This window comes from Triticum aestivum, chromosome 2A (assembly GCF_018294505.1).
Source record: "Triticum aestivum cultivar Chinese Spring chromosome 2A, IWGSC CS RefSeq v2.1, whole genome shotgun sequence".
In the NCBI taxonomy this organism is placed as follows: Eukaryota; Viridiplantae; Streptophyta; class Magnoliopsida; order Poales; family Poaceae; genus Triticum; species Triticum aestivum.
Genome location: NC_057797.1, coordinates 83,710,014 through 83,782,102, shown reverse-complemented (window position 1 = coordinate 83,782,102; position 72,089 = coordinate 83,710,014).

Genomic DNA, 72,089 nt, shown 5'->3' with positions numbered 1-72,089 from the left:
AATGGCAAGAGTTGGAATACAAATATGGCATGTTACATACGGGGTGTTACAACACTCCACCACTACGAAAGGATCTCATACCGAGATCTAGGACTGGAAACACTCCGGGTACTCAGAACGGAGGTTGTCCTCGCGTTCCTAGGTGGCTTCACGGTCGGAATGATGTGACCACTTGACTTTCAGGAATTTGATAGACTTGTTGCGAGTCTTGCGCTCAGCTTCTTCAAGAATAGCAACGGGGTGCTCATGATAAGACATGTCTTCTTGGAGGTCAATCTCTTCAAAGTTGATGGTGCAGTCAGGAGTCTTGAAACACTTGCGGAGCTGAGAGACATGAAACACGTCATGCACGTTTGCAAAGTTGGAGGGAAGCTCAAGTTGATAGGCGACATCGCCTCTTTTGCTGATGATCTTGATAGGGACCACATATCTAGGGGCAAGCTTCCCTTTGATACCGAAGTGACGAGTACCTTTCATTGGAGAGACGCGGAGGTAGACATGGTCTCCGATCTCGAAAGCCAAGTCACGATGCTTGCTATCATAGTAACTCTTTTGGCGCGATATCACGTCTTTGAGATTTTCACGAATGACTTTGCACATTTCTTCAGCCTCTGTGATCAAGTCATTGCCAAGAAGTTGACGTTCACCAGTCTCTGACCAGTTAAGAGGAGTACGTCACTTCCTGCCATAGAGAATTTCGAATGGGGCCTTGCTCGAACTCGCTTGGAAGCTGTTGTTGTAGGAGAACTCGGATATGGAAGACAATCTTCCCACTTCATATCGAAAGAAATGACACATGCCCTTAGCATATCTTCAAGAATCTGATTGACTCGCTCGACTTGGCCACTAGTTTGGGGATGAAAAGCTGTTCTGAAGCGAATGTTGGTGCCCATGGCCTTCTGAAAAGGATCCCAGAACTTAGAGGTGAAGATGCTGCCACGATCTGAAGATATCAGCTGCGGAATGTCGTGCAGAGAGACAATCCTGGAGGTATATAGCTCTGCCAACTGAGCTGCTGTGATAGATTCTTTGATAGGAAGAAAATGAGCCACTTTAGTGAGTTTGTCGATGACAACGAAGATAGCATCATTGCCACGCTTGGACTTTGGAAATCCAGTCACGAAGTCCATCTCAATATGGTCAAAATTCCATTCTGGAATGGCAAGAGGTTGGAGGAGACCAACTGGTCGTTGGTGTTCTGCTTTCACTCTTCTACAGACATCACATTCATTCACGAACTGAGCAATCTCGCGCTTCATTCGAGTCCACCAATACGACTGCTTGAGGTCCTGGTACATCTTTGTACTTCCAGGGTGAATAGAGAGGAGTGAATTGTGAGCCTCGTTCATAATGACTTTACGAAGGTCACCTTTAGGCACAACAATGCGATCCTCGAAGAATAGAGTATCCTTGTCTTCAAGATGATAGCACTTGTATTTGGGTTGACTCTTAGCAATCTCAATCTTCACCTTCTTCACCATAGCATCAAGAAGTTGAGCCTCACAAATCCGATCTTCCAAAGTAGGAGAGACTTGAAGGTTGGCAAGAAAACCATGAGGAACAACTTGAGTATTGAGTTTGCGGAAAGCTTCACAATGCTCTGGTTGGTAAGGCTTGAGAATCAAACTATTGCAGTAAGCCTTCCTGCTCAATGCGCCAGCAATTACATTGGCCTTGCCTGGAGTATATTCGATACTTGGATTATACTCTTGAATCATTTTGACCCAACGAGTCTGCCTGAGGTTGAGGTTTGGCTGAGTGAAGATGTACTTGAGACTCTTATGATCAGTGAAGATGTCCACTTTTCTTCCCAACAAGAGATGTCTCCAAGTTAAAAGAGCATGGACAACTACCGCCAAATCGAGGTCATGAGTGGGGTAGTTCTTTTCATTGGGCTTCAACCGGCGAGAGGTATAGGCCACAACTTTCTTCTCTTGCATCAACACTGCACCCAGACCTTGAAAGGAAGCATCACAGAAGACCTCAAACGGTTTGGATTCATCAGGAGGAGTCAGAACTGGAGCAGTGACTAACTTCTCTTTCAGGGTGTTGAAAGCGATGTCACATTCAGGCGACCAGACGTACTTCACATGCTTCTGGAGGAGGTTGGAAAGAGGCTTCGCGATCTTTGAGAAGTTCTCAACGAACCTTCGACAATAGCTTGCTAGCCCAAGGAAGCTGCAGAGTTGCTTCACATTCTGAGGTGGTTCCCAATTCACAATTGCAGACACCTTCTCAGGATTAACAGCTATGCCCTTGGCGGAGATGATATGCCCAAGGTAGAGAACCTCATCGAGCCAAAACTCGCACTTTGAAAACTTCGCATAGAACTGATGTTCTCTGAGTTTATCCAGCACCAATCTCAAGTGTTTGGCATGATCCTCCTTGTTCTTGGAAAAGACCAAAATGTCATCGAGGTAGACCAAGACGAAGTCATTTGTGTAGGCGTTGAAGATGAAGTTCATCATGCGAGAGAATGTTGGAGGAGCGTTGACAAGGCCGAAAGACATGACAGTGTATTCATATGAACCATAGCTTGTTCTGAAAGCTGTCTTGGGGGTATCTTCTTCACGAATGCGAATCTGATGATAGCCCATACGGAGATCAAGTTTTGAGAAAACTTGAGCACCTTTGAGTTGTTCGAAAAGCTCATTGATGTTGGGAAGTGGGTACTTGTTCTTTATGGTCTTCCTGTTCAATGGACGGTAGTCGACACAAAGTCTGTCTGTTCCATCCTTCTTCTTGACGAAAAGAACACCACAACCCCATGGAGAAGAACTTGGACGGATGAGACCCATACGCTCTTGAATATCGAGTTGCTTCTTCAGCTCCTTCAACTCTTCAGGTCCAAGCTTGTAAGGACGTTTGCAAATAGGTTCCGTGCCAGGCTCAAGATCGATGACGAATTCAACTAGCTGGTGCGGAGGCATTCCTGGAAGCTCTTCTGGAAAGACGTCTTGATATTCGCAAACGACTGGAATCTGAGAAATGGCATCCAACTCACCCTTCTCGTTGAGAGAAAACAGACGGATGGTATCATCACGAGCAGCAAAGACGATTACATCCTCAAACAAGTGTGTCAATTGAATCTGCCTGGCAGCACAATCAAGCTGAGCCTTGTGCTTAGAAAGCCAATCCATTCTGAGAATAAGATCAATATCCAAGTTACCAAGGACCATTGGAGAAGCCAGAAACTTGAAATCACCCATCATGATAGAAACATCCGGGACTATCGAGGTAGCCCTCATAGACTTGGCCGGAGAAACCACTCCCATAGGTTTACCCAACATTTCCGAAACGAAGTCATGCTTTGAAACAAATGATCTTGACATGAAACAATGCGATGCACCAGTATCAAAAAGTACTTTTGCAGGAGTAGAGTTAACTGGAAAGTTACCCATAATCACATCTGACGAGTCCTCTGCCTGAGCTGCGTTCAACAAGTTGACCATGGCATGCTTGGGATTATGCTTGACCACTGCGGTGCTAGCAGATCTCATAGGAAGAGGAGGAAGATGCCTCTGATTGAAGCATTTGTTGGCATAGTGACCTTCTGCTGACGCTTGTTGCACGTGACCTCCGAGAGCGGACGGTGATATGGAGCACTTGATCTTGGAGCATGAGATGAAGTCTTGTTCTGAAAGCCTGGGTTAGGTGGGTGGGAAGATCCATTGCCACCTTTGCTCTTCTGCTGATAAGGCTGACGGAACGGAGGAGGAGGAGGCAACCAATACTTTTGCTGCTTAGTTACCACTTGAGTTGAGGAAGAAGGAGTCGCATCTCTGACCCGCTTCTTGGAAGCATCGCGCTTCAGCTGAGCCATCTCTTGTTTCAGTGCCATGTTGTAAAACTCATCGTACTTCTGAGGCTCAAAAAGCATGAGAGCAAGTTGAAGATCTTCACTGAGACCACCTATGAACTGATAAATCATGCTCTTCTCGTCGGGGACGTCCTGCTTGGTGAAACGAGCGAGCTTCTGGAACATGATGTTATACTGGTAAACAGACAAGCTGCCTTGCTTCAGGTTGCGGAATTCCTCATGCTTGCTCTCAACAGCACTCTGAGGAATGTGGTGAGCTTTGAAGTCTTGACGGAATTCATTCCAGGTAATCACACGACCTCCTCTGGAATCTTTGTATTGTTGATACCATTTTGCAGCTTGGTCTTTGTGTTGGAACGAGGCAAACTTGACAAAGTCCTCATGCCTGACGTTGCTGCACTCGAAATGCTTACAGATATCCATGAGCCAATCATCAGTGTCTGTTCCTTCGACATAGTTGCTGAAGGTCTTTGGCTGGTTTACGAGGAACTGGTTGAGTGTAGAAAACTGATTCTGATTGTTGCCATGGCCTTGATTCCCTTGGTTGCGCTCTTGCAAAATTTTCATGATCAGCTGCGTGTTTGCATTGGTAGCGGCCATCACAGCTTGCCATGCCTCTGGAGGTGGAGGTGGTGGTGGCGGATCAGGATTCGAATGCGTAGGAGGAGCCATCCTGAAGAGGGTGACATCCGTTAACATCTTGACAGACATATATTCAAGCTGAATCAAATGGATTGAAATTGCAACATATAGTCTTAACATCCGAACAAAATGAACGAATGCATTCCAATTGAAATGGTCACACTTCCATAAATTGAGAAGCCACTTAGATAGAGGTAGAAGAATAAAAAAACAAGGTTTGGACAAGAACAAATACTTGGTAAGGATTACCCAATCACAGACAAAATATATGCGGAAGAAATACTAGAGCTACATGAATTCCCACCTATGAAACTCCCGAAACTTTCCCGGTTATGCAATCAGGTGTTGGGGATACAGGAGAAGCATAATATCTCACCCAAACTTAGCAAATCCTACATCCAACTATATCCATCCTTCAACACATAACCAAGAAACCTTCGGAAATCATTTACCTCAACCTTCGAAAAGCATCCGTTATACGAGTTATGGCAATACTCCCGAACTCCCGCCCCAGTACTGGGTGGCGTCGAGGTTATCTCACCAACAACTGCATAAAAGAGATTTTCGATGTCGGCGAAACTCAGGTATTCCAGAATTGCAACGATAAAATTGTGACGACAACACCTCGGAGCTCAACTCCCCGGGACACTGCCACAACCCCTAAATGTCAGGAGGCACCAAGAACAATGTTCTCGTCACAAAACCATCGGAACGATTCCAAGATACCCGCGTGATCCTAAATTTTTTAGTGAAATTTGAGAAGAGAAGAGTCAAAACTCTACGTCAGGATGCCTCACCAGAGCGACGAAGGGACTGAGGAGTAAAAAGAATCCTACTCTCCGATATATATAATCCTAAATGACTCAAAACATTTTTCTAGACTCAACAACGCCAGCGATTCGATCAAGAAGGGGGCTCCTAAGGTCGGGGAAGGCTCTGATTACCAACTTGTAACACCCACGATGCGGCTATATCTCCCACGTGTCGAAGCACGACTTAGAGGCATAACCGCATTGTAAGCAATGTCGCAAGTGAGGTAATCTTCACAACAACCCATGTAAGAATAAGGGAAAAGGTACATAGTTGGCTTACACTCGCCACGTCACACAAATAGCATAAATATCATTACATTCATCCAGTTACACTCAAGGTCCGACTACGGAACCAAAATAAAGAACAACCCCAAATGCGACAAAGTCCCCGATCTCCCCAACCGGGCACCACTACTGATCGCCTGGAAAGGAAACATAGTATTGTTCTGAGTCCTCATCGAACTCCCACTTGAGCTCAGTCGAATCTCCTGGAGCGGTGTCATCGGTCCCTACATCTGGTTTTGGAAGTAATCTGTGAGTCACGGGGACTCAGCAATCTCACACCCTCATGATCAAGACTATTTAAGCTTATAGGAAGGGTAAAAGGTATGTTGTGGAGCTACAACAAGCGACTAGCATATATGGTGGCTAACATACGCAAAAGAGAGCGAGAAGAGAAGGCAAAGCACGGTCGATGAACTATGATCAAGAAGTGATCCTAGAACAACCTACGATCAAGCATAACATGAGATCGTGTTCTCTTCCCGGACTCCGCCGAAAAGAGACCATCACGGCCACACACTCTGTTGATTCATTTTAATTAAGTTAAGCTTTAGGTTTTCTACAACCGGACATTAACAAATTCCCATCTGCCCATAACCGCGGGCACGACTTTTGAAAGTTCAAATCCCTGCAGGGGTGTCCCAACTTAGCCCATCACAAGCTTTCACGGCCAACGAAGGATATTACTTCTCCCAAGACAATCCGATCAGACTCAGAATCCCGGTTACAAGACATCTCGTCAATGGTAAAACAAGTCTAGCAAGACCACCCGCTGTACCGACAAATCCCGATAGGAGATGCACATATCTCGTTCTCAGGGCATACCAGATAAGCTAAGCGTACGGAAGCCAACGTAACCCGAGTTGCCAAGGGACGGCCCCGCATGGTGTTCTGGGTTGGACCAACACTTAGAGAAGCACTGGTCCGGCGGTTTAAAATAAAGATGACCCTTGAGTGCACGAAACCCAAGGGAAAAAGGCTAGGTGGCAAATGGTAAAACCAAGGTTGGGCCATGCTGGAGGAGTTTTATTCAAGGCGAACTGTCGAGGGGTTCCCATTATAACCCAACCATGTAAGGAACGCAAAATCAAGGAACATAACACCGGTATGACGGAAACTAGGGCGGCAAGAGTGGAACAAAACACCAGGCATAAGGCCAAGCCTTCCACCCTTTACCAAGTATATAGGTGCATTAAAATATACAAGATATAATAATGATATCCCAACAATAAACATGTTCCAACAAGGAACAAACTCCAATCTTCACCTGCAACTAGCAACGCTATAAGAGGGGCTGAGCAAAGAGGTAACATAGCCAAACAACGGTTTGCTAGGACAAGGTGGGTTAGAGGTTTGACATGGCAATATGGGAGGCATGATAAGCAAGTGGTAGGTATCGTAGCATAGACATAGCAAAAGAGCGAGCATCTAGCAAGCAAAGATAGAAGTGATTTCGAGGGTATGGTCATCTTGCCTGCAAAGTTCTCCGAGTTGACTTGATTCTTGTAAGCATACTCAACGGGCTCCTCGATCATGTACTCGTCTCCTGGCTCTACCCGAAGCAAGAACAACAAGCAAAGGGAGACACAATCAACCACGTGCAATGCACAAACAACATGATGCAAAACATGGCATGATATGCGGGATGCGATATGCGATGCATATGCATGTTCCGAAAGGAAAGATTGAACCTGGCCTCAACTTGGAAAACCAAGAGTGCCATTGGCAAGAGGAGTTGATTTTGGTCGAAATCGATATAAAGATCCCCGGAATCGGATGCACGGTTTGGAAATGACAAGCAAAACAAATATGGCGCCGATCTGCGATTAACACCACGAGGCCATCTAAATGCATCAAGAACAACATTATACACCACTCTAACATAACAACAAAATACATGGCAGGGATCCACTCAAGATGCTTGACAAAATATGAACACTGAGCTACGGCTAATTCACTCAATAGCAGGTTCAGACAAGCATGGCAAAAGTGCAAAAGACATCAGGATACAGACTTAGTGAAAATAACAATATGCCAGGAATTTAACATCAGGAAGAAATGTTTAGAGCAAGATAACTACATGCTACAGGAACATATCATGGCAAAGCAAGGCATGTTATGAAGCTACTCAAAGCATACAATAAAAGTCCCTTACTGACCATAAGCCAAAAGGGATCAGAAAATACAATGGCAACCATGTGAACATAGCAATTATCGTTAACAGATTTAGACTTAGTGAAAAACTGGAACATGGCAAAACAGACATTAAGTAGGCATGTTTACGAGCTCGATGCACTCACCACAAAGCATTACATGATAAACTAAGCATACACCTAGCAAGTAGACATGGCATAGAAGCTAGACATGGCAAGAACAATAACATAGCATGCATGGATCAACTATAACAAGCTCGGCAAAACTGCTTAACATGTAAACATTCTGCCAGGAACATTTTATAGCAAACGTAGAGCTCGATTGACTCAAGCTAGGGTGCTCCATAATTGCAAACAAAGACATGGATGGATAGAGCATCACAATATCTACAAAACATCCTTACTGATCATGCTCAAAAGAGGCATGGATCACTCGGTAGCAACATGAACACATGGCATAAAAATATAAACAGGACAATGACTTAGAATATTTCTAAGTCCCTGAAATCAGGAACATTAAGTAAGCTACTTTGCATGCTTGTGCTAGTCACCATAGAGATCACAAAAATACATGGCATACACTCCTGTAAAGATGGCATGGCATACTTCAAAACTCATGTAGAGCTCAAGTTCATAGGAGGCACACATCAATCATGGCAAAAATGACAAATGTCCAAATACTGATATGAAACTGAAACTAACAAAAACTAGCACTCTTCCAATAGCATTTAGGGCATCAAGATGAGCTCAAATGAACATGATGCAATGAGATGAAATGAAGTACTCGTCGAGACGAACATTTTGATATGCTACACGCCCGAAACGGAGCCACGGTTGCAGAGTTATGATGCGTTGAAATATGCAAAAAATACTGGAACAGAGGAGAAAAAGTCAACCCCGAGCTAGGGTTTCCATATCCAGATCGGATCGAGCGCGGATGTCGAGGTTCGTCGCTGGAGAAGGCCGTCGGCGTTGAGGAAGGAGACCGGAGCTTGGGGACGAGGTGGCCGGAGCTTCGAGCGGCCGGAGGAGCTCGCCGGGGTTGGAGACCGGACGGCGAGGCAATGGCGGTGCGGCGGCACCGGACAGTGACGGAGGCGCGGCGGAGGCGAGCGCCGGCGGTCGGCGGTGAACAGGCGCGGGCGGCGGAGCGATGGCGTGGGCGGCGCTGCGCAGATGGGCTCGGGGGGCCCGGATCGGGCTCCGCGAGCCTCGGGTGGCGGCGGGTCGGCAGGATGACGTGGCAGGCGCTGGTTGGCACGGAGGTGGTGGCGGACGCGTCCGGTCTGCTCCAGACGTGTCCAGCGGTGCGGGGAGTGGAATTTTAGGGTTTAGGGGGGGTGGGACGCGGGATTTCGGAGGAGGGGCTATATATAGAGGTAGAGGGAGCTAGAAGGCTCAAAATTGAGCACGGTTTGCGGCCACGCGATCGTGATCGAACGTTCTAGATGATGGAGGGGGTTTTGGTGGGTTTTGGGGCCACTTTGGAGTGGTGTTGGGCTGCAACACACATGAGGCCTTTTCGGTCCCTCGATTAACCGTTGGTGTATCAAACGAAGTCCAAATGGCACGAAACTTGACAGGCGGTCTACCGGTAGTAAACCAAGGCCGCTTGGCAAGTCTCGGTCCAATCCGAGAACATTTAATACCCGCACACGAAAAGAGGTAGTAAGGGATGCCGGAGGACATAGGAGCGCCGGAATGCAAAACAGACAATGGGGAAAATACTCGGATGCATGAGACGAACACGTATGCAAATGCAATGCACATGATGACATGATATGAGATTCATGACAAGACAAAAGCACACGAAGGCAAAAACCCGACAACGAGGAAATAACATAACTTAGTGCCGGAAATGGCAAGAGTTGGAATACAAATATGGCATGTTACATATGGGGTGTTACAACCTGTGGTACTATCGCGCCCATGGCTGGTACTATCGCAGGGGCCTACGGTACTACCGCTCTGAGGAGCAGTACTATCGCATGCCCCAGTTCAGCAACACTAGGAGTCCTTCATTTTGCAGAGATACAGAGAAATAGAGGATGCTCCAAAGCGCCAGAGGAAGGATGGTGCAGAAAGGAACAGACGTGTACGTGATGATTCCGCCCAAACCTTTCCAACGCAGACCCCCTCTTAATAGTACGGCTTTCCTATGACTCAAATCCACCGAAAAGAAACATAGAGAAATGCCGTCTTCAATAAGCTTCGAGGGGCACCAAATCGTCTTGTGCTTAGACATGATATATCTAAAATGCTCAATACACACGGTTAGTCCGCAAAAGCATTGTCATCCATCACCAAAACTACTAAGGGATAAATATGCCCTTACAATCTCCCCCTTTTTGGTGGATTGATGACAATACGGGATTTGCACATAGGGATATAAAATAAAACATAGGCAAACCCAACATCTATAAAATATAGACGGGCTCCCCCTAGATGTGTGCACACTTGAGAAATGCTTTGGACTGCACCGCACACATACTAGGATCAACACTCCCCCTCTATTTTATAGACGAGGCATATCTTGCAATGAAATAACTAATACTTAAGCAAGGAGGCAAGATAATAACAAGAGCATAAAGTAACTGGCACAAGATAGCATAAGCTCATGGGTTACTAAGCAAGAAAGACAATAAGATACGCTAGAGTGCATATGTATTACACCATATGATGGGAAAGTACGACTCACGAGGACAAGCCAAACCAAAGCAAATGAGGTTCAACAGAACGAAAGCAAAGTGACAAAAGCGACAAAGCGAAACGACACGACACACGACTCGCAAATCCCTACACTCTCCCCCCTTTGGCATCGAGACTCCAAAAAGGCAGAGAGGACACCTACGACACAGGTGGTAGCTCCAGCTGAAGTGATCACTCATCATGCTCCTCATCGGACTCGGCAGCGGGGATGGGCTCCTCCTTAGATTTAGTCCACTAATAGCCCTGCTTTTCCATCCATTCTGCCTCTGGAGTGATGTGCTTCTCGTACCCACTGGATATCTACTCGCTAAACGTCCTCAAGATCCTCTTGTCGCGGCGGCAACTCTCCTTGGAAGCAACATGGGTCCTGTACTGCCCCTTGGCTTGCATACAGAACAAAGCCTTCATCTTGGCCTTCAGCTTCTTAGCCCATGAGGGCTCAGTAGAGGGAGGAGCATACCCAGCAGAGCTGTCCTCATCCGCTTCCTCCTCCTCAATCTCATCCTCATCCACGTCCATCTGAGCAGCCTCTGCCTCAGCACGGGTAGTGGTGTTAACCCTCTGAGGCTTGATGCGAAGCTTGATGGGCTCGTGATGGATCCATTTGGGGGCATCAAACTCATCATCGGGATAGAGCTTCTCCCAAGTCTTCGAGATCAAGTGAAACGGGTAAGGACCATAGATGGGTACCTTACGGCTGAACACCGCAAACCGTAGCTCACACCACATGATATGTGAGACATCAAGTGGTTGCGTCTGAGCACAACGTGCCTCCTCATAGATGAGCATCATATCCACGAGATAGGCATGTACCTTATCCTTGTCACCAATGCGTGGAAATAGGGAGTTGCAGAAGATCTGATGCATGATGTCAAGGAATGGGTTCAGCACCCGCGCCTTCTTGCCACTGGGAAGCTGCTGCTCAACATAGTATTGTTGAAGCTTGTTCTTGTTGGCGGACACGGGGTTGGCATGAGGGCGAATACCAATGGGCGAGTTGAGCCCCTCATCACGAACCTGTAGCAGATCCATGAACTCCTTCCACTTAGCGGTCATCTGTTGTCCATTGGTCATCCACGTCATGGTCTGTGCCTCATCTGTATGGAAGTGGACCGAGGCAAAGAACTGAGCCACAGTCTCAGGGTCAAAGTCCAAGTGGAAAGTGATCAAGTCATCAATGCCAAACTGCTCCACCAGGTCCAAAGCCTCACCAAAATAGTCGTGGTGCTTATCCTACCTCATATGATTCATGTCAATCCAGTGCACGTCCACGTAGATGTTCTGCTTGGCCTTGATCACATCCAGATAGATAAGATTATGCTGCTTGGTCCAGAAGAACTCATTCCCTCTGAAGTTTGCACGGGGATTCACATAGGGGTTGATCTTCCTTCGAGTGACAAACTCAGCCAGTGGTATCTCATCCATGCCCATTGATGGCTCCCTGGTCTTCATGGCGGTGGTCTTGGTTCTGCGTTGGGGGGCATTGGAGCCCTCTGGAGCCTCATCTTGGTTGCGTAGGCGCTTCGAACCCGTGTCGCGGACGGGGTTCGAATGATGAACATTGGAACCAGAGCTACCACCTATGACACACAACACCAGAACACGCAAGAGGATCAATGCAAAGACCACAGCAAAACAAATGAAACAAGTAGAAACAACATTGGGTAGTTGCTACAGGGAAGGTTCGACTTCAATGGTACTACCGCACCATTGTGCGGAACTAAAACTTTACTGCTGCTCCAGCCGCGGTAGTACCGCGCCGGGATGGCACGGTAATACCACGCCTGGAGCGGAAGTAAATTTTTACTTCCGCGCCTCGCGCGGTAGTACCGCTCTCGAGGAGCGGTAGTACTGTATCAGGCAAAAACGGCCAGAGCGGTAGTACCACACGGGAGTGCGGTAGTACCGCTCGGGGTCAGATTTGAGATGAAACAGATCTGAGAACAGCCGTGACAATGGAGCGGTACTACAGTTGATCAAAAATACCATGTAGCAACATACCAAATAGCATCTCTACGCATTACTACTCTCCTACATCCCACTCTTGCAAAGATTTGGCCTAAAATCTCAAGAACAACATGCATCTCCCCAAAAACCTAGAGACAAAACAACGAGGCAAAGAGAGAGGGATTTGGGGAGAAACCTTGTTCCATGGTGATACGTCTCCAACGTATCTATAATTTTTGATTGCTCCATGCTATTATATTATCTGTTTTGGATGTTTAATGGGCTTTATTATGCTCTTTTATATTATTTTTGGGACTAACCATTAACCGAAGGCCCAGTGCAAATTGTTGTTTTTTGCCTATTTTAGTGTTTGCAGAAAAGGAATATCAAACGGAATGAAACCTTCGCGAGGATCTTTTTTTGGAACAAACGCAGTCCAGGAGACTTGGAGTGGAGGTCAAGGAAGCAACGAGGCGGCCACGAGGTAGGGCGGCGCGCCCCCCATCCTCGTGGGCCCCTCATGGCTCCACCGACCTACTTCTTTCACCTATATATACTCTTATACCCTGAAAACATCCAGGAGAGCCACAAAACCACTTTTCCACCACCGCAACCTTCTATACCCATAAGATCTCATCCGGGGAACTTTTTTGGTGATCTGTCGGAGGAGGATTCAATCATGGAGGGCTTCTACATCAACACCATAGCCTCTCCGATGATGTGTGAGTAGTTTACCACAGACCTTCGGGTCCATAGTTATTAGCTAGATGGCTTCTTCTCTCTCTTTGGATCTCAATACAAAGTTCTCCTCAATGTTCTTGGAGATCTATTCGATGTAATTCTTTTTGCGGTGTGTTTGTCGAGATCTGTTGAATTGTGGGTTTATGATTAAGATTATCTATGAACAATATTTGATTCTTCTCTGAATTCTTATATGCATGATTTGATATCTTTTCAAGTCTCTTCGAATTATTAGTTTGGTTTGGCCTACTAGATTGATCTTTCTTGCAATGGGAGAAGTGCTTAGCTTTGGGTTCAATCTTGCGGTGTCCTTTCCCAGTGACAGCAGGGGTAGCAAGGCACGTATTGTATTGTTGCCATCGAGGATAAAAGTATAGGGTTTATATCATATTTCTTGAGTTTATACCTCTACATCATGTCATGTTGCCTAATGCGTTACTCTGTTCTTATGAACTTAATACTCTACATGCATGCTGGATAGCGGTCGATGTGTGGAGTAATAGTAGTAGATGTAGAATTGTTTTGGTCTACTTGACACAGACGTGATGCATATGTTCATGATCATGCCTAGATATCATCATAACTATGCGCTTTTCTATCAATTGCTCGGCAGTAATTTGTTCACCCACTGTAATATATGTTATCTTGAGAGAAGCCACTAGTGAAACCTATGCCCCCCGGTCTACTTTACATCATATTATTTTTCCCGTCAACTAGCTATTTCTGTCGCCATTTATTTTGCAATCTTTACTTTTCAATCTATACAACAAAAATACCAAAAATATTTATCTTATTATCTCTATCAGATCTCACTTTCGTAAGTGACCATGAAGGGATTGATAACCCCTTTATCACGTTGGTTGCGAGGTTCTTGTTTGTTTGTGCAGGTACTAGGAGACTTGTGTGTAGTCTCCTACTGGATTGATACCTTGGTTCTCAAAAACTGAGGGAAATACTTATGCTACTTTGTTGCATCACCCTTTCCTCTTCAAGGGAAAACCAAGGCATGCTCAAGAGGTAGCAAGAATGATTTCTGGCACCGTTGCCGGGGAGATCTACGCCAAGTCAAGACATACCAAGTACCCATCACAAACTCTTATCCCTCACATTACATTATTTGCCATTTGCCTCTCGTTTTCCTCTCCCCCACTTCACCCTTGCCGTTTTATTTGCCCTTCTCCCGTTCTTCTCTTTCCGCTTGCCTTTTGTGTGTTTGTTCTTAGTACATTTTGTTGCCATCATGTCTGAAACTGGGGAGGTTATCATCGAAAAGGATAATAGTAACGATGGGGGGAACATTGATGCTTTTGATTATTGATACGTCTCCAACGTATCTATAATTTTTGATTGTTCCATGCTATTATATTATCAATCTTGGATGTTATATATGCATTTATATGCCATGTTATATGATTTTTGGGACTAACCTATTAACCTAGAGCCCAGTGCCAGTTTCTGTTTTTTCCTTGTTTTAGAGTATCATAGAAAAGGAAAATCAAATGGAGTCCAATTGACCTGAAACTTCACAGAACTTATTTTTGGAACAGAAGCAATCCAGAAGACTTGGGGTGTATGTAAAAGAAGCAACGAGGAAGGCACGAGGCAGGGGGCTCGCCCACCTCCCCTGGGTGCGCCCTCCACCCTTGTGGGCCCCCTGACGTATTTCTTCCTCCTATATATACCCATATACCCTAAAAACTTCGAGGAGCACAATAGATCAGGAGTTCCGCTGCCAAAAGCCTCCGTAGCCACCGAAAACCAATCTAGACCCGTTCCGGCACCCTGCCGGAGGTGGAATCCCTCTCCGGTGGCCATCTTCATCATCCCGACGCTCTCCATGACGCGGAGGGAGTAGTTCTCCCTCGGGGCTGAGGGTATGTACCAGTAGCTATGTGTTTGATCTCTCTCTCTCTCTCTCGTGTTCTTGAGGTGGTACGATCTTTATGTATCGCGAGCTTTGCTATTATAGTTGGATCTTATGATGTTTCTCCCCCTCTACTCTCTTGTAATGGATTGAGTTTTCCCATTCAAGTTATCTTATCGGATTGAGTCTTTAAGGATTTGAGAACACTTTATGTATGTCTTGCGTGGGATACCCGTGGTGACAATGGGGTATTCTATTGATCCACTTGATGTATGTTTTGGTGATCAACTTGCGGGTTCCGCCCATGAACCTTTGCATAGGGGTTGGCACACGTATTTGTCTTGACTCTCCGGTAGAATCTTTGGGGCACTCTTTGAAGTACTTTGTGTTGGTTTGAATAGATGAATCTGAGATTGTGTGATGCATATCGTATAATTATACCCACGGATACTTGAGGTGACATTGGGTATCTAGGTGACATTAGGGCTTTGGTTGATTTGTGTCTTAAGGTGTTATTCTAGTACGAACTCTATGATAGATTGAACGGAAATAATAGCTTCATGTTATTTTACTACGAACTCTTGAATAGATCGATCAGAAAGGATATCTTTGAGGTGGTTTCGTACCCTACCATAATCTCTTCGTTTGTTCTCCGCTACTAGTGACTTTGGAGTGACTCTTTGTTGCGTGTGGAGGGATAGTTATGTGATCCAATTATGTTATTATTGTTGAGAGGACTTGCACTATTGAAAGTATGAACCCTAGGCCTTGTTTCAACGCATTGCAATACCGTTTGTGCTCACTTTTATCATTAGTTACCTTGCTGTTTTTATATTTTTAGATTACAAAAACTATTATCTACTATCCATATACCACTTGTATCACCATCTCTTCGCCAAACTAGTGCACCTATACAATTTACCATTGTATTGGGTGTGTTGGGGACACAAGAGACTCTTTGTTATTTGGTTGCAGGGTTGCTTGAGAGAGACCATCTTCATCCTACGCCTCCTACGGATTGATAAACCTTAGGTCATCCACTTGAGGGAAATTTGCTACTGTCCTACAAACCTCTACACTTGGAGGCCCAACAACGTCTTTCAATTGGATTATGCCTCACATGATAGTTATTTTGTTGAGTTTGCTCCCACTATTATTCATCAGAAGATTTTTGCTTGTGTGGAGAGTAATAAAATTTCTATGCTTGTAGATCATGAAAAGAAGACTTTATGTGATGGTTATATTGTTGAATTCATTCATGATGCTACTGAATTATTATGAGGGAGGAATATATGCTTGTAGGAATTGCAATAATATCAAGTTTCCTCTCTATGTGCTTAAAGTTATGAAGTTATGCTTGTTTTACCTTCCTATGCAAGTTGATTCTTGTTCCCACAAGTTGTTTGCTCATAAAATCCCTATGCATAGGAAGTGGGTTAGACTTAAATGTGCTAGTCATATCCTTCATGATGCTCTCTTTATGTTTCAATTCTTATCTTTTATATGAGCATCATTGAAATCATCATGCCTAGCTAGGGGCGTTAAACGATAGCGCTTGTTGGGAGGCAACCCAATTTTATTTTAGTTCCTTGCCTTTTGTTCCTGTTTAGTAATAAATATTTCAACTAGACTCTGTTTAGATGTGGTTTTATGCTTTTAATTAGTGTTTGTGCCAAGTAGAACCTTTGGGAAGACTTGGGGAAAGTCTTGTTGATCTTGTTGTAAAAAACAAAAACTTTAGCGCTCACGAGATTAGCTGCAATTTTTATTGGAGAGTGCTATTTAGTTAATTCTTTTATAAGATGATTAATAGACAAATTCCTCACGTCCAACAATTTATTTTAGAATTTTTGGTGTTCCAGAAGTTTGCGTTAGTTACAGATTACTACAGACTATTTTGTTTTTGAAAGATTCTGTTTTTAATGCGTTGTTTACTTATTTTGATGAATCTATGGCTAGTAAAGAGTTTATAAACCATAGATAAGTTGGAATACAGTAGGTTTAGAACCAATATAAATAAATAATGAGTTCATTATAGTACCTTGAAGTGGTGTTTTCTTTTCTTTCGCTAACGGAGCTCACCAGGTTTTCTGTTAAGTTTTGTGTTGTGAAGTTTTCAAGTTTTGGGTAAAGATTCGATGGACTATGGAATAAGGAGTGGCAAGAGCCTAAGCTTGGGGGTTCCCAAGGCACCCCAAGGTAATATTCAAGGACAACCAAGAGCCTAAGCTTGGGGATGCCCCGGAAGGCATCCCCTCTTTTGTCTTTGTTCATTGGTAACTTTACTTGGAGCTATATTTTTATTTATCACATGATATGTGTTTTGCTTGGAGCGTCATTTTATTTCATTTCATTTTGTTTTACTTGTTGTTTGAATAAAATACCAAGATCTGAAAATATTAAATGTTAGAGAGTCTTCATATAGTTGCATAATTGTTCGACTACTCATTGATCTTCACTTATATCTTTCGGAGTAGTTTGTCATTTGCTCTAGTGCTTCACTTATATCTTTTTAGATCACGGTGGTGCTTTTATTTTGTAGAAATAGATGAACTCTCGTGCTTCACTTATATTATTTTGAGAGTCTTTAGAACAGCATGGTAGGTTATGAATCTAGTCCTAATATGATGGGCATCCAAGAGGGATATAATAAAAACTTTCATATAAAGTGCTTTGAATACTATGAGAAGTTTGATACTTGATAATTGTTTTGAGATATGAAGATGGTGATATTAGAGTCATGCTAGTTGAGTAGTTGTGAATTTGAGAGATACTTGTGTTGAATTTTGTGATTCCCGTAGCATGCACGTATGGTGAACCGTTATGTGACGAAGTCGGAGCATGATTTATTTATTGATTGTCTTCCTTATGAGTGGCGGTCAGGGACGAGCGATGGTCTTTTCCTACCAATATATACCCCTAGGAGCATGCGCGTAGTACTTTGTTTCGATAACTAATATATTTTTGCAATAAGTATGTGAGTTCTTTATGACTAATGTTGAGTCCATGGATTATACGCACTCTCACCCTTCCACCGTTGCTAGCCTCTCTAATACCGCACACCTTTCACCGGTATCATAAACCCACCATATCCCTTCCTCAAAATAGCCACCATACCTACCTATCATGGCATTTCCATAGCCATTCTGAGATATATTGCCATGCAACTTTCACCGTTCCGTTTACTATGACACGCTCCATTATTGTCATATTGCTTTGCATGATCATGTAGTTGACATTTTAGCTGTGGCAAAGCCACCATTCATAATTCTTGCATACATGTCACTCATAAGTCATTGCACATCCCGGTACACTGCCGGAGGCATTCATATAGAGTCATATCTTGTTCTAAGTATCGAGTTGTAATCATTGAGTTGTAAATAAATAGAAGTGTGATGATCATCAATAATAGAGCATTGTCCCAAAAAAGAGAGAAAGGCCAAATAAAAAAAAGGAAGGCCCCAAAAAAAGAAAATAAAAAGGGGCAATGCTACTATCCTTTTTTCCACACTTGTGCTTCAAAGTAGCACCATGATCTTCATGATAGAGAGTCTCTTGTTTTGTCACTTTCATATACTAGTGGGAAATTTTCATTATAGAACTTGGCTTGTATATTCCAACAATGGGCCTCCTCAAGTGCCCTAGGTCTTCGTGAGCAAGCAAGTTGGATGCACACCCACTTAGTTTCTTTTGTTGAGCTTACATACATTTATAGCTCTAGTGCATCTGTTGCATGGCAATCCCTACTCACTCACATTGATATCTATTAATGGGCATCTCCATAGCCCGTTGATACGCCTAGTCGATGTGAGACTATCTTCTCCTTTTGTCTTCTCCACAACCACCATTCTATTCCACCTATAGTGCTATATCCATGGCTCACGCTCATATATTGCGTGAAGATTGAAAAAGTTTGAGAACATCAAAAGTATGAAACAATTGCTTGGCTTGTCATCGGGGTTGTGCATGATTTAAATACGTTGTGTGGTGAAGATGGAGCATAGCCAGACTATATGATTTTGTAGGGATAGCTTTCTTTGGCCATGTTATTTTGAGAAGACATGATTACTTCGTTAGTATGCTTGAAGTATTATTGTTTTTATGTCAATATTAAACTTTTGTCTTGAATCTTATGGATCTGAATATTCTTGCCACAATAAAGAGAATTACATGGATAAATATGTTAGGTAGCATTCCACATCAAAAATTCTGTTTTTATCATTTACCTACTTGAGGACGAGCAGGAATTAAGCTTGGGGATGCTCATACATCTCCAACGTATCTATAATTTTTGATTGTTCCATGCTATTATATTATCAACCTTGGATGTTTTATATGCATATAAATGCTATTTTATATGATTTTTGGGACTAACCTATTAACCTAGAGGCCAGTGCCAGTTTCTGTTTTTCCCTTGTTTTAGAGTATTGCAGAAAAGGAAAATCAAACGGAGTCCAATTGACCTGAAACTTCACGGAACTTATTTTTGGAATGGAAGCAATCCAGAAGACTTGGGGTGTACGTAAGGGAAGCAACAAGGAAGGCACGAGGCAGGGGGCATGCCCCCTTGGGCGCGCTCTCCACCCTCGTGGGCCCCTCGTGGCCCCCCTGACGTATTTCTTCCTCCTATATATACCCATATACCCTAAAAACTTCGAGGAGCACAATAGATCGGGAGTTCCGCCGCCATAAGCCTTTGTAGCCACCGAAAACCAATCTAGACCCATTCCGGCACCCTGCCGGAGGGCAAATCCATCTCCGGTGGCCATCTTCATCATCTCGGCGCTCTCCATGATGAGGAGGGAGTAGTTCTCCCTTGGGGCTGAGGGTATGTACGAGTAGCTATGTAACGCCCTCGATGCGGCTATAGCTCCCACGTGTCGAGGCACGACTTAGAGGCATAACCGCATTGAAAGCAATGTCGCAAGTTAGGCAATCTTCACAACATCCCATGTAATGTAGATAATAAAAGGGGAGATACATAGTTGGCTTACACTCGCCACGTCAATCAAAGTACATAAATAGCGTTACAACATTCAAACTCTCATGGCCCGACTACGGCGCCAAAATAGAAGAACAACCCAACATGCGACACGGTCCCGATCGCCCCAACTGGGCACCACTACTGATCATCAGGGAAAGACACATAGTATCAGCGTGAGTCCTCGTCGAACTCCCACTTGAGCTCAAGCGTGTCATCTGGAACGGAGTCATCAGGTCCTGCATCTAGTTTGGAAGTAATCTGTGAGCCATAGGGACTCAGCAATCTCGCACCCTCGCGATCAAGACTATTTAAGCTTAATAGGTAAGGCAAGGAAAATATGTGGAGCTGCAGCAAGCAACTAGCATATATGGTGGCTAACCTGTTCGCAAAAGAGAGCGAGAAGAGGAGGCAAGGCGCGAGCGAGTATCTAGAGAACAACCTGCGCAAGCATTACTCCAACACCGTGTTCACTTCCCGGACTCTGCCGAGAAGAGACCATCACGGTAACACACTCAGTTGATTCATTTTAATTAAGTTAAGGTTCAAGTTATCTACAACCAGACATTAACAAATTCCCATCTGCCCATAACCGCGGGCACGGCTTTCGAAAGTTTAAATCCCTGCAGGGGAGTCCCAACTTAGCCCATGACAAGCTCTCACGGCCAACAAAGGAATAGACCTCCTCTGGAGACATTCCGATCAGACTCGGTATCCCGGTTCTTCAAGACACTTCATCGAGTTAAAACAAATCCAGCAACACCGCCCGGATGTGCCGACAAATCCCGATAGGAGCTGCACATATCTCGTTCTCAGGGCACACTCAAATAGGTCAAGCTACGAGTAAAACCAACCCTCGAGTTTCCCCGAGGTGGCCCTGCAGGCTGCCTGGTTCGGACCAACACTCAGAGGAGCACTGGCCCGGGGGGGGTTTAAATAAGATGACCCTCGGGCTCCGGAAACCCAAGGGAAAAAGAGGCTAGGTGGAAAATGGTAAAACCAAGGTTGGGCATTGCTGGAAAAGCTTTAATCAAGGCGAACTATCAAGGGGTTCCCATTATAACCCAACCGCGTAAGGAACGCAAAATCTGGGAACATAACACCGATATGACGGAAACTAGGGCGGCAAGAGTGGAACAAAACACTAGGAGAGAGGCTGAGCCTTCCACCCTTTACCAAGTATATAGATGCATTAAGATAACAAGGCAATATAATGATATCCCAACAAGTAAATAATGTTCCAACAAGGAACGTCTCCAATCTTCACCTGCAACTAGCAACGCTATAAGAGGGGCTGAGCAAAGCGGTAACATAGCCAATAAAGGGTTTGCTAGGACATGGTGGGTTAGAGGTTTGACATGGCAATTTGGGAGGCATGATAAGCAAGTGGTAGGCATCGTAGCATAGGCATAGCAAAAGAGCGAGCATCTAGCAAAGCAAAGATAGTAGTGATTTCGAGGGTATGATCATCTTGCTTGCAAAGTTGTCAGAGTTGAATGGATCCTCGAAAGCAAACTCAATGGGCTCCTCGTTAGACAACTCGTCTCCCGGCTCTACCCAAACAAGACAAACAAGCAACAAGGACACAATCAACCACGTGCAAAGCTCAAACAATATGATGCAAAGATGGTATGCTATGCGGGATGCGATATGCGATGCATATGCAAGATTTGACAAGGAATGAATGAACCTGGCCTCAACTTGGAAATCCAAGTGTGCCACTGGAAAATTGAGATGAAATCACTTAAGAACGATATAAAGATCACCGGAATCGGAGTTACGGTTTGGAAATGGCAAGCAAATCAAATGTGGCCACGTTCTGCGATTTACAGCAAGTAGCCATCTAAATGCAACAAGATGAACACGCTACAGCACCCAATCATGGCAACAAAATGCATGGCAGGGATCCATACATGGTGCTTAACAAAAGACTAGCACTGAGCTACAGCCAATTCACCCATTAACAGGTTCAAACAAACATGGCAAAAATGCATTTGACAAACAGATTTTAGACTTAGTGAAATTAACACTTGTCTGGAATTTCAGATCAGATAGCACTCTTTGGAGCATGAAATCTATATGCTACAGGACCTGAACATGGCAAAGTAAAGCATGGCATGGAGCTACTCAAAGATCTTAACAAAAGTGCCTTCGTGACCTTGAGCCAAAAGGGATCAGAAAATACATTTGCAAGCATGTGAACATGGCAAAAACATAATCAGTTCTCAGACTTAGTGAAAACTAGAGCATGCTGAAACAGATATCAAGTAGGCATGTTTACGAGGTCGATGCACTCACTAGAGAGCATGTCATGACAATCTAAGTATACACCCATCAAGAATACACAAAATACAAGCTAGACATGGCAAGAACAATAACATAGCATGCACGGATCAACTACAACATCCCCGGCAAAATCGCTAACAAGTAGACAATCTGCCCAGATTCACAAAATAGAAAAAGTAGAGCTCGATTGACTCAAGCTAGGGTGCTCCATCTTTGCAAATAAAGACATGGATGGATATATCCCTACAAGATTAACAAAACATCCTTACTGATCATCCTCAAAAGAGGCACGGATCACTAGGAAACAACATGAACATATGGCATAATGAGATAAACAGATCAAGGACTTAGTGGAAATGCCAAGTCCCTGAAAACAGCATTAACGAATGCTCCACTTTGCAAGCTTGTGCTAGTCACCACACACATCACAAAAATACATGGGTTGCACCTCTGGATAGATGGCAAGGCACTTAACAAAACATATGTAGAATTCAGGGGCATATCATGCACACATTAATCATGGCAAAAATGACAAATATCTAAATGGAGCAGCAGATCTGACAATTATCTCAAATAGCATTCTTCCAACAGCATTTCGGGCATCAAGATGAACTCAAATGAAAATGATGCAATGAAATGAAATGATGTGCTCTCTGAGACGAACATTTTGATATGCTATATGCCCAAAACGGAATTACGGGTGAAAAGTTACGGCACGACGAACATAGCAAAATATTAGGGTTTCGGGGATAAAAAGTCAACCGAGAGGAGTTTTCAGATCTGAGATCCGGTTGCACTGTAGCTGCTCAAGGAAGAGGTCGCCAGAAATGGAGCCACGGTGGCCGGAGACGTCGACGTCGTCGCCGGACTTGGAGGGAGGTCGTCGGACTTGGCAAGGAGGAGGAGGCGGCACGGGGCGGCGAGGGCTTGCTGCGGCGAGGTGAGGCGAGGCGGCGGGCGGTGGTCGGGTCGCCCGTGACGAGCGGGCTGGGCAGCGCCGGCGGATCTCTCGGGTGCCGCTGGGTGAGAGGAAGGCGGCGGGGAGCGCGGGGCAGCTCGGGCCCGGTCGGGCGGCGGGAGGGCCCGGCCTGGGCCTGCGGGCTGGCGGGACTGAGGCAGCGAAGTGGTCACGCCCGGGCCAGGTGGCGTCGCCTGGTTGGTCGGCGGCGGGATGTCCGGCGGCGGGCGGACGTTGTCCGACCGCGCGGATGGAGTGGGGCTAGGGTTTGGAAGAGGGGATCCGGGATTTTGAGGAGGGGGTCTTTATATAGAGGTAGAGGGAGCTAGGAGAGTCCAAATGAGGTGCGGTTTTCGGCCACGCGATCGTAATCGAACGCTCTAGAGGATGGAGAGGGTTTTGGTAGGTTTTGGGCCAATTTGGAGGGGTGTTGGGCTGCAACACACACGAGGCCTTTTCGGTCCCTCGATTAACCGTTGGAGCATCAAACGAAGTCCAAGTGGTACGAAACTTGACAGGCGGTCTACCAGTAGTAAACCAAGGCCTCTTGGCAAGTCTCGGTCGAATCCGGAAATGTTTGATCCCCACACACGAAAGAAAGGTAGAAATGACCATTGGAGGAGAACGAAGCGCCGGAATGTAAAACGGACAACGGGGAAAATGCTCGAATGCATGAGATGAACACACGTGCAAATGCAATGCACATGATGAGATGATATGAGTTGTATGACAACGATAACAACACACGGAGACAAAAAAACCGAACCGGAGAAAATAAAATAACTTAACACCAGAAACGACAAGAGTTGGATTACATATTGGGTAAATCATATCCGGGGTGTTACAAGCTATGTGTTTGATCTCTCTATTTCTCTCTCGTGTTCTTGAGGTGGTATAACCTTGATGTATTGTGAGCTTTGCTATTATAGTTGGATCTGATGATGTTTCTCCCCCTCTACTCTCTTGTAATGGATTGAGTTTTCCCTTTGAAGTTATCTTATCAGATTGAGTCTTTAAGGATTTGAGAACACTTTATGTATGTCTTGCGTGGGATACACGTGGTGACAACGGGGTATTCTATTGATCCACTTGATGTATGTTTTGGTGATCAACTTGCGGGTTCCGCCCATGAACCTATGCATAGGGGTTGGCACACGTATTCGTCTTGACTCTCTGGTAGAATCTTTGGGGCACTCTTTGAAGTACTTTGTGTTGGTTTGAATAGATGAATCTGAGATTGTCTGATGCATATCATATAATCATACCCACAGATACTTGAGGTGACATTGGAGTATCTAGGTGACATTAGGGCTTTGGTTAATTTGTGTCTTAAGGTGTTATTCTTGTACAAACTCTATGATAGATTGAACGTAAAGAATAGCTTCGTGTTATTTTACTACGGACTCTTGAATAGATCGATCAGAAAGGATAACTTTGAGGTGGTTTCGTACCCTACCATAATCTCTTCGTTTGTTCTCCGCTATTAGTGACTTTGGAGTGACTCTTTGTTGCATGTTGAGGGATAGATATGTGATCCAATTATGTTATTATTGTTGATAGGACTTGCACTAGTGAAAGTATGAACCCTAGGCCTTGTTTCAACGCATTGCAATACCGTTTGTGCTCATGTTTATCATTAGTTACCTTGCTGTTTTTATATTTTCAGATTACAAAAACTATTATCTACTATCCATATACCACTTGTATCACCATCTCTTCGCCGAACTAGTGCACCTATACAATTCACCATTGTATTGGGTGTGTTGGGGACACAAGAGACTCTTTGTTATTTGGTTGCAGGGTTGCTTGAGAGAGACCATCTTCATCCTACGCCTCCTACGGATTGATAAACCTTAGGTCATCCACTTGAGGGAAATTTGCTACTGTCCTACAAACCTCTACACTTGGAGGCCGAACAACGTCTAAGAAGAAGGTTGCGTAGTAGACATCAATTATCCTCATGAAAAACCTACAATTTTACACACTAAAAAGTTTCGGATCGGTAGTGGTACTATTATTGGAAGAGTTATTCAAGAATTCCTTACTTGCGTCGGTGCTTTGCCCACTGATACGTCTCCGTCGTATCTACTTTTCCAAACACTTTTGCCCTTGTTTTGGACTCTATTGAAGGAAATATGCCCTAGAGGCAATAATAAAGTTATTATTTATTTCCTTATATCATGATAAATGTTTATTATTCATGCTAGAATTGTATTAACCGGAAACATAATACATGTGTGAATACATAGACAAACAGAGTGTCACTAGTATGCCTCTACTTGACTAGCTCGTTAATCGAAGATGGTTATGTTTCCTAACCATAAACAAAAGAGTTGTTATTTGATTAAACGGGATCACATCATTAGGAGAATGATGTGATTGACATGACCCATTCCATTAGCTTAGCACCCGATCGTTTAGTATGTTGCTATTGCTTTCTTCATGACTTATACATGTTCCTATGACTATGAGATTATGCAACTCCCGTTTGCCGGAGGAACACTTTGTGTGCTACCAAACGTCACAACGTAACTGGGTGATTATAAAGGAGCTCTACAGGTGTCTCCAAAGGTACATGTTGGGTTGGCGTATTTCGAGATTAGGATTTGTCACTCCGATTGTCGGAGAGGTATCTCTGGGCCCTCTCGGTAATGCACATCACATAAGCCTTGCAAGCATTGCAACTAATGAGTTAGTTGTGAGATGATGTATTACGGAACGAGTAAAGAGACTTGCCGGTAACGAGATTGAACTAGGTATTAAGATACCGACGATCGAATCTCGGGCAAGTAACATACCGATGACAAAGGGAACAACGTATGTTGTTATGCGGTCTGACCGATAAAGATCTTCGTAGAATATGTGGGAGCCAATATGAGCATCCAGGTTCCGCTATTGGTTATTGACTGGAGACGTGTCTCGGTCATGTCTACATTGTTCTCGAACCCGTAGGGTCCGCACGCTTAAGGTTTCAATGACAGTTATATTATGAGTTTATGAGTTTTGATGTACCGAAGGAGTTCGGAGTCCCGGATGAGATCGGGGACATGACGAGGAGTCTCGAAATGGTCGAGACGTAAAGATCGATATATTGGACGACTATATTCGGACATCGGAAAGGTTCCGAGTGATTCGGGTATTTTTCGGAGTACCGGAGAGTTACGGGAATACGTATTGGGCCTTATTGGGCCATACGGGAAAGAAGAAAAAGGGCCTTAAGGGTGGCCGCACCCCTCCCCTTGTTCTGGTCCGAATTGGACTAGGGAAGGGGGCGCCCCCTTCCTTCCTTCTCCTTTTCCCTTCCTCTTTTCCTATTCCATATGGGAGGTGGAATCCTACTAGGACTAGGGAGTCCTAGTAGGACTCCACACTTGGCGCGCCCCCTCCTAGGGCCGGCCTCCTCCTCCCTTGCACCTTTATATACGGGGGCAGGGGGCACCTCTAGATACACAAGTTGATCCACGTGATCATATTCTTAGCCGTGTGCGGTGCCCCCTTCCACCATAATCCTCGATAATATTGTAGCGGTGCTTAGGCGAAGCCCTGCGACGGTAGTACACCAAGATCGTCACCACACCGTCGTGCTGACGGAACTCTTCCCCGACACTTTGCTGGATCGGAGTCCGGGGATCGTCATCGAGCTGAACGTGTGCTAGAACTCGGAGGTGCCGTAGTTTCGGTGCTTGATCGGTCGGGCCGTGAAGACGTACGACTACATCAACCGCGTTGTGCTAACGCTTCCGCTGTCGATCTACAAGGGTACGTAGATCACACTCTTCCCTCTCATTGCTATGCATCACCATGATCTTGCGTGTGCGTAGGATTTTTTTTTTGAAATTACTACGTTCCCCAACAGTGGTATCAGAGCCAGGTTTTATGTGTTGATGTTATATGCACGAGTAGAACACAAGTGAGTTGTGGGCGATATAAGTCATACTGCTTACCAGCATGTCATACTTTGGTTTGGCGGTATTGTTGGACGAAGCGGCCCGGACCGACATTACGCGTACGCTTACGCGAGACCGGTTCTCCCGACGTGCTTTGCACAAAGGTGGCTAGCGGGTGACAGTTTCTCCAACTTTAGTTGAACCGAGTGTGGCTACACCCGGTCCTTGCGAAGGTTAAAACAGCACCAACTTGACAAACTATCGTTGTGGTTTTGATGCGTAGGTAAGATTGGTTCTTGCTTAAGCCCGTAGCAGCCACGTAAAACTTGCAACAACAAAGTAGAGGACGTCTAACTTGTTTTTGCAGGGCATGTTGTGATGTGATATGGTCAAGACATGATGCTAAATTTTATTGTATGAGATGATCATGTTTTGTAACCGAGTTATCGGCAACTGGCAGGAGCCATATGGTTGTCGCTTTATTGTATGCAATGCAATCGCGCTGTAATGCTTTACTTTATCACTAAGCGGTAGCGATAGTCGTGGAAGCATAAGATTGGCGAGACGACAACGATGCTACGATGGAGATCAAGGTGTCGCGCCGGTGACGATGGTGATCATGACGGTGCTTCGAAGATGGAGATCACAAGCACAAGATGATGGTGGCCATATCATATCACTTATATTGATTGCATGTGATGTTTATCTTTTATGCATCTTATCTTGCTTTGATTGACGGTAGCATTATAAGATGATCTCTCACTAATTATCAAGAAGTGTTCTCCCTGAGTATGCACCGTTGCGAAAGTTCTTCGTGCTGAGACACCACGTGATGATCGGGTGTGATAGGCTCTACGTTCAAATACAACGGGTGCAAAACAGTTGCACACGCAGAATACTCAGGTTATACTTGACGAGCCAAGCATATACAGATATGGCCTCGGAACACGGAGACCGAAAGGTCGAGCGTGAATCATATAGCAGATATGATCAACATAGCGATGTTCACCAATGAAACTACTCCATCTCACGTGATGATCGGACATGGTTTAGTTGATTTGGATCACGTAATCACTTAGAGGATTAGAGGGATGTCTATCTAAGTGGGAGTTCTTAAGTAATATGATTAATTGAACTTAAATTTATCATGAACTTAGTCCTGGTAGTATTTTGCAAATTATGTTGTAGATCAATAGCTCGCGTTGTTGCTTCCCTGTGTTTATTTTGATATGTTCCTAGAGAAAATTGTGTTGAAAGATGTTAGTAGCAATGATGCGGATTGGATCCGTGATCTGAGGTTTATCCTCATTGCTGCACAGAAGAATTATGTCCTTGATGCACCGCTAGGTGACGGACCTATTGCAGGAGCAGATGCAGACGTTATGAACGTTTGGCTAGCTCAATATGATGACTACTTGATAGTTTAGTGCACCATGCTTAATGGCTTAGAATCGGGACTTCAAAGACGTTTTGAACGTCATGGAGCATATGAGATGTTCCAGGAGTTGAAGTTAATATTTCAAGCAAATACCCGAGTTGAGAGATATGAAGTCTCCAACAAGTTCTATAGCTAAAAGATGGAGGAGAATCGCTCAACTAGTGAGCATGTGCTCAGATTGTCTGAGTACTACAATCGCTTGAATCAAGTGGGAGTTAATCTTCCAGATAAGATAGTGATTGACAGAATTCTCTAGTCACCATCACCAAGTTAGTAGAACTTCGTGATGAACTATGATATGCAAGGGATAACGGAAACGATTCCCAAGCTCTTCGTAATGCGGAAATTGACGAAGGTAGAAATCGAGAAAAACATCAAGTGTTGATGGTAGACAAGACCACTAGTTTCAAGAAAAGGGCAGAGGGAAGAAGGGGAACTTCAAGAAGAACAGCAAGCAAGTTGCTGCTCAAGTGAAGAAGCCCAAGTCTGGTCCTAAGCCTGAGACTAAGTGTTTCTACTGCAAAGGGACTGGTCACTGGAAGCGGAACTACCCCAAGTGATTGGCAGATAAGAAGGATGGCAAAGTGAACATAAGTATATTTGATATACATGTTATTGATGTGTACTTTACTAGTGTTTATAGCAACCCCTCAGTATTTGATACTAGTTCAGTTGCTAAGATTAGTAACTCGAAACGGGAGTTGCAGAATAAACAGAGACTAGTTAAGGGTGAAGTGACGATGTGTGTTGGAAGTGGTTCCAAGATTGATATGATCATCATCGCACACTCCCTATACTTTCGGGATTAGTGTTGAACCTGAATAAGTGTTATTTGGTGTTTGCGTTGAGCATGAATATGATTTGATCATGTTTATTGTAATACGGTTATTCATTTAAGTAAGAGAATAAATTGTTGTTCTGTTTACATGAATAAAACCTTATATGGTTACACACCCAATGAAAATAGTTCGTTGGATCTCGATCGTAGTGATACACATAATCATAATATTGAAACCAAAAGATGCAAAGTTAATAATGATAGTGCAACTTATTTGTGGCACTGCCGTTTAGGTCATATTGGTGTAAAGCGCATGAAGAAACTCCATGCTAATGGGTTTTTGGAATCACTTGATTATGAATCAGTTGATGCTTGTGAACCATGCCTCATGGGCAAGATGACTAAAACGCCGTTCTCCGGAACTATGGAGCGAGCAACTGACTTATTGGAAATAATACATACTGATGTATGAGATCCGATGAGTGTTAAGGCTCGCGGCGGGTATCATTATTTTCTGACCTTCACAGATGATTTGAGCAGATATGGGTATATCTACTTAATGAAACACAAGTCTGAAATATTTGAAAAGTTCAAAGAATTTCAGAGTGAAGTGGAGAATCATCGTAACAAGAAAATAAAAGTTTCTACGATATGATCGCAGAGGTAAAATATTTGAGTTACGAGTTTGGCCTTCAGTTAAAACAATGTGAAATAGTTTTACTACTCACGCCACCTGGAACACCACAGCATAATGGTGTGTCCGAACATCATAACCGTACTTTATTAGATATGGTGCGATCTATGATGTCTCTTATCGATCTACCACTATCGTTTTGGGGTTATGCATTAAAGACAGCTGCATTCACGTTTAAAAGGGCACCATCTAAGTCCGTTGAGACGACACAATCTGAACTGTGGTTTGGCAAGAAACCAAAGTTGTCGTTTCTTAAAGTTTGGGATTGTGATGCTTATATGAAAAAGTTTCATCCTGATAAGCTCAAACCCAAATCGGAGAAATATGTCTTCATAGGATACCCAAAGGAGACTGTTGGGTACACCTTCTATCACAAATCCGAAGGCAAGACTTTTGTTGCTAAATTCGGAGTTTTTCTAGAGAAGGAGTTTCTCTCGAAAGAAGTGAGTGGGAGGAAAGTAGAACTTGATGAGGTAACTGTACCTGCTCCCTTATTGGAAAGTAGTTCATCACAGAAATCTGTTCCTGTGACTACTACACCAATTAGTGAGGAAGCTAATGATGATGATCATGTAACTTCAGATCAAGTTACTACCGAATCTCGTAGGTAAACCAGAGTGAGATCCGCACCAGAGTGGTACGGTAATCCTGTTCTGGAAGTCATGTTACTAGACCATGACGAACTTGCGAACTATGAGGAAGCGATGATGAGCCCAGATTCCGCGAAATGGTTTGAGGCCATAAAATCTGAGATATGATCCATGTATGAGAACAAAGTATGGACTTTGATGGATTTGCCCGATGATCGGCAAGCCATAGAAAATAAATGGATCTTCAAGAGGAAGACGGACGCTGATAGTAGTGTTACTATCTACAAAGCTAGAATTGTCGCAAAAGGTTTTCGACAAGTTCAAGGTGTTGACTACGATGAGACTTTCTCACTCGTATATATGCTTAAGTCTGTCCGAATCATGTTAGCAATTGCCGCATTTTATGAAATCTGGCAAATGGATAAACAAAACTGCATTCCTTAATGGATTTCTTAAAGAAGAGTTGTATATGATGCAACCAGAAGGTTTTGTCAATCCTAAAGGTGTTAACAAAATATGCAAGCTCCAACGATCCATCTATGGACTGGTGCAAGCATCTCGGAGTTGGAATATATGCTTTGATAAGTTGATCAAAGCATATAGTTTTATACAGACTTACGGTGAAGCCTGTATTTACAAGAAAGTGAGTGGGAGCACTACAACATTTCTGATAAGTATATGTGAATGACATATTGTTGATCGGAAATAATGTAGAATTATTCTGCAAAGCATAAAGGAGTGTTTTAAAGAAGTTTTTCAAAGAAAGACCTCGGTGAAGCTGCTTACATATTAAGCATCAAAATCTATAGAGATAGATCAAGACGCTTGATAAGTTTTTTCAATGAGTACATACCTTGACAATATTTTGAAGTAGTTCAAAAATGGAACAGTCAAAGAAAGAGTTCTTGGCTGTGTTACAAGGTATGAAATTGAGTAAGACTCAAAGCCCAACCACAGCAGAAGATAGAAAGAGAATGAAAGTCATTCCCTATGCCTCAGCCATAGGTTCTATAAAGTATGCCATGATGTGTACCAGATCTATTGTATACCCTACACTGTGTTAAGCAAGGGAGTACAATAGTGATCTAAGAGTAGATCACTGGACATTGGTCAAAATTATCCTTAGTGGAATAAGGAAATATTTCTCAATTATGGAGGTGACAAAAGGTTCGTCGTAAAAAGTTACGTCGATGCAAGTTTTGACACAGATCTGGATGACTCTAAGTCTCGATCTAGATACATATTGAAAGTGGGAGCAATTAGCTAGAGTAGCTCCGTGCAGAGCATTGTAGACATAGAATTCGCAAAATACTTACGGATCTGTATGTGACAGACCCGTTGACTAAAATTATCTCACAAGCAAAACATGATCACACCTTAGTACTCTTTGGGTGTTAATCACATAAATGATGTGAACTAGATTATTGACTCTAGTAAACCCTTTGGGTATAGGTCACATGACGATGTGAACTATGGGTGTTAATCACATGGTGATGTGAACTCTTAGTGTTGAATCACATGGCGATGTGAACTAGATTATTGACTCTAGTGCAAGTGGGAGACTGAAGGAAATATGCCCTAGAGGCAATAATAAAGTTATTATTTATTTCCTTATATCATGATAAATGTTTATTATTCATGCTAGAATTGTATTAACCGGAAACATAATACATGTGTGAATACATAGACAAACAGAGTGTCACTAGTATGCCTCTACTTGACTAGCTCGTTAATCGAAGATGGTTATGTTTCCTAACCATAAACAAAAGAGTTGTTATTTGATTAACGGGATCACATCATTAGGAGAATGATGTGATTGACATGACCCATTCCATTAGCTTAGCACCCGATCGTTTAGTATGTTGCTATTGCTTTCTTCATGACTTATACATGTTCCTATGACTATGAGATTATGCAACTCCCGTTTGCCGGAGGAACACTTTGTGTGCTACCAAACGTCACAACGTAACTGGGTGATTATAAAGGAGCTCTACAGGTGTCTCCAAAGGTACATGTTGGGTTGGCGTATTTCGAGATTAGGATTTGTCACTCCGATTGTCGGAGAGGTATCTCTGGGCCCTCTCGGTAATGCACATCACATAAGCCTTGCAAGCATTGCAACTAATGAGTTAGTTGTGAGATGATGTATTACGGAACGAGTAAAGAGACTTGCCGGTAACGAGATTGAACTAGGTATTAAGATACCGACGATCGAATCTCGGGCAAGTAACATACCGATGACAAAGGGAACAACGTATGTTGTTATGCGGTCTGACCGATAAAGATCTTCGTAGAATATGTGGGAGCCAATATGAGCATCCAGGTTCCGCTATTGGTTATTGACTGGAGACGTGTCTCGGTCATGTCTACATTGTTCTCGAACCCGTAGGGTCCGCACGCTTAAGGTTTCAATGACAGTTATATTATGAGTTTATGAGTTTTGATGTACCGAAGGAGTTCGGAGTCCCGGATGAGATCGGGGACATGACGAGGAGTCTCGAAATGGTCGAGACGTAAAGATCGATATATTGGACGACTATATTCGGACATCGGAAAGGTTCCGAGTGATTCGGGTATTTTTTTGGAGTACCGGAGAGTTAATGGAATACGTATTGGGCCTTATTGGGCCATACGGGAAAGAAGAAAAAGGGCCTCAAGGGTGGCCGCACCCCTCCCCTTGGTCTGGTCCGAATTGGACTAGGGAAGGGGGGCGCCCCCTTCCTTCCTTCTCCTTTTCCCTTCCTCTTTTCCTATTCCATATGGGAGGTGGAATCCTACTAGGACTAGGGAGTCCTAGTAGGACTCCACACTTGGCGCGCCCCCTCCTAGGGCCGGCCTCCTCCTCCCTTGCTCCTTTATATACGGGGGCAGGGGTCACCTCTAGATACACAAGTTGATCCACGTGATCATATTCTTAGCCGTGTGCGGTGCCCCCTTCCACCATAATCCTCGATAATATTGTAGCGGTGCTTAGGCGAAGCCCTGCGACGGTAGTTCATCAAGATCGTCACCACGCCGTCGTCCTGACGGAACTCTTCCCCGACACTTTGCTGGATCGGAGTCCGGGGATCGTCATCGAGCTGAACGTGTGCTAGAACTCGGAGGTGCCGTAGTTTCGGTGCTTGATCGGTCGGGCCGTGAAGACGTACGACTACATCAACCACGTTGTGCTAACGCTTCCGCTGTCGATCTACAAGGGTACGTAGATCACACTCTCCCCTCTCGTTGCTATGCATCACCATGATCTTGCGTGTGCGTAGGATTTTTTTTTGAAATTACTACGTTCCCCAACATCTACCTTGCATGATTTGATCGGAACTAACCTGGACTGACGCTGTTTTCAGCAGAATTGCCATGGTGTTATTTTTGTGCAGAAATAAAAGTTCTCGGAATGACCTGAAAATCAACGGAGAATTATTTTGGAATATATAAAAAATACTGGAAGAAGAATCCACATCAGGGGGCCTCCACCTGTCCACGAGGGTGGGGGCGCGCCCCCTACCTCGTGGGCCCCCTGACGCTCCACCGACCTCAACCTTGACTCCATATATTCACTTTCGGGAAGGAAAAAATCAGAGAGAAGGATTCATCATGTCTTACGATACATAGCCAGCGCCAAGCCCTAAACTCTCTCGGGAGGGCCGATCTAGAGTCCGTTCGGGGCTCCGGAGAGGGGAATCAGTCGCCATCGTCATCATCAACCTTCCTCCATCACCAATTTCATGATGCTCACCGCCGTGCGTGAGTAATTCCATCATAGACTTGCTGGACGGTGATGGGTTGGATGATATTTATCATGTAATCGAGTTAGTTTTGTTAGGGTTGGATCCCTAGTATCCACTATGTTCTGAGATTGATGTTGCTATGACTTTGCTATGCTTAATGCTTGTCACTAGGGCCCGAGTGCCATGATTTCAGATCTGAACCTATTATGTTTTCATCAATATATGAGAGTTCTTGATCCTATCTTGCAAGTCTATAGTCACCTATTATGTGTTATGACCCGTTAACCCCCAAGTGACAATAATCGGGATACTTACCGGTGATGACCGTAGTTTGAGGAGCGTATTCACTATGTGTTAATGCTTTGGTCCGGTACTCTATTAAAAGGTGGCCTTAATATCCCTTAGTTTCCAATAGGACTCCGCTACCATGGGAGGGTAGGACAAAAGATGGCATGCAAGTTCTTCTCCATAAGCACGTATGACTATATTCATAATACATGCCTACATTACATTGATGAACTGGAGCTAGTTCTGTGTCACCCTAGGTTATGACTGTTACATGATCGATCGCATCCGGCATAATCCTCCATCATTGATCCAATGCCTATGAGCTTTCCACATATTGTTCTTCGCTTATTTACTTTTCCGTTGCTATTGTTACAATCACTACAAAACCCAAAAATATTACTTTTGCTATCGTTACCTTTTGCTATCGTTACCACTACTATCATATTACTTTGCTACTAAACACTTTGCTGCAGATATTAAGTTTCCAGGTGTGGTTGAATTGACAACTCGGCTGCTAATACTTGAGAATATTCTTTGGCTCCCCTTGTGTTGAATCAATAAATTTGGGTTGAATACTCTACCCTCGAAAATTGTTGCGATCCCCTATACTTGTTGGTTTTCAAGACTATTTTCTGGCATCGTTGCTGGGGAGCATAGCTCTATTCCTTGAGTCACTTGGGATTTATATCTGCTTATCATTATGAAGAACTTGAAAGATCAAAGAACCAAGATTTTCCCTCAACTACGAGGGGAGGTAAGGAGCTGCCATCTAGCTCTGCACTTGATTCACCTTCTATTTTGAGTAAGCTTACGACACCTAAACCTGCTTCTGCTATTAATTCTGATATGTCGCATGTTATTGATGATGCCACTTCTGCTATGCATGATACTTATGATGAACAACTTGCTAGGGCTAGAGAGAATGAAATTATTGAAACTGATAATATTGGTGAAAGTGATGATGAAGATTCTCCCCCTAGATATGAATTGCGTGTTGTTCTCGAGGGTTATGTTATGGATGAAGAAACTGCTAGAGACTTTCTTGCTTGCAATGATAGAAGTGATCTTAAGAAATTATTAGCTAAGTTGAAAGAAAAAACTCTGAATGCTAGAATGAAATATGATCCTGCTTATGCTACTTCACCTATCTTTGTTACTGATAAGGACTATGATTTCTCTGTTGATCCTGAGTTAATACTTTGGCTGAATCTGATCCTTTCTATGGCTATGAATCTGAAACTGTTGTGGCACATCTTACTAAATTAAATGATATAGCTATCCTATTCACTAATGATGAGAAAACTCGCTACTATTATATCCTCAAATTATTTCCGTTCTCATTAATGGGTGATGCTAAGATATGGTTTAATTCTCTTGATCCTAGTTGTGTGCGTAGTCCCCAGGATATGATTTATTACTTCTCTACTAAATATTTCCCCGCTCATAAGAAACAAGCTGCTTTAAGGGAAATATATAATTTTGTGCAAATTGAAGAAGAGAGTCTCCCACAAGCTTGGGGGAGGCTTCTCCGATTAATTAATGCTTTGACTGATCATCCTCTCAAGAAAAATGAAATACTTGATATCTTTTATAATGGACTAACCGATGCTTCCAGAGATTACCTGGATAGTTGTGCTGGTTGTGTTTTCAGGGAAAGAACTGTTGATGAAGCTGAAATTCTATTGAATAATATGTTGACTAATGGAAATAATTGGACACTTCCTGAACCAACTCTTGAGCCAACTCCAAAGAAAAGGGGTATTCTATGTTTCAGTCCTGAAGATATGGAAGAGGCAAAGAAATCTATGAAAGAAAAAGGTATTAAAGCTGAAGATGTTAAGAATTAACCTCCTATTGAAGAAATACATGGTCTTAACTTACCGTCTATTGAAGAAACACATGGTCTTGATAACCCAACATAGGTAGTGTCAGGGATATACCCCGCGGTGTAACCCGGCTGGATGTATGACCGGGATGGATCTTGGCGACTCACTGGTGACCCACCCGGAGCTTGGCGACTCACGGGTAACCCGCCCGATCTTGGCAGCTCATTATGACCCGACGGGTACTTCAGATGGATGACAAGGCCCAAGGCCCATAAGACCATCTCATGTTATGGTGGGCCGGCTTAAGAGGAAAGACATAAGGAATATTCTCCTACAAAGGAAGCAAGCGTAGGACTCCACTTGTAATAGAGTAATCCTAATCCTACTAGGACTAGTCATGTAACCCGCCCCTTCAACATATATAAGGAGGGGCAGGGCTCCCCAAAGAGGGACAAGCAACAAGAAACAATATATAGGGCTAGACACAAAGAGGAGAGCCGGCTGATGGCGACTCCCTCATGATCATAATGAGACCTAGCCACAAACAGGATGTAGGGTTATTACCAGATGATGTTTCCCGGGGCCTAAAGCTGTCTAAATCCTCGTCTTATGTGTTGTGTCTCTCGATTCCGCTCAACCCCTTCAAGCTACCACATAGATGTGTTGGCCTCGCGACTAAGTCCTTACACTAGGACATCTGCCGTGACAATTCCACGACAGTTGGTGCCCACCGTGGAGCCTGCGCACGGTGGTGTTGAGTTCTTGGAGGGATCTCTTCAGGGATTGAGGAAGTTTGCAATTTTCCGGACGAGCCAGTTTGAAAGGGTGTGCATCAACTTCAAGTTCACTAGCCCAGATTTTAGATCTGTGAGGTTTATGGTTCAAGAAAAATTACTGTTGCAACATGTCTGTCGCCGTCGTCGAGCAATCTGCTGATACAAGAGGCTAACAGGAATTTAATCGTCGCGTCGTTGTGCAATCAGAGGGACATGATCGAATTTTCTCGGCGACTGTGCGCGGCATCTAGCAATCCATCAAGCTGTCAAATCATCAATGATCCGAGGCCAGATCGATATTGAAAATGCCGCGTGCAAGAGACCGAGACAGACAGGAGTTCTGTACACGTATGCGTCTCGAATTTGCTGCTACAACGTACCATATACTTTCCTACTTTCAATGTATTGACCAAGTCCAGGTCCTGGTCACAAAAGACAAAGAAAAATCCATCAACGGCAGCTCACAACGCCCGTTCACATGGGCTACTAGCCCCGGTTGGGCTTTGCCTTCGTTTCAAGTGGCCGCCTTGGACTGATGCATCGATGAAAGTGCAACTATCCCTAGGTGGTTTTGGTAATTCATAACAACATATAGCTCATTGAGCTAATGCTATTCCAAGATGATTATTTCAGGAAAGATCAATGATTGGAATGGCATGGATGTGAAAATGGAACCCTCAAAATGCCAAGGACAAAGGATTGGCTCAAGCTCAAAAGCTCAAGACTCTTCATTTTATATTTTAGTGATCCAAGATCACATTGAGTCTTTAGGAAAAGCCAATACTATCAAGGAGGGATGAGGTGTTGCTTAATGAGCCTCTTGCTTCATGTGCTTAGTGATATGCTCCAAAACCCTCAACTACTTTCCCATATCCACAAATGACCTAAACCCTAAGCCAAACTCGGTCCTACCGATTCTTTCTATCTGGCGCCACCGAGTTTCACTTGTCATAAGCCACTGCCAAACCCTAGCAATTCGGTTCTACCGATAGGGATCTCGGTCTCACCGAGATGGGATTGCAAACTCTCTGTTTCCCTTTCGTAACTTTTCGGTCTCACCGAAAGAGCGAATCGGTCCCACCGAGATTGCAATGTAAACTCTTTGTTTCCCTTTTGTAACTTTTCGGTCACACCAAAAGAGCAAATCGGTCCCACCGAGTTTGCCTGACCAACTCTCTGGTTAGCTTATTACCAAACTCGGTCTCACCGAGTTTGTGTAATCGGTCTCACCGAGATTACGTTATGCCCAAACCCTAACCATATCGGTCCTACCGAGTTGCATGTCAGTCCCACCGAAAATCTCTAACAGTCACTAGGTTTACCTTTTCGGTCCGGCCGAGTTTGTTGATTCGGTCCCACCGAGATTGGAAAACTGTGTGTAACGGTTGGATTTTGTGTGGAGGCTATATATACCCCTCCACCTCCTCTTCATTCGTGGAGAGAGCCATCAGAACACATACACAATTCCAACTCATATGTTCTGAGAGAGAACCACCTACTCATGTGTTGAGACCAAGATATTCCATTCCTACCATATGAATCTTGATCTCTAGCCTTCCCCGACTTGCTTTCCACTCAAATCTTCTTTCCACAAAATCCAAATCCTATGAGAGAGAATTGAGTATTGGGGAGACTATTATTTGAAGCACAAGAGCAAGGAGTTCATTACCTACACACCATTTGTTACTTCTTGGAGAGTGGTGTCTCCTAGATTGGCTAGGTGTCACTTGGGAGCCTCCGATAAGATTGTGGAGTTGAACCAAGGAGTTTGTAAGGGCAAGGAGATCGCCTACTTCGTGAAGATCTACCGCTAGTGAGGCAAGTCCTTTGTGGGCGATGGCCATGGTGGGATAGACAAGGTTGCTTATTCGTGGACCCTTTGTGGGTGGTTGCTTCTTCGTGGACCCTTTGTGTGTGGAGCCCTCCATGGACTCGCACAACCGTTACCCTTTGTGGGTGGAGCCCTCCGTGAACTCGCGCAACCGTTACCCTTTGTGGGTTGAAGTCTCCATCAACGTGGATGTAGGATAGCACCACCTATCCGAACCACGGGAAAAACATCCGTGTCTCCAATTGCGTTTGAATTCTCCAAACCCTTCCCTTTACATTCTTGCAAGTTGCATGCTTTACTTTCCGTTGCCAATATACTCTTTGCATGCTTGCTTGAATTGTGTGATGATTGCTTGACTTGTCCTACATTAGCTAAAATCTGCCAAGAACTAAAATTGGGAAAAGGTTAAGCTTTTATTTGGTCAAGTAGTCTAATCACCCCCCTCTAGACATACTTTCGATCCTACAATCGAGCCGCCGCCGCGGCCTCATTCGTTGACCGCCCTTGAGTCGCTCCTACTGCGGCCGTTTCTGTAGCCGCGAACGACTGTCTCCACTGGCAGGCCGCCCGCCTCTGCTACCACAGCCACGGTCGTGTCCTTGCTACTACATACCGGCTCACTCCCGTACTACATGACCAATCACTGCCGCGTGGTCGCAGCCCTGTCAAAGTCGCCGAACACCCCCGCTCTTCCCCTGCTGAGAGGCCGCCGCCTGCGCCTCGCTAGTCTCACCCCAGGCAAATGCTAAGCCTAAGATGTTGCGGTCTCGCCTCCGCCGAGGCTCGCCGAGCTTTGAGCCGCCGACACCGCTGGAGTTCCGACCGTGTCGTATCCAGCTGCTTCAGCTGCCGTTTCCGTTCCTCAAGACTGTCGCCGCTGTTGTGCCGTTTCTGCTGTCGACGCTTCCGAGGCGCTGCCTCCGTGCCATGCTCGCTTCGCATCAGCGCTGCTAGTCGCCATTGCCTCCACGTCAGGGCCGCCGCGTGGCCATGCAAGTTGAGAATGTTCCTGTACGCTGCAAACGATTTTGAGTATTCTTCCGTAGATGCTGGTGTGGACCGGTGGTCAAAGCTCAATACCCAAGGATATAGCAACGGGAGTAGTACTCTCTCCATTCCTTTTTACTCTGCATATTAGGTTTGTCTGAAGTCAATCTCATCCAACTTTAACCAAGTTTATACAAAAAATTATTAACATTCACATAACAACACATTTATTATTAGATCCATCTCGGAATATATTTTCATATTATTTATTAGATGTTATAGAAGTTAATATTTTCTAATATAAATTTGATCAAACTTAGCAAACTTTGACTTCAGACAAAGCTAATGTGCGGAGTAAAAAGGACCGGAGGGAGTACTACTCTAGAGCCAAAGACCATTATTCTTTACAAGGGTGTTGCGAAGGGACGTATGCCAATATTTTTTTGCACTAGCGTCTGTTCGTGCCATGCTGCTTAACGGATATGCACAAAATCGCCGCCTCAGCGGTCCGGTCTACATCAACTCACCAGGACCGTGCCATGCTGCTCGACAGATACATGGGCAAGTTACCGCCCGCTGTTCGGTTTACATCCGTCCGCGCTAGCAGGCGGCTCAGGCATCCGCGCCAGTTTACAAACGTTGCGTTTAATTCGCCTGGCTGCACCGGCTTACAACGTCATGGCCGATTCACCCATGATTGATTTCAACTTTACCGTCAGGGTCATTAAATCTGCTGCAGATGATTTCTGGCCTAACAAATCAGCAAAGGTGGTGCCATGTTGTGCCTATGAAGGGTACGTCAGCACTATCACGCACCGGTGTCTGTGCTCGCTTACTAATGGAACATGGGTGCGCAAGTCGCCGCCCGTGCAGCTTAATCTACATCAACCCGCTAGAGCCGCGTTGAGCCGCCCTTGCCGCTTTGAGCCGCGGGGGTTATATTAAGTCGCCGGTCTGCCATGAGCCGTCGGAACTATATTGAGTCGCTGGTCTGCCTGAGCCACCTCTGTCACGATAAACGGGTCATCTGTCGTCTGAACAAATCAGGTGATATCCATCCAAGTTTGTTTTATTAGCACATGTTGTTTTTGTCAAAGAACAAGTTTATGTTCGCTTTGGTCTGCAATATTGTTTATGCAGGGCAATTATTCATGACAAAAAGTGATATTACTCGTCGGACTCCCGCACCGGCTTACAACGTCGTGGCCGTCTCTCACGGCCGCACCGGCTTACAACGTCGTGGCCGTCTCTCGCGACCGCATCGGTTTACAACGCCACGGTCGACTCTCCCGTCCACACAGGTTTAAAACACCGCGGCCGACAGATCTATCAGCACCCACGGCCGACTCGGCCGTAATTGATTGCAGTTTCACCATGGTGATCATCAACTCCGTGGTCATAATTGCTGACCTGACGCACCAGGTGAAATCCAACAAGTATATTTTTATATTATATATTGCTCTTTCTATAAAAGAGCAATTACTCCGGTTTGCAAGTTGTCCCATGCAGGATTCAAACCGGTCTATATTACGGTTAATTATGAAGAATCTCAAGCCAACTCCTCAAGTCGCCTCGAGACTCGGGGGCTATGATGACATAACTCAGTAAATGATTGCCAGTTTAAGACAGATTCAAGAACTCCGGGTCATTGGAAGAAAAAATAGCCTGACCCCGGAGGCTACAGTCTTTTTGACGAATATTTAAAGGCCGCCAGGAAATTTCTGGCTTAAAAGAAAGGATTCCGGTTCAAAATCCGGTTCAAGGTAAACATGTTTCCCACAAAGCTTGAAGCTCTCAAATCCGGTTCAAAGTTCTGGTTCAAAAAGAATTAATCTCTCGCAAGATTCGAGTTCTCAGAAAAATTAAAGGTTGCCAAAGAGAACTTGCTGCCATGATGTGCGGTTCAAACATGGATATCCTGCCTTACGGCTTACCTTATTATGGTCACTTGGGGGCTTCCTGTTCAAACATAGGTCATATTCGAACCAAAGATAACATAGCTGCCGTAACCCTTTTGATCGGCGCAAAGCCAAACTCACTAGGGGGCTTCTTGATCGTACCCGAATCATAGCTTAACCCCTTTTGGGTCCAACTTGGATCGTATTCGAATCAGGGTTGTTAAAAACCTCTCAAGGTCATTTGGGGGCTTCCTATTCAAACATAGGTCGTATTCGAACCAAAGAGAACATAGCTGTCGGTATCCTCTTGATCGGCGCAACACCGAAGCCACTGGGGGCTACATGATCGTATTCGAATCCTAGCTTAACCCCTTTGGAACGGTTTACTGATCGTATTCGAATCAGAAACCTCGATTTTTATTTGGTTTAAGTTTTTGCAAACAATATTTTGGGGTTTGAGACTTTTTGCTCATATCTGAAGCATATAAGTGTGGCTTCGTTTAAACACGGCTTGGCTTTGGACGATAAGTCGCCAGCATGTGACAATCATCATATATTTGGAAGTATTTGCATCTAAGGATTGGGTTATCACCCTTACTACACAGGTCATGTAAACCGACAGTACAAATTAAATATCACAATGGTTATATGTAGGACATTATGATCCGCCCTGCGGTAAACCGCCAAGGGATCTTGTGATTTACTTATGTGCAGGATAAGACTACATTTGAGTGGTTACCTACCCTGGCTTTTGACGTTAAGTCGCCAGGGCATATGTTGTTTAAACTCTATGCAGGATTTACAGAGCTATGACTTACATAAATGATTAAGTTCCAGCCCATCGTCAAAGATTGAAATTGGTGTCTCAAAAGGGTTATCAATTCTTGATTTTCTCAAAGGCTATAAGCCATCGGGTTATAAAAATTCCAGCTTACAATGGAGGCATATTAAATCGCCATCGTCCAAGAGCCGCCGGGTATTTAAATTCCGGATTTACTTGTCAATAGATAAGGTATTCAAAGTGGCTTTGGCGCAATGGCTATTATTTTATCAATGGATATGATTTATTCTACAAAGGAAAGAATAGTCCTGAGTTGCTGCAGGCTTACAACCCGGCACTTGGGGGCTACATTATTCAGTTTGAGATTATATCAAATATGCAAGTCCCATGGCACTTGGGGGCTAATGTAAAGTCATTTTTTGATCAACTTATTGAAGACCTGACTCATCCCATTGTAATGAGCCGGCCCCTGGGAGCTACCAATTCCTCCTATCAACAATTCAAGGTATACAAATTTTATTCCATTATATTGAAGGGTCCACTACTCAGTTGGTAAAGCACAAAGCTCTTAACCTTGTGGACGTGGGTTCAAGCCCCATGATGGGGGTTACATCATACGATGTTCTTTTCAAAGAAGTATATATAAAGTCCCAACTCAATATTATCTTACTGAGCCGGCCCTTGGGGGCTACATGTTGTTGTTCAAGTCTACATGATCATATTTATAAAGTCCCTGCTCATTATTGCATAATGACCCGACCCTTGGAGGCTACACTGGTTGAAGTTTTAATGAGCATAAAGGCAATTATAAGTCCCAGGCTGCTGCAAGCATGACAACCCGGCACTTGGGGGCTACATATATGGAATATTCAGTTTTGACTAGTGACTGAGATGAACAACATGGATTTCTTCAAAGTGGCAATATTTATATTGAAGCAAGTCTTAAGTCATCACTTTGTTTCTGCTCAAGACTTGGGGGCTACAGGTAATATGGATATAAGGGAGAAAAATCTTCAAATTCTCAGTTTTGAGTAAACCAGATTGACCCGGCGTCACCAATAACTATGACCCGGCGTCGGCAACAATTATGACCCGGTGCTATCAATATTTACAAACCGGGTATTTTGGCAATGATAAACCAGCAAGTTCTACAAGCCGGCTGAAAGTCAGATGAGTTTTTCAAGAACAATATTTTTTAAGCCGGCGCTTTCGAAGCCGATTCAAGTGGATTATTTCTTACAATATTTCTCTATAAAGATAACAATGTCTGCAAATTGACTCTGAAGCTGGTCTATTGACCCGGATTTCTCAAAAGAAGTATCTGGATTTTTTACATTGACAAAATTGAAACATATCTGCTAAGGGAGATTTGCTATGAGATCACGGACATGTATATATCAACAAGGAAATGACAAGGACTTAAGGATGATCAGGTGCCGGCTTACAAAATATTTAACCCGGAGCACAATCTGTCAAATTTGTTCTTGTGTTTATATTGCAGATTAGTTTAACATGGAATTAAACTGGGGGCTAATGTCAGGGATATACCCCGCGGTGTAACCCGGCTGGATTTATGACCCGGATGGATCTTGGCGACTCACTGGTGACCCGCCCGGAGCTTGGCGACTCACGGGTAACTGATACGTCTCCAACGTATCTATAATTTGATATTGCTCCATGCTATATTATCTACTGTTTTGGACTATATTGGGCTTTATTTTCCACTTTTATATTATTGTTGGGACTAACCTATTAACCGGAGGCCCAGCCCAGAATTGCTGTATTTTTGCCTATTTTAGTGTTTTGAAGAAACGGAATATCAAACGGAGTCCAAACGGAATAAAATCTTCGGGAACGTGATTTTCTCACCGAACGTGATCCAGGAAACTTGGACCCTGCTCCAAGGAACAAAAGAGGCGGTCACGAGGGTGGGGGCACGCCCCCCCTAGGGCGCGCCTCCCTACCTCATGGGCCCCTCGTTGCTCATCCGGCGTACTTCTTCCTCCTATATATACACACGTACCCCCAAACAATCAGAACAAGAGCCAAAAACCTAATTCCACCACCGCAACTTTCTGTATCCACGAGATCCCATCTTGGGGCCTGTTCCGGAGCTCCACCAGAAGAGGGCCGTCATCACGGAGGGCTTCTACATCATACTAGCCCCTCCGATGAAGTGTGAGTAGTTTACCTCAGACCTTCAGGTCCATAGTTAGTAGCTAGATGGATTATTCTCTCTCTTTGAATCTCAATACAAAGTTCTCCCCCTCTCTTGTGGAGATCTATTCAATGTAATCTTCTTTTTGCGGTGTGTTTGTTGAGAACGAGGAATTGTGGGTTTATGATCAAGTCTATCTATGAATAATATTTGAATCTTCTCTGAATTCTTTTATGTATGATTGGTTATCTTTGCAAGTCTCTTCGAATTATCCATTTGGTTTGGCCAACTAGATTGGTAGTTCTTGCCATGGGAGAAGTGCTTAGCTTTGGGTTCGATCTTGCGGTGTCCTTACCCAGTGACAGAAGGGGCAGCAAGGCACGTATTGTATCGTTGCCATCGAGGATAACAAGATGGGGTTTATTTCATATTGCATGAATTTATCTCTCTACATCATGTCATCTTGCTTAAGGCGTTACTCTGTTTTTAACTTAATACTCTAGATGCATGCTGGATAGCGGTCGATGAGTGGAGTAATAGTAGTAGATGCAGAATCGTTTCGATCTACTTGTCACTGACATGATGCCTATATACATGATCATGCCTATATATTCTCATAACTATGCTCAATTCTGTCAATTGCTCAACAGTAATTTGTTCACCCACCGTAGAATACTTATGCTCTTGAGAGAAGCCACTAGTGAAACCTATGGCCCCCGGGTCTATTCTCATCATATCAATCTCCATCACTTTAATCTTGTTTTGCTTTTTTACTTTGCCTTTACTTTTTACTTTGCATCTTTATACCAAAAATACCAAAATATTATATCTATCAGATCTCACTCTCGCAAGTGACCGTGAAGGGATTGACAACCCCTAATTGCGTTGGTTGCGAGTAGCTATCGCTTTGTGCAGGTACGAGGGACTTGAGCGTGGGCTCCTACTGGATTGATACCTTGGTTCTCAAAAACAGAGGGAAATACTTACGCTACTTTGCTGCATCATCTCTTCCTCTTCGAGGAAAACCAACGCAAGCTCAAGACGTAGCAAGAAGGATTTCTGGCGCCGTTGCCGGGGAGTCTACGCAAAAAGTCAACATACCAAGTACCCATCACAATCCCTATCTCTCGCATTACATTATTTGCCATTTGCCTCTTGTTTTCCTCTCCCCCCAATTCACCCTTGCCGTTTTATTCGCCCTCTCTCTCTCTATCCTCCCTCTCTATTTTCCTCTTTTTGCCTTTTTGCTCTTGTTTGCTTGTCATCATGACTAGTCTCATATCTTCTCTGTTGTCTCCCGAGAGTGAAGTTCTAAATTTTAAACAAAGGGAGGGAGAAAATCTAAAAGATGCTTGGTATAGAATTTGCAATGCTCAAAATATATCTACCAAGAAGCAATCTACCTTAGTTCTTCTCCGCAATTTTTATGTAGTTGTTAATCCTTGGAATAGATATATCCTCGATACCACTACCGGAGGGAACTTCTTGGGTAGCCATACTTTTGATTCTTATAATGCTATGCTAAATTTATTTGGCTCACCACCTCTTTTGGTTAATGGAACCATGTTAACTTTGGACCATGTTATGCAAAGACTTGAAATTATTGAAAATAAAGTTGCTACTATTGAATCAATTGAAAATCTAGATAAAAAGATCCACAATCAAATTACTCAATATGGATCTAAGCTAGGAATGACTTTGAAAAATATTAAGGAAAAAGAACCCATAGTTAATGAGAAAATGAACTTAGATTCTACTAGAATTGATAAACTTGAGGGTATCATTACAAACTTGGGAACCGCTTTTTCTTCCATAAAGAGTACTCCAAGTCCTCCTACTAAAATTGCCAAGATTATGTATGTTCCCAAAAATAAGGGTGAATCATCTAAGGAAACTGCGGATCTTAAATCTATAAGCACTCATCCCAATCTTTTTGATATCATTAAGGAACCATTTGCTACACATGAATTTTTTGATCTTGTGCCTAAAAGTTTAATAATCACTAGAAAGAAAGAAATTCCTAAGGGAAACAAATGCCTAATCGAAGAATTGCCTACCAAAGATGGCAATACGTAGATCTATCCTCGCTTTTATGCCTAGCTAGGGGCGTTAAACGATAGCGCTTGTTGGGAGGCAACCCAATTTTATTTTTATTCCTTGATTTTTGCTCCTGCTTAGTAATAAATAAATTATTTAGCCTCTATTTTGGTTGTGTTTTTTGTGTTTAATTAGTGTTTGTGCCAAGTAGAACCGTTGGGAAGACTTGGGGAAAGTCTTGTTGAACTTGCTGTAAAAAACAGAAACTTTAGCGCTCATGAGAACTGCTGTCATTTTTATTTTAAGAGTGTTATTTAGTTAATTCTTTTTGCAGATGATTAATAGATAAATTCCTCACGTCTAGAAATTTATTTTAGAATTTTTGGGGTTACAGATCTTGCGCTAGCTACAGATTACTACAGACTTTTCTGTTTTTGACAGATTCTGTTTTTCGTGTGTTGTTTGCTTATTTTGATGAATCTATGGCTAGTAAAATAGTTTATAATCCATACATAAGTTGGAATACAGTAGGTTTAACACCAATATAAATAAAGAATGAGTTTATTACAGTACCTTGAAGTGGTCTTTTGTTTTCTTTCGCTAACGGAGCTCACGAGTTTTCTATTTTGAGTTTTGTGTTGTGAGGTTTTCAAGTTTTGGGTGAATTCTTTTGATGGATCATGGAACAAGGAGTGGCAAGAGCCTAAGATTGGGGATTCCCATGGCACCCCCAAGATAATCCAAGGACACCAAAAAGTCAAAGCTTGGGGATGCCCCGGAAGGCATCCCCTCTTTCGTCCACTTCCATCGGTAATTTACTTGGAGCTATATTTTTATTCACCAACATGATATGTGTTTTGCTTGGAGCGTCTTGTATTATTTGTGTCTTTGTGTCTTAGTATGCCACAATCGTCCTTGCTGTACACACCTTTTGAGAGAGCCATACATGAATTAAAATTTGATAGAATACTCTATGTGCTTCACTTATATCTTTTGAGCTAAGTAGTTTTGCTCTATGTGCTTCACTTATATCTTTTGAGCTAGATAATTTTGCTCTATGTGCTTCACTTATATCTTTTGAGCGTTATAATTTTGCTCTATGTGCTTCACTTAGATATTTCAGAGCACGGTGGTGGATTCGTTTTAAAGAAACTATTGATCTCTCATGCTTCACTTAAATTATTTTGAGAGTCTCTTAATAGCATGGTAATTTGCTTAATAATAATATGCTTGGTATTCAAGATTTGTGAAACTTTCTTTTGAGTGTGTTGAATACTAAGAAAAGATTGAAGCATGATAATTGTTTTGAGATATGGAGGTGATAATATTAAAGTCATGGTTGAGTAGTTGTGAATTTAAAGAATACTTGTGTTATAGTTTGTGATTCCCGTAGCATGCACGTATGGTGAACTGTTATGTAACGAAGTCGGAGCATGATTTGTTTATTAATTGTCTTCCTTATGAGTGGCGGTCGGGGACGAGCGATGGTCTTTTCCTACCAATCTATCCCCCTAGGAGCATGCGTGTAATACTTTGCTTTGATAACTTCTAGATTTTTGCAATAAGTATATGAGTTCTTTATGACTAATGTTGAGTCCATGGATTATACGCACTCTCACCCTTCCACCTTTGCTAGCCTCTCTAATACCGCGCACCTTTCACCGGTATCATACACCTACCATATACCTTCCTCAAAACAGCCACCATACCTACCTATTATGGCATTTCCATAGCCATTCCGAGATATATTGCCATGCAACTTTCCACCACCTAGTTCATCATGACACATTCATCATTGTCATATTTCTTAGCATGATCATGTAGTTGACATAGTATTTGTGGCAAAGCCACCGTTCATAATTTCTTCATACTTGTCACTCTTGATTCATTGCATATCCCGGTACACCCCCGGAGGCATCCATATAGAGTCATACTTTGTTTTAGAATCGAGTTGTAATCATTGAGTTGTAAATAAATAAAAGTGTGATGATCATCATTCAATAGAGCATTGTCCCAATAAAAAAAGAGAAAGGCCAAAGAAAAAAAGAAGGCCCAAAAAAGGGGCAATGCTACTATCCTTTTTTCCACACTTGTGTTTCAAAGTAGCACCATGATATAGCGAGTCTCAAATATTGTGTTTCAAAGTAGCACCATGTTCTTCATATAGAGAGTCTCATATGTTGTCACTTCCATATACTAGTGGGAATTTTACATTATAGAACTTGTCTTGTATATTCCAATGACGGGCTTCCTCAAAATTTCCCTAGGTCTTCGTGAGCAAGCAAGTTGGATGCACACCCACTAGTTTCTTTTGTTGAGCTTTCATACATTTATATCTCTAGTGCATCCGTTGCATGGCAATCCCTACTCACTCACATTAATATCTATTGATGGGCATCTCCATAGCCCGTTGATACGCCTAGTTGATGTGAGACCATCTTCTCCTTTTTGTCTTCTCCACAACCACCATTCTATTCCACCTATAGTGCTATATACATGGCTCACGCTCATGTATTGCGTGAAGATTGAAAAAGTTTTGAAAAAGTTAGAGTATGAAACAATTGCTTGGCTTGTCATTGGGGTTGTGCATGATTTAAATACTTTGTGTGGTGAAGATGGAGCATAGCCAGACTATATGATTTTGTAGGGATAACTTTCTTTGGCCATGTTATTTTTAGAAGACATAATTGTTTTGTTAGTATGCTTGAAGTATTATTATTTTTATGTCAATATAAACTTTTGTCTTGAATCTTTCTAATCTGAATATTCAAACCACAATTAAGAAGATTTGCATTGGAATTATGCGAAGTAGCACTCCGCATCAAAAATTCTCTTTTTATCATTTACCTAATCGAGGACGAGCAGGAATTAATCTTGGGGATGCCTGACACGTCTCCAACGTATCTATAATTTTTGATTGCTCCATGCTATATTATCTACTGTTTTGGACTATATTGGGATTTATTTTCCACTTTTATATTATTTTTGGGACTAACCTATTAACCGGAGGCCCAGCCCAGAATTTTTGTTTTTTTGCCTATTTCAGTGTTTCGAAGAAACGAAATACCAAACGGAGTCCAAACAGAATAAAATCTTCGGGAACATGATTTTCTCACCGAACGTGATCCAGGAGACTTGGACCCTGCTCCAAGGAACAAAAGAGGCGGTCACGAGGGTGGGGGGCGCCCCCCTAGGGCGCGCCCACCTGCCTCGTGGGCCCCTCATTGCTCCTCCAGCGTACTTCTTCCTCCTATATATACACACGTACCCCCAAACGATCAGAACAAGAGCCAAAAACCTAATTCCACCGCCGCAACTTTTTGTATCCACGAGATCCCATCTTGGGGCCTGTTCCGGAGCTCTGCCGGAAGAGGGCTGTCATCACGGAGGGCTTCTACATTATCCTAGCCCCTCCGATGAAGTGTGAGTAGTTTACCTCAGACCTTCGGGTCCATAGTTAGTAGCTAGATGGCTTCTTCTCTCTCTTTGAATCTCAATACAAAGTTCTCCCCCTCTCTTGTGGAGATCTATTCGATGTAATCTTCTTTTTGCGGTGTGTTTGTTGAGACCGATGAATTGTGGGTTTATGATCAAGTCTATCTATGAATAATATTTGAATCTTCTCTGAATTCTTTTATGTATGATTGGTTATCTTTGCAAGTCTCTTCGAATTATCCGTTTGGTTTGGCCAACTAGATTGGTAGTTCTTGCCATGGGAGAAGTGCTTAGCTTTGGGTTCGATCTTGCGGTGTCCTTACCCGGTGACAGAAGGCACGTATTGTATCGTTGCCATCGAGGATAACAAGATGGGGTTTATTTCATATTGCATGAATTTATATCTCTACATCATGTCATCTTGCTTAAGGCGTTACTCTGTTTTTAACTTAATACTCTAGATGCGTGCTGTATAGCGGTCGATGAGTGGAGTAATAGTAGTAGATGCAGAATCGTTTCGATCTACTTGTCACGGACGTGATGCCTATATACATGATCATGCCTAGATATTATCATAACTATGCTCAATTCTGTCAATTGCTCAACAGTAATTTTTTCACCCACCGTAGAATACTTATGCTCTTGAGAGAAGCCACTAGTGAAACCTATGGCCCCCGGGTCTATTCTCATCATATCAATCTCCATCACTTTAATCTTGTTTTGCTTTTTACTTTGCGTTTACTTTTTACTTTGCATCTTTATACCAAAAATATTATATCTATCAGATCTCACTCTCGTAAGTGATCGTGAAGGGATTGACAACCCCTAATCACGTTGGTTGCGATTAGCTATCGCTTTGTGCAGGTACGAGGGAATTGAGAGTGGGCTCCTACTGGATTGATACCTTGGTTCTCAGAAACTAAGCGAAATACTTACGCTACTCTGCTGCATCATCCCTTCCTCTTCGGAGAAAACCAACGCAAGCTCAAGACGTAGCAGTAACCCGCCCGATCTTGGCAGCTCATTATGACCCGACGAATGTTTCAGATGGATGACAAGGCCCAAGGCCCATAAGACCATCTCATGTTATGGTGGGCCGGCTTAAGAGGAAAGACATACGGAATATTCTCCTACAAAGGAAGCAAGACTAGGACTCCACTTGTAATAGAGTAATCCTAATCCTACTAGGACTAGTCATGTAACCCGCCCCTTCAACATATATAAGGAGGGGCAGGGCTCCCCAAAGAGGGACAAGCAACAAGAAACAATATATAGGGCTAGACACAAAGAGGAGAGCCGGCTGACGGCGACTCCCTCATGATCATAATGAGACCTAGCCACAAACAACATGTAGGGTTATTACCGGATGATGTTTCCCGGGTCCCGAAGCTGTCTAAATCCTCGTCTTATGTGTTGTGTCTCTCGATTCCGCTCAACCCCTTCAAGCTACCACATAGATGTGTTGGCCTCGCGACTAAGTCCTTACACTAGGACATCTGCCGTGACAATTCCACGACAGGTAGTAAAGGTAAATTCTCTCTATAGACATGATAAAGCTGAAATCGCTCCTGCTAAGTTTGCTAGCCAATGCTTAGATGAGTTTGATAATTTTATGGTTAAACAAGAAGACTTTAATGCTTATGTTGGTAGACAATTGAAACATAATGCTTACATGACTAAACACTTGAGTGATTATATGGCCAATGTTAAAGGTGAACTTAAACTTATTAGTAAACATGCTTGTATGGTTACCACTCAAGTAGAATAAGTACTTAAAGCTCAGAATGATTTGCTTAATGAATTGAATAGTAAGAATAATGACTTTGTTGTTAGAGTTGCAACTAGAGGGGGTAAGGTGACTCGGGAACCTTTGTATCCTGAGGGCCACCCTAAGAGAATTGAGCAAGATTCTCAGAGAACTAATGTAGATGCACCTAGCACTACAAAAAAATACACTTCCGTGATGATACGTGTTTGTCACAGTAGGTCACATTTTCTGTCATGCATGTACATCCATGACGATTTTATGACAGAATCAAGATAGTCATACCTGTGCTGTCGTAGAAGTGTTCCATGACATTACCAAAATTATCATCACGGAAGTGTCCACTTCCATGATGATAAATCCCGCGTCACAGAAGTGCTTTCATCAAGGGTGACCGACATGTGGCATCCACCGTAACGGAACGACGTGAAGCTATCGGGTCGGGTTTTGGATCCGATAACCCGTTAACAGCCCCGACCAATGGGGATTTTCCACGTGTAAAATCATCATTGGCTGGAGGAAACACGTGTCGGCTCATCGTTGGGACAGATGTCATCCACTCATTGGACAGAAGGCGCCTATGATACGTCGACACGTGGCACGGCCCAACAGAGGCCCATTCCTGTGAAAAGGGCGGCCCGTTTGACTTGGTCAAAAGGTGGCGGGCCGGCCCATGTAAAGCCTGTTAACGGCCTGTTCGCATATAGCCCATTTACAGCCCGCTAACCCAAGGCCCGTTACGCCCTATCCGAATTAGGCCCAGTAGCGTCATCTGGGCCACCCAATATGATTCCAGCCCGTTTTCACTTCTGGCCCATGTATGGCCCATGACGTCTTTCGGTCCATATGAGGCCCTATGTAACTCTTGGCCTATTAACGGCCCGTGGTGAAACTGGCCCGTAATGAACAGTGTATCACTTTACACCCATTAACGGCCCGTGGTGAAACTGGCCCGTAATGAACAGTGTATCACTTTATACCCATTAACGGCCCGTTATTCTGTTGGGCCGTTTCCAGCCCATGTTATCTTTCGGCCTTCTCAGAGCCCATTTATTCTTGGGCTCATTTCCAGCATTCGTTTACTTACGGCCCGTTACTGTCATTTTCTGCTTGTGGGCCAAATTCAGCCCGTGGTTACAGTCGACCCGTTTGTGGTCCGTTAATACGTTGGGCCGTTTTCATAGCGTCATCAAATACGGCCTATTAACGATGGCCCGTTATGGTCGGCCCATGAACGGACGATTCCAACTCTAGCCCGTTTACGGCCATAATGCGGTCTGTTTGGCCCATGTTTGGCCAATCGATCATACGGCCCGTATAAGGCCCATTGATGATACGGCCCGCAGAAGGCCCATTGTTTCTACGGCCCGTAGAAGGCCCATTGTTTCTACGGCCCGTAGAAGGCCCACTGTTTCTACGGCCAGTAGGAGGCCCAGTGTCACTACAGTAAATATTAGCCCATGGTTATTGTGGCCTAGTTTTAAAAAATAGGTTATTGCAGCCACTAGCTAACCGCGGAAAAAGAACTGCAATGACTACAAGCAAACAAATAAACAAGACAACAAGGAAATAAATAAGCAAGCAACTAACGCTAGGCTATCACGGCTATTACACATATTACATCCACTGGGCATCAAAGTTCGCCACCAGTGCAAATATAGGGAACAAAGCAGCATATCATATACACTGGTTGTCAAAGTTGGCGACCAGCGCAAATAAACGCCGCAGCAAAACAAATCCAGAACTGAAACCACTTCAGAAGATCTCAAGAAACAATATCCTGGGTACCCATAATGCTGGCAAGATGCTTAGCAAGCTTATTAACTTTCTCTTGTTTGGCGCTTAAATCCTCCAGCGCTTGCTGTTGCACCAGAAAATATGCATCTGAATTCTGCAGGGACTTCCTCAGTCCTTCAGCTTCCTGTCGCAGCACATCTGATCGATGTCTTTCAACTTGAAGTTGAGACTCAAGAAGACGAACTGATTCAGGCAGCGAGTTCGAAGAGCTTGTGCCAGCAGTAGTGGCCAGTAACTCGAACACTACATCAAGACAGGACTTTTGGGTTCCCTCACTGTCGTCAAGATAGTTTTTATCAGCTTTCTTGGAGACCAACAGGGATGTCTCACTATCTTGAACCTTATCTGCATTACTTCCTTTACCATTGGATAACGCGGTACTGTTCTCCAATATTTTGTCCGCATTCTAAAAGAGAAACAAGCAGACACATCACATGTTTACCATGTTGTATATGAAACTCATTTTGGTAAATGAGTTCAGTAGTAAAGTGGACAGGATAACAGCATGAAACAAACATATATCTATGTACCATGGTCACTTTATGGTCTATATCATTCTAGTTTTTGTTGCCAAATCAAGATAGAGACACAGTTCAAATAATATTTGTTCAAGACAAAGCAGAATAGACAGAATATAAGTGTGGGTAACTATAGAGCAATAACAACACTTGTAATGTGCATGACATGAGAACATAACTGTTTATTCAATTGAAACTGAAATCAACATAGAGCAGGTTACAACAGCAAACCAGTTAAAGAAACAGGTTTAAAACATACCTGTTGCGCCATTGGAGTTTCAATTCCATCCTTCAAATTTGAAAATAGTTGGTATGAGTAAATACAGTAATGCAAGAGCAAAGGAGTATGAACCATAGCTACAGAACCTGACCTGAGAACAAATCTTCTTCTCCTTTAAGCGTTGAGTTGGGATTCGGAGTGGTGGTCCTCGTGCTTTGGGCACTGCAGTTCCCTTACTAACTGCTCGTGTTTGGGTGCTCTGTGGTGGAGACGGTGCTGTGTCAACTGGAACTGGGTTACTATCTGCCGGGGTTGGGGTTAGAAGGGGTGTAGCTGGTTCTCTGTCCAACTGGGTAGGGGTACAATCTGCGAGAGTCTGGGTTATGTGTGGTGGATCTGGTCCTTGGGCAAGTACAACCGTGGTTCTATCTGCATCAACTGGTAGCACTATCTTTTCTGAAGACCGTGTTGTTACTCCCTTAGATACTGCCATCACGCTCTCCAATTCAAATGGCTGATAAACAAGAAAAGTAATTGAAAGTATAGACATTGTATGATAGACAGGTGCAATGGATAGTGGGGAATAAAAGAGGGCATGAAATAATTCATATTTATGTTGTCTAACCAAACAGGATAGCATGACACAATTTCACATATATGATGGCTAACTAAACAGGATAGCATGACACAATTTCACATTATGATGGCTAACTAAAAAAGATGGAAAGACATAGTTCAAAATATGAGACTATGTAAACAGGATGACATGACATAACTATATAATGTGTTTATTAAATAGGTTGGCATGCCATAATTCACATACATTCACGGATAGAATGCCATAATTCAAAATATGATGACTGTAAACACTAAACAGGATGAGATGATATAACTATATGATGTCTTTATTAAATGGGTTGCCATGCCATAATTCAGATAGATGATGTGTATGTACTATGTAAACATGATGGCATGATATAATTCAAATATATGATTTATATAGTAAGCAAGTAAGCAGATGGCAATCCATATATGATGTAAAAACTAAGCAATGCAAGACAACATGCATGACATGGGTAATATAACCCTGCCAAGTTTGAGCATAGACCTCAGGGGGGAAATAGGACTGGTCATCAGTCTCTGAATCCTCCTCTGAGGAGCTCTCTGTAACCAGCAAGATGTCTGCTTCAGCAGGTAGCATTGTCTGCTCTGAATACCTTGTTTTCACTCCAGATACTTCCATCACCGCTTCAAATGGCTGATGCACAGGAAGAGTAGTTGAATATACAAACGTTGTCGACAAATGGAACACGTAATACAAAAAAATGATAGCATGATATAATTCACATACATGATGATTGGCTAAACAGCATGGCATTGCATAATTCACATATATAATGCCTTTGCAACAAGATAGCATTGTATAATTCACATATATAATGTCTTGCAACAAGATGGCAATGCATAATTCACATATATGGTAATTAGACACTGAACAGGTGGCATTCACACAAAGCATGTCTAAACTAATCAAATGACATAGCAATGCGAGACACCATATGCACAATATGAGCAACATAACCCTGCCAAGTTAGAGCATACACCTCGGGGGGGGGATAGGACTGGTCATCTGTCTCTGAATCCTCCTCTGAGGAGCTATCCGTAACCAGCGAGATATGCGCTTCGTCAGATAGCATAGTCTGCTCTGAAGACCTTGTTTTCACTCCAGAATTTGCCATCACCGTGTCAAATGGCTGATGCACACGAAGAGCAGTTGAATGTACTAACATTGTTGACAAATGTAATATGTAACGAAAAAAGGATGGCCTGATATAATTTACATATAAGATGACGTGCTAAGCAGGATGGCATTGCAAAATTCACATATATGATGCCTGGCTAAACAAGATGGCGTTGCATAATTCACATAAACGATGAATAAACTAAACAGATGGCATTCGCACAAAGGATGTCTAAACTAAGCAGATGACATATTTGATGTATAAAGTAAGCAATGCAAGACACCATATGCATGATATAACCAACATCAGCATGCCAAGTTAGAGCGAAGACCTCAGGGGGTAAATAGGAGTTGTCTTCTCCTTCTGAATCCCTCTCAGAACAGATATCTTCCTCTCGATTACAATCCGAAATGCATGGAGGGGGGCTGCCTTTGCGCCTACCATGGAGCGACGTCTGCATGAAATTTTATTGCCACGCAAGGCTCGTCTCTTTTGCTCTACATGTTCAGTTCCATTGTTTACAATAACTGTCATGCATAGGAATAAAACATAGTGAGATTATGTAAGGAGTGCATGCAGAAATCCAGAGTGATGGTAGCAACCTGTGGATAGACCCAAAACCAATAATAGCAGGCAGATAATGGCTTCAGTTAAAAAATACAGATAATGGCTTCTTTACTGTTTGTTTCCCACCCAACATGAAACCCATAGTAGACACCGGAGATTAACCAGATAGTAGATAGATACTATTGATAGCGGCCCCGATATGTACCCCACAACCATTTAAAAACTCAAGTTTGACCATTAGTTTGGAGCTGACTCAGAGTCTAATTGGTGAACAGGACGATAAAGTAGCATGTAATATTAAGCGATGCATAACGTAAGCAGACACGAAAGAGTGCGACCTCTCTTGCGGACCCATGTAGTCCTCGAGGTCATCTGCTCGGTTGATGATGGTAATGCGGTTTTCATGGCTGTCAGCGGCGGGGAAGAAGATCTGAGGTGGTGAACGACAGTCTGGAGGCCGGATCCCTGCTGTGCTGGACCCTTCTGTCGTTGGAGCAGCTGAGCTGGGGTGGACGATGGCGCAGCAGGAGCGGGAAAAACCACGCAAGGTTTTCTTTGACAACTATCTGTAAGAGAAGTAATTCTGTAAGGGCTCATTTGAATTGGAGGATTTCAATAATGCAGGGATAGGAAATAGACAGGAATAGGATAGGAATGCACGTGCAAAACTGAGAATTTAAAAACACGGGATTTCTGCCAATCTGGGTGTTTGATTCACAACAATTGAAAGATCACAGGATGCAAAGAAGCATGGTGAGATTAAGTCAAACCACAAGAAAATGTACAGTTATAATGCTATTATGCTATGAATAGGAATTTGAAAAGGAGGACAAGTGAAAATTAAAATTCCTACGTTTTTTCTTTCAAGGAGACACTAAAGGAACAAATCCGTGTGCTCAGTGGACAATATATATAACATGTAGAGTAAAAAAGAGATGCAACAAGTGTACAACCTCTTTGGCGAAGCCATGTCGATCTCAGCGTGATTGGGTTGGCCGGTGAGGATGCTCCGGCTGACTTTGCTGTCGGAGGAGGGGAAGAAGATTTTAGGCATCTGGAGATGGAGCCCGAGGTACTGCTCCACTGTGATGGAGGGTTTCATCGTTGGAGCAGCTCCGGTGAGTTGTACGACGCCGAGGCTGAAGCAGGACAAGAGAGACAACGAACAACGTTAACCTGAGTGGAATTCTAATAGCATCTCCAATACATGACGTAAAATACATAACCACAAAGTGCTAGATGTAAAATACATCAGCCGCTCATCTCTGAACTTAACTGTCGAAACTGAACTTAACTGTCGAAACTGAACTTAACTGTCGAAACTGAATTTGCTGTCAAAACTGAATTTTGCTGTCGAAACTGAACACACTAGCAAGGTGAGGCTACACGTCAGTCGACTGACTTTTTCATCTCTGGTCAGTCGATTTTGCAGTCGTTGGATACGAAATCAAGGGCCTGCGGTTTATCTTCAACCTCCACCCCCTGAGCCACCAGCCACCACCGGCCAAACAGCAGCCCCCCGCCGCCCGCGGCCGGCGGTGCGCCGCCCCGCCCGCCCCAAAACACTCCCCACCGCCGGTCCGCCACCGCCCCGCCATCCCTCTAGCCCCCCCCCCCCCCCCCGTGCCGAGCTTTTTCTCCGGCGATCCCCACGCCACTGCCCCGCCACCGCCGGCGACCACTGCCCCCATCCTGAACCCTAAAATAGATAGTGGGGTACCTCTCTGGCGAGCACCCCTCCCCGCTGCGGCTGGTTCTTCCTTCACCCCGGCGAGCCCCCCCCCCCACCCCCTGAAAATCGACTGACCCAAAAGTTGATTCAGTCGACTAAAGTGTAGCTAAATCGGAGCAGCATCGCAAGCAAGAGCAAGAGCAAGAGCAAGAGCAATAGCAACAACAAACCAGGCAAGGGACCGAGAGCAAGAGCAGAGCAGTAGCGCGAGTGAGAGCTAAAGCAGCAGCAGCTCCTACTGATGTGGACGTCGCCTCCGAGGGAGCGACGCCGTGGAGGAAGTGGCCGGCGATGCTGTCGTGGATGGAGTCGCGCCGTGTCAGCTCGGGACCGAGCGTCGGCAGCACCGTGAGATCGAATCAAGAAGAAAATGTGGTGATTAGTGTACAACCTCTTTGGTGGCGCCGATTAGGCCGCAACTTCATCCGAGGAAACGGTGATGATGATGCTCTTCCGGTGGTGCAGGTGAAGACGACGGTGTGGGAATGGAGGTGGCGCGAAAGACGAGGGGAACGTCGGGGCAGCTCCTTGGAGGTGGAGGATGGGGTGACTGAACCAGCGGGACGATGAGATCTACGACGGATCCTCATCCGGTACGGTGGATGAGGGACGTCGAGGTGTTGCTGTGGACGACATCGTCGGGGAAGAGGCTTCGGCTGGGTGGCGGACGGAGCAGGGTGTGGGGTTTCGTCGCGGGTTTTCGCGGCCTCGGTGTACGAATGGGTGGGCGGATGGGATGGCAGTGGGGAACCATGGCTTAGAGACGCGCTTGTCCAAAATGTGGGGTAAGTTACGAAAGTACCCCCACCGATTTGAGGCGGTTCTTTCGGTTCAGGGGTACCACGGGCATTTCGCGTGTCGGGATTTCACAGGAGGTGGGAGTTTTCGCGCGCGTTGTAATTTCGGAATAGCAAGGCGCGGGTTGAGATGGAGGGAGTTGTCGGAGCACAACGAGACAAAGATATATCTTAAATATTTCGGGCTAACAAGGCGCGGGTTGAAATTTCCGGACAAGCCTAACGTGTACTGTACCAAATCAATGCGCACTACAAATGTCATTCAAAACTTTGAATTCATGTTATGTTCAATTAAAATATTTCGCTACGTGTATAATGCATGCAACCTACTACTCAAATGAACGTTTTAGTGCATTCCAAACGTATATACTACCGCTTCAATATGAACTAAATTTGAATTCGTTTCTCTATTTGAATAAGATCTACAGTAATGATTGTTGTGAAGTCAAAGCATTTGAATTCGTTTCTCTGTTTTAATAAGATCTACAATCATCATTATTGTCAAGTTAAACCATCGTTTGTGTATTATCTTCACAGCACACCACATGATTAGTCTCGAGTTACATATGAACTATGTGTACTATATGAACTCGAACTAGATTTTTTGAATCCACTTTATTTTGATTTCAAGTCACATTACATTTCTAGCTCTAGCTAGATCTTCATAATCTAAACCATGTCTCATATGTATAATGTGTTTATCACATTATGTATGGTGCCCCGCCCCCTACGCCTACAAGTATTTAGATGTGAGTTGCAAACACCACACATTACCACAAATTCAAATAAAATGTGAGAATGTTCGATATATAGTATTGTTTAGATTGTTCGATATTTAGTTGTAAGCTGCAAACGCCACACATTATCACAAATTCAAATAAAATGTGAGATTGTTTGATGTATAGTATGGTTTAGATTGTTCGGCATTTAGCTGTGAGTTGCAAACGCCATGCATTATCACATTATGGTATAACATGTGCACAACACGTGTATCACCGCTATATTCATGCATGCAATGTTTAAAACACTATGATCTCCTATTCAAATATATGAATCCGCTTTCATATCAAATTATGATCTTTGTTAGTCTCTTACACCCACACAATCCTCTAACCTTTGTAGCTACCACTAACTTTCTCTCGTGCATGCACACGCCCTCCTCGCCCTCCCCCTCCCTCGGCATTCTATACACCGGGCACATTCATTTTTTTCTTTAGGTCGTTCTCCCAGAGTCTCCACAACTCCTTTCCGACACACACCGATCGATAAACCTCTCCAGCGATGCCTGCCTACAACATACACACACACCTTCAATCTCCTCCTTTATGTGTCCTTGCCTCGTGTCTCTCATACGGTCAGACACACGTGTAAACTCTCGCCCCTCTTTTCATCGATCTCACAACCGCACACTCCTCCCCGTATCTAGCTAGTAGTTGGGCCTCTCGCACCACCTCCTAGCTCCATTCTCTCTGTCTATCCGTCTCGCTGGGCCTTATTTGCCTCTAACAAATGGACGTACACCGACCGATCTCTCGCTATACATATAGCTAGCTAGGTCCTTATAACTCGTTTTTACCCACACGTCAATCGATCTACCTCATTAGTTGTGTCTCTCCCTTCCTCCGACAAACAACAATTGATCTACCGATCTAGTTAGGTTTGCTTACCAAACACATGGTTCCCCTTCATCATCCATGGATGCGTCCCGACAGATCTATCACGCACAGGCACACACAGAAACACATCCCCACTCTTATTGATAACATTGCAGTTCCACCCTCAGTTTGTCTAGTAGGCCTCTCCCACCATCTTCGAGAAGCAACTCCATCACCCATCCAGCACTCTACCCCTCTCCCTCCCTCTCCCTCCCTCTCTCTCTCCTCTCTCTCTCTGTCCCATCATATTTCCCGTCCTTCAGTTATGTATGGATGTCGACCGATCTCCCTCAAGACATAGCTGGGTCTCTCCTTCTCAACACATATACGAGTCGTTCTACCTCTATAGTTAGGCCTCTGCCTACCCCTCCCCCACCCCCTCCCCCCACACACACCGATACATCGAGCGCTCTAGTCATGTCTCCCTGCCACACACAAACTTGACATGTGCCCTCTAACGTTCCGTTAGGCCAGTCGCCCTATATCTTTGACTTGCACACACACACAATTTCGATGGCTCTCTTCATCGATCTCGCACCCACCCACTTGATCCTCTCTTCGACTCTATCGATAGCTATGACCCCTCCCTCTCTTCTCGTGGATTGCCCGACCCTCTATGTATGATATGGATAGGCCTCCATTTCACACACATTGCATGCAAAATTTTGTTTGAGATGTCATCGACACATATTCCCACAAATAATTCACGAAATCAACCCCCACCCCACCCCCACCCCAAAACAAAAAACACTCACGAACGCGGTTTGTATCTCTCACACACACCCACGTAGGTGGGGGACGTGCACGAAGAGAAGAGGTGCATGCACGGCGCACGTACTCCCGTCTCTTTCCCAACCACACCCGCGCGGGTACACTGTGGAGCTCATTTCTGTACGAAAAAGGCAGCCCACGTGGTAATTTGGCACGTGTACTGGTTGTCCACTTGGTGGAGGGAGGATCGTCTACCACGGGTGAACAAACAAATTGCGACTTGACGTGTTATGTTAAAAAAAGAGGCAAACCATGTGGGGCCTACCTTAGAGGCAAGGCTCTATACACTGGAGTACTTTTGATGTGTCCCGTCAACTCGCAGAACGAGGAGAAGCTTGCTTAGTACGCCGTCTCCCCCGTTCCTAAATATAAGTCTTTGTAGAGATTTCACCATGAACCACATGCGGATGTATATAGATGCATTTTAAGTGTAGATTCATTCATTTTGTTCCGTATGTAGTGGAATCTCTACAAAGACTTATCTACTAGTAATAGCTAGCCCCCACTACTAGGAATTCTCTATCCTCTCCTTGAGCCACATCATCAAAATTGATGTAGCCGTTAGATGAAGTAAATCAGTCCATAATAGCCGTCTGATCTAGACGTTGAGAGGCTCCGCACTAAGCCACATGCAAGCATGCAGAAATACCGTGGCACATGCATGTGAGTGGGTTTTAAATCACATCAACATGTCTGCATGCAAGCATGCACCGGTAGCATGCATGTAAGTGAGCTTTTAAGTCCCATTAACATGTCAAAAAGAAAAATATAATCCCATTATGCAGTAGGAGTTGGCTGATCTTTTTTCCTTACGTGGGATGATCTAAATGATGATGGGAGTTTATTTAGTTTGGCTACCACATTTGTCATGCGGTTATAGAGTTTTTTTAGTTCTATGAAATCGATAATTTTGCGCAGAGAGATATACCGTTGTTCCGCGGCAACGCACGGGGACTCATCTAGTAATATTTAGGAACGGAGGGAGTACTATGTAAAGAGTTAGGTGTCGCATGGTGATAGTGTGAGGTGGGCCATGTAATCACTGAGCCTGCGTGTTTTTACTGCTCTTGCATGCCTCCGCTGTAAGAATGGAGAAAATTGTAATCTGGTAGTAGTACCTCCTTTCGCCGGAAGTGTGGGACATCTAGCAATCCTACCACCTCAGTAATAAAGACCAATGAGCCGTCAAATCACATAGACCAGCAGTAACCATAACTCTTGCGCCAGTGAGAGGTCGCATCCGCTCTGCCCGGGCATGAATGCGGCACTGATTCTTTGGAGCGGCGCTGACAGTTTTGGGCGGGAAGCGCGCGCGGGCGATGGAGGGGCTTTGGGTGGGCCGGGCTGGTCAGGAGCGGGCGTGGCAGCTGTCCGCATGTCCCTACCAGACATGCCCGGAAACGAGAGGATGCACCGACTCTCGCGGCTAAAATTGTACACTACACAACATCTATCTGTAGGAGTAGGTCGATCTGTCGCTCTCTCTAACACACACATGTTGTTAAACACACACGCGCGCCCGCACCTTGGTCCCGTTGCACCTTCTAACTTGAGGTCTCGGGTTCGATAACTACACTTGAGCATAATTTGTGCCAGGAGGATTCTTTGACTGGTCAAAATGTTTTCTAGGGTGTGCACGCTTCACACACTCTCTCCAGTATATATATACGCGCTGGAGCCTCAGCGCTTGTAGTTGCTCTCTTCACACTCTCTCGCCCTCTCCCTCCGTTCTGAATTACTTTTCACAGGTATGGATGTATCTAGATGTATTTTAGTTCTAGATACATCCATTTCTTCGATGAGTAATTTGGAACGGAGGGAGTTGTTGCTCTCTTCACACTCTCTCGCCCTCTCTAGATCTAAACAAGACTTCGTTGGCCTCTCTCTCCCCTCACTGCTGCTCAAAGAGCCGACAGGATCCGCCCGTCGGGAAGGGAAGGAGGCTTAACGATGTCGCCGTCGGCGAGGGACTACCGGCGCTGCTGTTCACTTTCCACCCAGCGGTGGCGCGGGAGGGCCTCCAACCCCTGCTTCTTCGCCGCAGTCCCGTCGCCCACCGAACCACGCCAAAAGAACCTTAAGGTATAATTTACTTACTCCACATGCATTGCTCTAGCTGCATGTATACCATGAATCTAGGACGTGGTTCAAAGAGGAAAGGAGTGGGGGAAAGTAGTGGGAAAAGTTGTATATAGCATGAATCTAGGACGTTGTTCAAAGAGGAAATGAAGGGGGAAAGTTGTATAGCATGAATCTAGGACGTGGTTCAAAGAGGAAAGGAATGGGGGAAAGTAGTGGGGAAAGTTGTATCGCATAAATCTAGGACGTGGTTCAAAGAGGAAAGGAATGGGGGAAAGTAGTGGGGAAAGTTGTATCGCATAAATCTAGGACGTGGTTCAAAGAGGAAAGGAAGGGGCGAAAGTACTAGTTCAAAAAGGAAAGGAAGGGACAAGGCTGTAGAGTTTGAGCAGGACTAGATTTGCTGCGCTCACATAGGGAAAGGTGTCTAAAGATAACAAAACTGGGACCAACACAAATATGCTCCTTGGTTGTTTGTTCTTTGTTGCAACAGACTGTGCATGACCACAGTACATCGGTAGATGCACATGGTGCTGGTGCGTCCACTGTCCCGTGCAACTCATTAGCTGTTGTTAATCTAAGGCCCTGTTTGGTTAAAAACTCCCTAGTCCCTACCTGCTTGGTTCCAGGGACTAAACATGGACTAGAGGTTATTAAATGACATGCTAAAAGACCATGTTACCCCTAGTAATGAACTAATAGAGACAAGGTGCGATGCGTGGCAGGGGCAACTGTTGGAAAAAGTCCCAAAAAGACTCCCTCGGGGTCTTCTTTCTTTAGTCCCAAATGCCCACTTTTAGTCCCTAAAAGTCCCTCCTGTTTGGTTTAGATGGGACTGACACGGAGTTTTTTTAGTCCCTACACCAAAATGTCCCTGTAAACAAACACCCTCTAATAATGCCGCTGGAAAATTGATGCAATGCCACAGTTAAAAGCAAATTACATGTTTAACGAATTTTATTGTTAATATAATCTCTATGTTAATATTAATCAATGCCACCGTTTGAGAAATGCTACTGTCTTGCTTTCTTTCCCATTTAGATAAGGTAGATGCTTCTTTTTGTTGGCTTCTGTGTCATCCACCGTTATTGACCACTAATTGTTTCCTTTGCACCTCTGTGTAAACAGGGTTATCTACTTCACCTCGTTGCCATTGTGACCTTTTGTTGCACTGCACAAAACACTTTTGTTTTAAGAGTGTTTTGTGCAGTTCAACCAAAATGTCACACCGACAACGTTGCTTGATTGCTTGATCTTAGTGGAACTGCACAAGAGGAGATCTTACTTCCTATCCGTTAAGGCGAATTTGGTTCAGATCTTCTTCTTGTGAGTTGTTTGAATTCCGCATCATGAGAGGTCAGTACTAGCCTTCTTTCACATGATTCTGCAGTGTGCTTTCATATGTTGTGCTACTTGTACAATAATGTTGCTTGATTTTAGTGAACTGCACAAATGGAGACAAGACTTCCAATCTGTATGTGCACCGTAATATCCCATTGAGGTAAGATAAGGATATTTCACAACTGTTGGCCTGTATTTTGCCACTTTCATCAGAAAATTAAGTTTAGTACTATACTTGTGCTCCCTAATTGACATGCCAAATCTTACATTGAAGGTGAAGCTTGTCTGTTATTGAACCAAGTGATGAAGGGGAAGAACAAGCGGAAGAAAAACAAAAATCAACTCCCGGTGCTGTAATGAAGCACTGGAACTGTGATGACACAAGTAATGATATAGTTTTGCATCTTAATTTATTGCTATGGCTGGAACGAGCAATTGTTTTGCCACTGATTTGATGCCACTCTTAATGTAATATGTAATTATCTCAACTTGTGCAAACAGGGATCTTCTTTGAAGATACCATATATTTTAGTGGAACTGCACAAGAAGATGTTGGAAACATTAAACTAATCGAGGAGTATATAGTAAGCATGTCCACCACCGTAGATAGCAACAGATGGTTCCGGAGAAGTGCTTCATCGGTATGCTCTACACAATAAGCCTCCTGACAAAGGTTGGTACTCGCCCACTGATTTCATCCATATGATTGAGCTTTGTCATCTCTATTGGTGTTGTGCTACTATTTTAGATACTGTCATGAAAAAGTGGTATTGTCCTTGAGAAGTGCTTCATCTGTGCTGTTTTAAATATTTCCTTTCCTTTTTTTGAGCAAACAGGGATGCTAGCATTTAGTAGTCCTCTTGTCTTTGCACAACAGGATCATCTTCCTCTGAAGAAGAACATGGAGTACGTGAAGTGACTAGTTCCGATTATGCTAGGATGAAGAAGCCCTGTCTATCTTCTCATCAGAAGGAGCGGTTGAAGGATGGTTACATTACTCCCCACAAGACCAAACTAACTTCAGCTCAGAAGGACTAACAAATCTCCATTTTTTGCTGTGATGCGCGAGTACAATGTTGTTCTAGGATTCTTTCTGGTGAGTTCCATTTTTCTGAAAGTGTGCTCTACATGGACCATGTATGTGCCTGTTGAAACTGTCAATTCATAGTACAGTTTGCTTTATACTAATCACTTTTTTGTATTTGTGCAAACAGGAGTGCTCGGCTTGATTTCAATGGGAACTGCACAAAATGTACATGAATACATCGAATCATTCATTTCCACCACAAGAAAGGAGGTGCCGATAAGTTCAAGGCGTTGCAACATATAAGGGCGAAATCATACAAGCTACGCGCGAATTTGGTTGATTTTGGTGGAACTGCACAAAAAAAACAGCTGGTTTATTTAGCACGAGGTGCCATGTCAATGTCCGAACTGATGGCAAACCCTGCCCATTCCACAATCGTAGGCATTTGATATTTTGACAACCTTGTCAATTTTTGCTCATTGATTTTAGCAAGACATGCGTTTGATATTTTCAAATGGGACGCCCTTTGCTGTCAGCAGGGTCGATCAATTTTTTCTTTATTCTTTAGTTGTGAAGTAAATATTTCCTCTGATATGTGAGTCGCTGAGATGCATAACCATCGATTGTTTTGAATGTTCTCTATGAATTTCCAGGCCTGTGTGTTTTGATTGAAATGTACAGAAATGCTAAAAAGCTGCTCAAACTCTTTGTACTCCTTCTGTTCCTTTTTACTTCGCACATTGTGAAAGTGCATACTTTTTTGTATAAGATTGGTCAAAGTAGAGATACTTTGACTGCAGACAAAACTTGTATGCAGACTAGAAAGGACCGGAGGGAGTACATGTGAAACTACTGCAAACGAGGTGATCACCCTGGGAATAATGCTAGTACGTATTGTTTTGCATGTTCATCCAATGCTAGTGATACAGGAATTCGAACTAATCGAAATAAATTCATTCATACACGGTCAGATTTCATATAAACATGCCGGATTTCATTACATTTCATACATTCTTCAACTAAAAAGGGGTGCGCTGGAGGTATAATTAATTAATCGAAGCTACCCACGTGTGTCCCATTGAGCCGAACAGAAGCTTCAGTGACTTAACTGCAGGTGCAGGTGCGTAATTGACATGTGGCTTGTTGGGCCCACGTGTCAGTCAGCCAACTGCACCAGCAGTTAAGTAGAAGCAGCGTTCTTCTCCAGCGCAGCTCTCTGACTCCACGTTGCCGCCAAGAAGCTAACCGGCCGTCAATGGACAACCCGCCTAGCTTGGCTTCAACCGGAGGGTAGCAGCGGTGGCCTTACTTGGACCCGAGCGGCGGCGACCTACCGTGTTCTACTCTTCCTCGTTTTCTGTGTGGTGCGGCCTCGTTGGCAGCGGGGCGGGGCCTCGGCGGAGCCGACGATGTCCTCTGCCTCGCTGTTGGCAGGGCGGGGCCTCGGCGGAGCCGGCGGTGTCCTCTGCCTCATTGTTGGCGCCGCGGGGCCTCGGCGGAGCAGGGCCTCGTCGACGCCAGCGGAGCGGGGACTCGTCGGAGCTGGCATTGTCCTCTGCCTCGTCCTCGGTCTCGCCAAATAGCGCCTCGCCCGCTTCATCGCCCTCTTTGCTAGCCTCTTTGTAGGCGGCCGCAGCCTCCGCCACCTGCATGCGGTACCGCCAGCGCTCGAGGCGGACCTTGCGGGCGGAGCGGTACGAGTCGAGTAGCGCCTCCTGCTCCGCCCGCTCCACGGTGATCTACTCCTCCGCCTGCAGGTGCTCGTCGAGAAGATGGTGGTTGTAGGAACTGCTCCTCACGCATCTGCCTCACCATTTCCATATATTGGGCACGGGCCTCGCCGATGGTCATGGTGCAATGCACCGGCGAGGATGGCGCGGAGGAGGGGGTTGGTGCCGGATCGTCGACTACCATGTTCTCCATTGGGACGTCGGCGTCCTCCGGCTGCCTGCCGGCCAGCCGGTCGGCAGCAATGGCTGCCATCTCCTTGTGGTCCTTCGTCCGCCCGTCCCGAGGAGCGCTGGAGCGCGAGGAAGCCATGGTGGGCAGTAGTGGTGTGGACAAGAGAAATGGAACGGATGCGGATGACTGCGGCTATGACCGACGCAGCAGTTTATATAGCAATGGTGGGCGGGCGGAGGGACGGACGTGTGGCGCCGGAGCAGCCGCCTCGGCAACCGTCATTAATGTGGGAGGCAGATGGACGGACAGACGGCACTTGTGTCGTTTGAAGGCGGAGCGATCGCCTGCACCGGGAAGTGGGGAGGGTGGCGCTGACTGTTTTGGGTGGAAAGCGCGCGCGGGCGAGGAGATGACTTTACTTGGAGAGGATGACAATGGGGACCCACCAGGTCCATAGCCTCACGTACGCAAGTGCCTCCTTATTATATATATATATATAACTATAATTTATTTTGCTTCCTCCTAGTTTCCTGACATCATGGTTCCACACCATTGTCAACCTATGTAGTAGTCAATAAATGAGAGAATTGCACAAGAAGCGGCCGACAGCTGGGACCAAGCAGCTTGAGCAGTATTTGTGTTTTTGAGGTGTGAGCACTGCAGAGTTTTTCGATATTTAGCCCAGATATTAATTTTTCTCCTCTGAACAACAACGAAAACATCGCTACAGGTATTAACTGGGCGGGCTGTGGCCCGTCTAGCCCAGGCCAGATATCCAGCCCAGATATTAATTTTTTTTCAAGTTGAAAATGGCTAGCCTAGCTATACTTTTTTTAGGAATACCCAGGCAAGGTCAAGTTGTTATTCTCCGCCCCGCTGGGCTGCAAATCTTTCCTAGGAGGGATGCATTAGGCTTAACAAGAAAATGGGCTTTAAGAAATAATAAATGGGATGCAATTATAAAAACTGGCAGTAACTATAAGAAAATGCACCAAACACGTGATTACTTTATAAAATATTATTTTTGGATATTGAAAATTTTAATTTCATTAATTGTTGCGAGCGCAATGTTTCATTGTATTTTTACGTAATATAAATTTATATTGAAATTGTATTTAATCTAACTAGAAATTTCGGGATAAAAATATTTCGGATCCCATCCAAATGTGGGAAATTTTATTGAATTCTGTTTTGAACGGTTGGTTGAAATGGGATGTACTTTTAACAAACTGTAAATGGGTTGTAGTAAATTCCATTAGAATTCAAAAATGAGCCACACATTCTTACAAATCTCAAATGGGCTATAAGTTCTCTGCCACACACTTCTGGCCTTACTAAGTTGACGCGTCCCCTAAAAAAACAGAGTTGACGCGTATGCAAGGCTTTGTCAACTTATAGTCAACACACGATTCTAGTAGCAGTGGCCGTTGGATGTCCATCCAACGGATGCCGTGCTTCTTCTTCATTCTCGGATATTCTAGCTTCAGCCGCCCAAAAAATGATTCCTCCCCCTGACATATGGGGCACACCGTTTCGGAAGCTGACCCGTGGGCCTACTAAGTTGATGTACCAAGGGCTTTGTCAACTTAGTCAATATAAACGATTCTAGCTGCAGTGACCGTACGATGTCCATCCAACGGCCGTCGTGCTTCTTCAACCTCTGGTCTTCTTTTGCTCCAGCCGCTGAAAGCAGTGCCGGTCGTGCTGCATGCTCCTGCCTCCCATGGCCGGTTGTGCTGCCGCGGAGGCCTCACAGCCCCCTACTATTCCCACCGCTAGCCAGGCCCTGTGGCGACGGCAGCCTCACACCACAGCCGAACCAGTGAACCCTCGTACTCCTCTCTGCACGGGCTTCCACTACCGCGTCTTCCCAGGCTCCCCGTCGTCCCCTTCCTAGGCCTCGCCGTCGTCCACCGCTCTGGTGCTCTCGGCGCGGTGTGGTCAACGTGGTCAAGGAACGACTTCCATCGGACGTGGACTGTACGTGGAGAGGCTGACAGCTGGTTCCACGGCCGCAGCAAGGAAGTGCCTCCTTATTACGCGGAAAATAATGATTCCTCCACCTGACAGCGAGGACCCACCGGGCGGGCCACTATATTTCGCGAAAAAAAAACATTTCCCCCTGACTGCTGGGAACCACCAGCTACATCTTCGCATGCAAGGAAGTGCATCCGGGCAAAAAAATGATTCACCCCCTGACTGCTGGGACCCACTAGCTACATCTTCGCAGGCAAGGAAGTGCCTGACAGTCGGGACCCACCTGGTCGAAGCGTACGTAGCGTTGTCATTCTAGTCGCGAACATTTACATTCATACTGGTCGATGTAGAGGCGCGCACGTGTCGTAGTAGAGGCGCGCACGTAGCATGTACACGGACGTACAGCGGCCAGGGTGCAAGAAAAAAAATACGGCCACGTATGTGTACATACGGGCGGGGTCTCGAATGCCTACCCGCGCATACGTACGGCCAGGGCTTGTGTACATGGCTGGGTCGGAACGGAGAAACAGTGTCGTCGTCGTGTTCATGGGGAGGCAACGGAATGTGTCGTGTTCATGGGGAGGCAACGGAATGCGTCGTGTTCATGGGGAGGCAACAGAATGCGTCGTGTTCATCGGGAGGCAACGGAACGCATGGGAGCCAACCGGCTGGGTCGGAATAGAATGCGTGGTCGTGTTCATCGGGAGGGCTTGGACGGAACAGGCGATGGAAACAAGGCCTGGTGTACCGCAAAACGGAGGAAACAGACCTCCTACGGTTGAAACAGGGGTCATGTTGATCGGGAGGGGTGTGGCATACCGCAAAACGGAGGAAACGGACTTCCTACGGTCGAAACGGGGGTCCTTTTGATTGGGAGGGGTGTGGCGTACCGCAAAACAGACGAAACGGACCTCCTACGGTCGAAACGGGGGTCCTGTTCATCGGGAGGGGTGTGGCGTGCCGCAAAACGGGACTCCACGGGATACTATTCATCTCCACCATCGACCTCCTCCAGCCTCCACGGGCTACTGTCGACCTCCTCCAGCCTCCATGGGCTCATGTTCATCCAGCCTCCACCGCGCGCTACTCAACGGCTACTGTTCAACCACCCCTCCACCATTTACTATTCATCTAGCCCTCCACACCACGGGTCCTATTCAACCACCCCTCCACAGGCACCCCTCCATCGTCTACTGTTCATCCAGCCCTCCACCACACCACGGGGTCCTGTTCATCCAAAGGCAACGCCACTGCTCACTATTCATCCAACCCCCCCTCCCCCCCGCAACGCTCACTGTTCATCCAATCGACCGGCTTCAGTTAGCAGCAGTAGCGAAGGAATCACTCGATTGGGTTCAGTTAACAGCCATCGATCGATCGCTCGGGTTCAGTAATGCATAGCCTGCAGTGCAATCGCTCGGGTTCAGTTAGAGCCCAACGCCTCGCTCGGTTCAGTTAGAGTCAACGCCTCGCACACACGCACGTACGTGTACGAGAGATACGCGCATCGCTCGGCCGCCGACCTCCCACCGTAACCGGGAACTCCCCAAAATTTTCCTCGCCCTCGCTTCTACCACGGTTTTTTCGTCATGGACGGCCCAAAGAATGTCATGCAGCTGCGTCTCCGGCCCTCCCAGGACGAAAAGCCCATTTTCTGTCATGATTTTTTGTCATAGAAGTACGAGCCCACCACATCTATGATGATACCAGTTTTTGTCACAATTATCGTCATAGAAGTGTCATATGTATGACAGAAAAAAATTCGTTCGGCCCAAAATGTCACGGATGTGTCTTTTTTTGTAGTGTAGTGCTTCTAAAAGGAAGAAAAAGAAAAATGATAGGACTTTGCATGCTTCTAGTGAAGCTGTTGTAGAC